Source organism: Pangasianodon hypophthalmus, chromosome 22, assembly GCF_027358585.1.
Source record: "Pangasianodon hypophthalmus isolate fPanHyp1 chromosome 22, fPanHyp1.pri, whole genome shotgun sequence".
Taxonomy (NCBI): domain Eukaryota; kingdom Metazoa; phylum Chordata; class Actinopteri; order Siluriformes; family Pangasiidae; genus Pangasianodon; species Pangasianodon hypophthalmus.
In genome coordinates, this window is record NC_069731.1 from 3,348,441 (window position 1) to 3,405,398 (window position 56,958).

The 56,958-nt window shown below is 39.4% G+C and overlaps 1 protein-coding gene across 2 annotated transcripts; it reads right to left on the bottom strand.

The window, feature by feature from the left end:
- Nucleotides 1–273: 273 nt before the first annotated feature.
- Nucleotides 274–56,338, bottom strand: ext1a (exostosin glycosyltransferase 1a). Of its 2 annotated transcripts, none has more exons than XM_026924253.3 (11): nucleotides 54,553–56,338; nucleotides 14,829–14,922; nucleotides 11,833–11,940; nucleotides 9,223–9,342; nucleotides 7,029–7,161; nucleotides 5,531–5,649; nucleotides 4,613–4,708; nucleotides 4,120–4,209; nucleotides 3,829–3,989; nucleotides 3,222–3,393; nucleotides 274–2,099 (listed from the first exon to the last, which is right to left on the bottom strand). In XM_026924253.3, exons 1-11 carry the CDS (start codon nucleotides 55,479–55,481, stop codon nucleotides 1,914–1,916), a joined length of 2,208 nt encoding a protein of 735 aa, XP_026780054.3. In that variant the 5' UTR covers nucleotides 55,482–56,338; the 3' UTR covers nucleotides 274–1,913. The 2 variants fall into 2 exon arrangements, with proteins under 2 accessions (XP_026780054.3, XP_026780053.3); XM_026924252.3 differs by having other exon boundaries at nucleotides 274–2,102; nucleotides 54,553–56,337.
- Between the last annotated feature and the right edge of the window lie 620 nt (nucleotides 56,339–56,958).

The following is a 56,958-nucleotide window of genomic DNA, read 5'->3' on the forward strand; positions in this document are numbered from 1 at the left end:
AAAGCGACAATTTTGTGGAGAACCCGCAGCAGGACGCTTAATTACTTTCATACATTTAAAAGCTCTTTCAGTCGTACTCTGTGCTTTGAACAATGCTAAGACTGGATTATCGTTTTTGCACAGAGATTTGTGATTAATTTCCTTTGACTACAATGACAGAAACAGATATTTCTGGCAGTTACCTATTTCTGGCAAATCCTGTACGGAAAAAGGAATGGCACTGTATTGACTTGGGAAGAACAACCAGTGTTGGTAATGACATATTTATTTAAAAAAAAAAAAAAAAAAAAAAAAATCTGCAAAACATGCCTCAGTTGGACTCGATTCCTGGTATGGATATAAAACCGTCCGGATGATCTGTCTGAAAAAATGCAGTGGAGAATGAGAAGTGATATGAAAGTTCAAGACTGATTTTCGTTATAATACTTTAGGGTACAATCATACAATCTTCACTGGAGGAATCGGTTTCTATACTGATTTTTCAGTGCTTCAGTGGAAGCGATTACGGAGACGATTTGGTATTACATACATATAGATATTACCTCTTCATTAACATTCACTTAGCTCAGACCATCTGGATCAAATGTGAAATAATGAGGCAAAGATAAATAACTTTACACACAGCTTTCTTGGATTTCTCACTCCCAATAAAACAATTAAAGGCCCTACCACAGATATAAGTTTCCTCTTTCTATTAGACTTCCTAAACTTGCCTTGAAAAATAAATGAACAAAAGAAAATCCCTTACCGTTAACATCTAATACCACAGTACACTTTGGACTGCGTCATATTTCTTCATGTTAAATTTTTCAAGATGTGCAAATTAATATTCTGATATGTGAAAAGAAATAGATCAATGGCAAGCATTGGCATTATTAAGCCTCTCCAAATAATAATAAAAAAAAACCAGATTATTAATCTTAAATATGAAATGAATGTCATAGTGTTTTAGTTCCAAAGGCTGTAAATCCAATCACACAGGCTCAGAAATTAGCGTGCAACATGTTTAGCTTCAAGAGCCTTGTTTAAGCTCAAAATTTAAAGAGCCGAGGTCATGATCTCTTACAACTAGAGAGAAAAGCTTATGATAACAGAAGATGTGAGAGTGAAAAACAAAACAAAACAAAAAAAAAAAAAAAACAGCAAAAAAAGAGAACTTTGGGCAGATACACAAGCAGCATGACCGAGGCGCTCTTTTTTTTTTTTTTTTTGCATTCAGTCGGGTCCTATTTGGACTCCCAAGCGCACCCCGAAAGGTCAGGCACTGTGACATTGTCGCATTTTTCAGTCCCTTGGCAGGACGAGCGATCCCACCAATTCCAAGGAACCGACCAGGACTGAAGGCTGATGAAACAAACATGCAGGTAAGAGCTTTAGAGTGCGTCCCATCACGCATTTTGATGAGACGGACAGAATTCTGGTGCAAAAGCCTTCGGGGTCCTGTTAACCATTTTCTGTTCAAGTCCAGGACTGTGCGTGGTTAAGTGTGTGTGTGTGTATGAGTGTGTCTCCCTGTCACATCCAAGGTCGCCATGGTCACGGTTAACCTTGGCAAAGCATTACAACATCAACATGGGGGGTGGAAGTCTGACACACTGATATGACCGTGTGTGTGTGTGTATGTGTGTGCGTTTGTGTGTGTGTTGTGCCAAGCTAGTCCAACTGCCAAAAAAATAACCCCTGCTGTAGTGTAAAACAAATGATGTGTATCAGACAAGCACAATGATATGTTGTACATTTTTTGACAGCAGGACTTCATTATGCACAACCCCTCCTCCTCCTCCACCATCCACCTCTTCCTGACCAGCTCGCTCCCTTGCTGAGGGTTCCACCTCCTCCCCCTTGTTCTCACCCTACATGGGGTGACACGAGGCTCCGCTGCTCCCTTTGGAAAGGGCTCTCGGGGATTTCGGTTAGAGTCTCTCGATGTCTCTGTATTTTTTGCGCAGTATGGACACCTGGTCCTTGAACAAAATGGGGTCCAGTCTCATCTGGGAGTGGACGAGGGGCATGCTGCCAAACCAGCTGGCAAATTTGTTCATGCAAGTCTGCCGCTGGGCGAAGTGGTCAGGGTCTGCCCAACGAGAGGCTCGCGACGTCTGCTGGGGGGAAAAAAAAAATAAAAGAAGAGTCACCTTGGTGAAAGTGCCACTTTTATAAAGCAAAACATGCATTTCCTACTCCATTTGGAGATCATGCTACATGTGTCTGGATTAATAGATGTAATAGTTCATGTATGAATAACAGATGAGTGGAAGTGGAGATGAGCTGTGGTCATTACTGAGGTCAGGTTTGGAAAGAGAACAAAAAAGTTTGACTTTGAAAGTGTTGAGTTCTCTGAATACAGAAGGGGGAAAATTTTCATTCACATGGGATTATTATTTAAAAAAAAAAAAAAATATATATATATATATATATATATATATATATATAGCAAGATATGGATGAATTTCTGTTAGCTTGTGGTAATGAAACTTGCATCGATGGACAATTTAGTCTATTCTTGACTGCAGAGTGTGAATCAACCTTTTAAACAAAGTAAGATCTAACACAACAATGGCAATTCACATGACATGGGACGCAAAAGACGAATCTGCTTCTGGTATTGGTTAATTTAGTTTCACACCAGGATGGATCATCTAGGTAAGGTTTCTATGGGTTCGCAAACTTTGGACTTCCAAAACAACTGGACAGGACCACAGCCTCGTCGATCAGTGAAAAATAATATGAGCGAACTATTAGGTAGCTGTCAACATAGACGTTTGCCTGGTTGTTTTCAGAAAGTCGCTTTGAGCAAAAAAAAACTAAATTAACTAGCTAACATTACCATTATGTTCCCTTTTAAATCATATAACATCAGAACTTCTGTAATCTGTAAACCTGTAAACTGTAATTGTAATAGCAAACCACTGCTTTATGTAAGTAAAGAAGAGCACACCTCATGTTGTGCTGTTACTGGAAAATAATCAATGACAAATGACATCAAGTTGAGCATTTTCCAATAACATCATCTTCTGAAGTGTTTTATTCCACAGCCATTTTTCAATTATTATAATTTTTGTGGATTAATGAATGAATGAAATTTAGTTCCTGTTATCATTTACGTTACAGCAGCTATAAACAGTCGTTTTCTCTTTTTTCTCTCTCAATTTGAATAAGACAAAAAATAATAAATAATAAATAAACTTGAAGTTACTGGTAATGGAGCTTAAATGTGGTACCTGTCCCATCATGGTCTCCTTGTACTGCTTCTTCTGCGTGACCTTGATGGGGGGCATCTTGGTGACAGCGGACACGAGAAAGTTCATGAGGATATCTTCACAGTTTGATAGCTGGTCAACCATGCTCTTCAAGCTGGCTGGCAGGTAATTTGTATACAAGTAATTATAATATCTAGATGGATAGGAAGGGAAAAAAAGACAGAAGAGTCATGTGAATCTTTTTTCATAAATATAAAGCTATGTACGTCAGAAGAAGGAAGTCTTTGTCACATATACAAGAAGAGTACAGTGAAATTTTTTTCTTCACATATCCTAGCTTGTTAGTGAGCTGTGGTCAGAGAGCAGGGTCAGCCATGATACAGCGTCCCTAGAGCAGGAACTTGCTCAAGGCCTACTGCAGTGGCAGTGCCAGGGCATCAACTCACGACCTTCTGATCAGTAGCCCAGAGGTTTTTGAACTATTGGACCACTACTACCCCCACACAGTACACTATTCTCAGAAGGCTCATGGTTATTTTATGGCTTGTACATTTTAATAACAAATGTCTTTTAAACAAAGGCAATGCTGAAATTATACTCTTTCCAATAATTTTCCTCAGTTTTGTACCTGTGGTAGAAAGCAGCTCCAGTCAGCACCATTGAATAGTCATTGGTCCACTTGGATGTATAGCCCCAGCGCTCCTTGTTGACGTCCCAGAAATGGCTCCTGGCTGGATATCCCACAATCCTCTCAGGGAAACTTTGCCAAACAGTGAAGGCAAAATCCACCTACGAGATAAAAAAATCTGAGCTCCGATCTGACCTCACCTTTCTTTGGTACTATTCATATCATGCTTGGAGAATCTGAGATAAAGCGTATCAGTGGTGTGATAAAGAGCTGTGATGTGGCGCCACCCACCTCAGTGGTGGAGAGCACGGTGTCCTCGTCCAGACTCAGCACGGCATCTGTTACGATGTTGCTGTAGGGCAGGAAACGGCTGCTCATCACCTGGAGACATCAGCAAATCACACAATCTCAAACAATGACTGTAAAGACTTTCCCAATACCTTCTCACGGTACGTGCCTACTTGAAAGTCTGCTGCCCCGCATCATGGTCATTACAGTGGAAAGTTCTGGTAAATCCATGTGGCGCATGACGGTTGTGGCAAAGTAGTATCTGCCACAGTGCATGCAGCCGATCTGATAAGGGTTAGTGTATGGCACACTGACTCTGAATGTGAAACAGGTGTGGTACAACTACCCGTATTACCTAGCAAACATTACTGTGCCTAGGTTAAATGAATGTTGAAAATCTAGCAATGTTAAGCAAAGGCAGGTGAAGAGGCGACACACAGCAATAATCTTAGGTGTCTCTGAAAATCTACATTGTACTGCAGGGTATTCCTCTTACCTTACTCTCCCCCTCAATCACAACGATGGGCTGAGAGGTCGCAGGCCAGCGGTGCTTTGCAGGAAGAGGCTTGTCACAGTTCCACAGGATGATAATCTAACAAATGGAAAAGTGGAGATGATATGAGGGCCCTAGTGTGGTGTATACGACTTTAAGGGATCTTAAACTGAAAGGCTACATTAGTGTGAAGTTAGGTGTTGTATCTCCTCCTGTATGCTTAAGTGAACTATCATAGGGTTTGATGATTCATTATCACCGAACCGTGATCACACTTTTGTTTACACTGCGAAGTGACTCGGACCAGAGCGAGACTATATGGCCAAAAGTATGTGGACACCTGACCATCACACCCATATGTGGTTCTTCCCCAAACTGATGCCACAGAGTTGGAAGCACGCAGTTGTCTAGAATGTCTTTGTACGCTGGAGCATTACAGTTTCCCTTCACTGGATCTAAGAGGCCCAAACTTGTTCCAGTATGACAATGCCCCTGTGCACAAAGCGAGCTCCATGAAGACATGGATTGTCAAGGTTGGAGTGGAAGAACCTCAGTGTCCTGCACAGAGCCCTGACCTCAACCCCACTGAACACCTTTGCGATGAACTGGAACACCGACTGCACCCCAGACTCTCCTCACCAACATCAGCGCCTGATCTCACTAATGCTCTTGTGGCTGAATGAGCAGATACCCAGAGCCATGCTCCAAAATCTAGTGGAAAGTCTTCCCAGAAGAGTGGAGGTTATTAAAACAGCAAAGGGGGAATAAATCTGGAATGGGATGTTCAAAAAGAACATGTGGGTATGATGATCATGTGTCCACAAACTTTTGGCCATAAAGTGTATATTTTATTGGAACGGTTTATTTTTTATTTCATCCGACATTTTTCTCCATTCTGTCATTTATTAAATCCCTCCATACCTGTGCACAGTACTGTGATTTAGCCACAGACGCTAGCAGCTTCAGGATGGGCTGCGACTGCGAGACCAGCGGTGTTACAGCGTGGATCACTGCTGTGAACCTCTGATGTGGTTTGATACCTGCAGACAAAGGCATGAATCCGATCAGCTCTCAAAACCTTCCAGAACAAGGAATTCGTTTTGATATCTTTGATATCTAGGTGCAACTTTTCTGGAATCCAATCACACCAGTTGTCCGTGACTCATGTTTAAAGTTCGATTCATCCGGTTGCAATTGTGAGAAAGGAGGAAATGGAAAATTCAAGACAGCTGATAAATCCCATGACTACAAAATTACAGGTCTTTCTTTTAAAACATGACGGTGCTGCCAGACTAACAACTATTTTATCTAAATATTGTGCAAGTTAATTAGACACCACACACACACACACACACACACACACACACACACACACACACACACACACACACACAGTAATACTGGTAAAGTAATTACATGGGGTTAGGACCAGGCAGCATCCTTTAAAAGAAACTCGTTATTTGTGGCAAAGTTTAATTGGTCCTTTGGGAGAAGTGAATAACTAATTTAGAAATCATTACTTGCAACACCAGCAATTAGCAACAAGCATGAAAAAACTAAAGAAAAATATGCTTGAACATTGTTAGCTAATGTCCTGCAGTCAGATTCAGAAATATTGGCACCCCTTAAGAGAATGGGCATAATGAAGTGCCACAATAATTATTTCTTTCCTATTCTAACAACTGGAAGAACTATTTCTCTTAAGATGTAATGCTTATAAGAATACATCTGTTAAAAAATAGAAACATGTTAATTAATTATTTTGTAATTTTTTCCCCATTCAAACTGGAAAAATACTTCTCTTTCCCCAAAACACATCATTCTTATATATAAGAACATTTTTGTTAAATAACCGACACAATATTTAAAAAAATATATTATTGACTTTAAAGTTTTTTGTGTCAAAATTGTTGACAATAATTTTTAATCATCACGTTGCCCAAAAACACATCAATCTTATAAGATTATACAAAAAATAATAGAAACACAATAATTAATTTCTTAAATTAATACAGACACAATTTTTAATTTTTGAAATTTCTGTGCCAAAATTATTGACAATATTTTTAAATGATTACTGACAATATTTTTTCCACTAACACACATCATTCTTATAAGAAAAAAAAATTTAGTAGAAATTTTTTTCCCCCTAGACAACATAACTGGCACCCTCAAAATAAGTATTAAAAAAAAATGTATTACTTGATCACCGATGGAGGATAAATAAAAGCTAGAAAGCACCATGAAGTGTGATTCATGCACAACAATAAATAGCCCACGCTAACGTTCCATTATTAGCAGCATTAGCACTTTTTCAAGGACCGCTCCTGTAAAGCAGCGTTCGGGGAGAAAAAAAAAAAAAAACACTCAGTATGTGTGTGTGTGTGTGTGTGTGTGTGTGTGTGTGTGGGCGACTCACCGAGTGGGGCGAAGTAGAAAGGGAAGTGTCCCAGGTAGGAGGAGTACTGCGGCAGGGTGAAGAGACCGCCAGGCAGGTTGTTCCACATCACGCTGCTGCGGCTCAGGTGTTGCAACACGCGGTCATGGATGATCTAAGATAGAGAGATAGCAATGAACAACGGTCAAGAACAAATCACTCACCACTGTTAACATTGCTGGAACAAAAGCTAATGGGAACTAATATTCACCATGTATGTATTGGGTATGTATTTAAGTGTAGGAGCTTCTGTATCACAGAAAAGCAGAAATGAGCGGGCAATGAATGATTGTCTACACCTGTGTATGGTTTACAGTAGCATACTTATGCGCTTCTTTTCTTTCTCAGCAGGTTTTTAGACATCAGCGAAAGACGGAGATGACTTTGAGCTGAGCTGGAGCTTGAACTTGAGCCGGACACTGCAGCTGATTATGTTTATTTTGGTCTTTATTAATTAATTATTTATTTTTTTGTATATGTGCACTTGAGTGCACTCTCTCCATCCTCTGCCTCCTAATCCAGTTACCACCGACAAGGGGTATCACAAAGAACAGCAATTTTTGATGATGATTCTTGAGAAAGAAAACAGAATATGGAATCATTTTTGTTTTAGAATTGAGATCATGATACGCACTCACAATTCTTGGAGCAATTTTACAAGGAACACTTTGTATATTTATTAAATTCTTACAATACTGTTGTATAGTTTCTCCATATTTGTGAATGGCTTGTCTCCATTTTGAATGACTGTTTTACAGCACATATGTACTGCAGACAAAATCCTGAGCAAAAATAACTTCTGTTTAATCTAAAACTTTAATCATATATGTAGGAGTGCAGTGTGTCCTTTTTAAATGAAAATGAAAGCAGCGATATTAACGGCTGATTAAATAATTAGTCATTGTTTCTGTTCTACTGCAGAGAATGACTCAAACAACTTGTGGGAGAAAACTGGTTTCGAGAAACTCGCTCTATGTGTAATGTATCACCGGTTTTAAGCAAGACGGAGCGTGCCACCATGACTCACTCACCCATTCATTTATTTCATACGTTTAGTCATCGTTCGTTCTGAGTGCCTGAAACTTCTTCACCTGTAATAAAATCACTGTACTATACTTCCTCTCGAGTATTAAAATAATATTATATCCGGTGTTCAATAAATAATTTAATTAACTGTTAATAATATTCACAATATACTATTTTTCTGCAAGGCAATGTAGTCTTTTAACAGTAAGCTTTGGTTGCTAAGCAACATAAAAGACAAAGATTAAGGTATTCCATAGACAGAGCAATGGCTCAAGTGTAATGTTTTTTAGTGGTTTAAAACATGGTGCATTAACACAGAATTGAATTATTGCGATGTGGTCAGAGGTGTGTGTATATTGAGGATTTTGCAACAGAGCTCAGCCAATCAGAGAATTGGAGAACCAAAACTATGTTTTAAAACCAACATTCTATGCACCTGGAATTGGCTTTTGAAAAGAAATGTATTTTTTAAACTGGAAATCTTTACATATAATTTGTGATCATATTTTGTACATAAAATAGTTGTAATACTTGTGAAACATTTCTGAAATTGGAAATAGAATGGTCAGGATCGCGGTTGAGCCAGAGGCTATCCCAGGAACACCTTTGGCGTGAGGCAGGAATACACCCTGGACACTGGATTGTCACACACACTTACTCACTTCACAGCTAGGGGCAATTTAGAGTAACCAATCCACCTCCTGACATGTTTTTGGGAGGGGAGAGGAAACCGGAGAACCTGAAGGAAACCGAGTAAATGTCTCGATCTGTTTGCACAGTGTGCACCTGTGTCTCCTCAGACTCCTGTTCCATTTCTCGGCTATAAATCCCTGCGCGACGGCCAGCCCTGGGTGTCTCTTACCCAGCAGGCCCCTGGACACTTCCTCCAGAGAAGTGCATGAAACCAGAGCTCCTTCAGGAATAGCTCAACTCAGTGATTAATCGAGCACACAACAGCGAGTACGCCACGTCTCAGGCTGAGTCGAGTGGGAAGAAGCAGAGGAGCCTATCGTCTGTTTGTTACAGACCTGTATGGAGCCATTACTACTCGAGGAACATTAAAATTTAATGAGGGCATGTCTTAACTGCAGTGAAGGATGTTCATCGATCATGAGGGCTAACTCTAGAGGGGAAGAGGGTGTTACTGTACCTCTAGTGTAGTGAGTACGATCTTCTCTACGGAGGAAAAGTACGCCTCCCAGAGAAACTGTGTCTGCTGCCGGAGGGAAAGGATCTTATCCTGGTGGATGGAGCGGATGGTGGAGGGAATCTGCAGCAAAAATAAGCATGACTGGTTTAAAAATAAAAAGATGCATACTGTATGGAGGAACAAGAACTTCTCATGGTTTATTATAAATAGACATTGTTTCCTCTAGGCTTGTTGAGTCGTAGGGTGAATTTTTTTTCCCATTCTGCTTCTCTATTTGGCAAATTACCATTTGTAGCTCTAATAGTAAGATCTATAGTCTATGTGATGTTTCACTACAATAAATGATTTGTTTTAAGAAATAAGACAATATTAAAAATGCATAAACCCTTTGAACTGTAAAGCATATTACTCAGGAGCTACTATAAATTATTTAGCATTAAGTGAGCTTGCTACATCGGGACCTGAAAAACGACTTCTGGGAAATTAATGGGTTAATATTTACAGAAGATACATAATTATCAAAATGGAGTCTCTTTGGGTCAAAAGGCACAAAAAATTATTACATAATCATAAATAATGTCAACTTGAACCTAAGTAGACCACTGAAAGTATGATACAGATTCATTTGAATCATCTACAGTTAACATTTTAAAGTTCGGGAACAAAAAACTACTGATTGTCGCAACAGAAAAGGAGATCACGAGTTCAAATCCGGATGACGCCACACTCTAATGGAGAAAAAAAAAGATTAATAAGAAATACAAATTCAAGGAAAGGAGAATAATGTGGTTGTTTGTGTGAATTAAGTTTTTTTTTTTTTTTTTTTTTTTTTTTTTTAAATACAAAACCATCCAAACCCTAAACTTCATACGTTTTTTTTAAAACAAATTTGCAAGTGTGAAACCATGTTTAAAACAACAACAACAACAAAAAAAAGAGTCTATAAGTTTTAGTAATTTACTTTTTCCCTTTTAAAAACTAGACTGCATTCAAGCATGGACATTTCTGTAAACCTTTGATGCACTGTTTTTAATTTGTAATTGAATTAGACCTTAACACAACATTTTCATGTAATAATCATTGTTTTAATTACCTATAACCCATTTTGATTGGTTGATGATTTTAAGTGTTTTAAGTGTAGAGAAATTTTGCATAAAGAAATCTGAATGTATTGAGAAATCTGTGCATGCCCACATTTTTCTGTTTTCTTAATGGAAGTCAGCGTGACAGCTAAAAGAAGTGTGCTCTCATTAAACAACTTGATATTTGTCTTTACTTTAGCTTTTTTTTTTTTTATGTTGACAGCGAAATAATTCGGTTATATAAGGCTGATGGATTCAGAATGGACTCACAGCTGACAGTTTTGAAGATGTGATCGCTGCTATAACACACCAGTCACCAGGCAATTACAGAAATGTATTCAGCTGTAATGGCACTGGGACAGCGAGTGCAGTCAGAGGCGTATTAAATGCGCAAACGTGCAACTCGGCTCAGACAGAACCTGTCACTCTTCTAACCCCGCTGTTTCCTTTGGCCCTAAGCTGCACACAGGAGACTCAGGTTTGGTTCCAGCATTTCAATTGCGCTGCGGCTTGTTCGGAAAATCCTCTCCAGGGCTTTTAGCTAGCAGTGGTATCAGTGGGTGAAAATATTCCATGGCATGACAATTAGACAGCAAAGCAAGTAAGGAAAGCAGAGAGAACTGTTTTAGGTAAGGAAAGAGGAAAGTAACAGGTTTAAATGAGCACTTATTTCAAAGCAATACACAAGCTTAAAATATGTATTGGATAAACTCAAGGATGCTGCGATACTCCAAAAACTGAATGGCTCTTTGTAATGGGGACGGATATACTGACCGGAAATAAATGTGCCTCAAAAATGAACATAAATAAGCCCCGACACAATGTCTAACACAGTGTCACGACAGAGTTCTTTCCCTTTTCCTCATAATAAAATCAGACTTTTTCCAAACTCACTGTTAAACCTTCTCGACCTCAAAATCTTTAAGTAAGGAATAAAGTACACCTCGCTGCAGAACAAAAAGTCCATGGGGTGGAGTCTTACCTGATCTAGCTCCTCCTACCTGGGCGGAGTCAAGCCAAAAGTCCAGGAGGTGGAGACAACTCGATGTGTTTCAGGCTGGGTAAGTGTGCTGTTCTGTGTTGTATAGCGTTGTGGGGGTTAAGGGAGGAGTTGGATCAGGTCCAGCTCCACCCCCTGGACTTTTGGTTCTGCAGCTAGGCCCATGTTGATTGTTATAGAAAAACAACAGAGGTACTGTGACCACCAATGGATTCATTTCCAATAACAACGTGTCCTAAACCACGTTTTATTCACCAATCTGTCAGCAAAATTTTTTTATTGATTAAAATATGACACATCATACTTTGTATCCGTTCATAGTCATGTTTGATGTTTTGGAACATCAGGAAACAAGGTAGCTTCTGTTAGGCGTTCTGAAGATGTCAGAAAACGTAAAGATACAACTTCACCGCTGACGGTTTCAAAGCGCTGACACTCCTTAATACTAAATACGTATCTCCTCACAGGAAACTTCACCGTATCAATCGTGTAAACACACTGTGGAAGTTGCTGGTGTGATGCACGTACCTGTAAAAGCAGCCTCTCATCGCCGATGACGGCAGCCGTGTTCCAGTCAATGACCTCGGAGAAAGGGAGCTCCCAGCCATTACTGAGCACGACAGGAACACAGGCGGCCTACACACACACACACACACACACACACACACACGTGTTGCAGTACATTACATCTATAATTGTTTGTATGATATACTCATCACACAAAATACAGTTACTACTCTAGGAAGGGAGCATTTCTGAATTTGTGCCATTGGGCAAGTTACTTTGGACAAAACAAAAGTGAGCATCGAGGATTGAAAGTTTGAAAAACACAGCTCGGTTTGAGATGATGGCAAAAAGCACTGTTCTGTCTCTCAACCGCTGTGTTTCAATCATAGCGGAGAGAAATGGAGCTGAGATAAAGATCAGTGGTGGCACAGAGGGGGGAGTGAGAAACAGTGAGACAGAGAGACAGGAAACCCAGCAGGACATCGGTGTGTTAAAGCTCTTGCCTCCGGCTATAGCGAGAATAACAGTGTGATCATCCAGCAGCTGACACCTTCTGTAAATGTGCTCGTACAGAGGTAGAGCGTAAAATAACAATACGGCACGTGGTGTTGTCCATGCAGCAGTGTCGCACAAGAAACACCGGGGTTTCATTTCGACAAAACGCTTCCTGATGGATCGCAACTGCGAGGTTAAAATGGCAGCCGAAGCAGATGCCGATGCTGACTCATGTCTACACGAGACTAAAGCTGATAACCAGTAATACACTTCAGGGTGTGTTGTTATGGGAAAATAATCACCTATTACTATTTCAATAACAGGGTGACGAAGAGAAGTTACAGGTTACCACCCCAAAGATGATAATTTTCCAATAACACCAAGTCCTAAAGTGTTTTATTCTTTTTATACCACAGCAATTTCCCAAAAATTAAGATTTTATTTATCAAAGAATGACACGTCACACATTTTTTATCTACTTATAGTTATATTTAAATGCTGTGGAACATCCACAAAACAAGTTAGGTCCGGTTATCAAATACGACATAGCAGTTATAAACAGTCATTCCCTCACCAGTCTCTCTTTTCTCTCCCTTTTGAAATTAAAAATCCGCTGCTCAGTAACACGACAGCTACATTTTTTTTGTCTTATTAACATAAAGAGAGAGGCTCGTGATGGAACGAATGTTTACAGCTTCTATAACATAAGTGATAACCGAAGCGAACTTGTTCACACGTTAAATGTAACAATAAATGAATAAACATTCACTTGATGTTCTTTAATTAATATGAAACAGCAAACTTCTGTAGTATAAGAGGAATAAAACTTCACGACACGCTGTTAATGAAAAATAATCAACTTCGTGGTGGTAACAGTGGCGTGAGCTGCATCGCACTACCCTGTTGTTGATTATTTTCCTTTAACAGCACACCTTGAAGTGTTTTATTTCTTACACAAATCTTCACTGTGTAGCTAAATGCTGTAATAACACAGAGGCGGCCATTTTGAACAACCTGAATGATGAGGCATCACTTCACGCTTTAGGCCCCGCCTCTCAAAGTTTGAAAATGAAATGTAGTACAAATTTGAAAGTGATGTAGATGATACACTAGTCTGCCTTAAAACTTTGTAAACAATTTTCACAAAATGATTTTTAAAAAATGAAATTATGTCGTTTCTCTATCTTTTCTGATGCAGAAAGCAGGCAGATGGGTGTGTGTTTGACATTTAGGGTGAAACAGACTTGCGTTACTTGGTAGCATTAGCCATTTGGTGTCTATTTGGGGAAAAAATGCACACTATGCCAGACTATTCCATTAACTGTGAAAGACATGCAGGACAAAACTGCTGCTCTGTCCATTAAAATGCGTTAACATGCTTCCACCGATCATTTAAAAAAAAAAAAAAAAAAAAAAACACAATATTGTGATGATATAAAAAGCTGTAATAAAAGGTTAGGAAATGATTACAATTTATCATTCCAATTACATCCTGAAATGACTATCTTCAGTTATTGCATCCTTTTCTTTCTTTCTTTTCTTTTTTTTTTTTAAACTGACTAGTTCCAGCTGTGTGTAATTGGAGTGTACTGTGGATTGGCAATAACAAAAATGGAGTCACGGCGTGTTGTACGAAGGTGTCATTTATGGCGTCCCGCAATGGCAGCAATAACTGCAAATGGGCCGCTCTGAAACGATCCCCTATATGCATGTACTAAACCGTCCTCGACGTGGAATAACAAGAGGCAATGTTTAACAAGGTTTGTGCTTTGGTTTTATGTGTGTGTGTGCACGTGTGTGTCCGTGTCCTGCCGCTAATCTGTTAAGCAGGATGCCAGTGTGTGATTGGCTGCTGCTCCCTCGCCCTAATCCCTTCAGCGTCATTAACCAGATCTGCTGAAATACACACTGTTACAGTCACAGTGCGCTAACACTGCTGCATTCGCTCACTTACACATGCAAAGCTTTCAAATAACGAAAAAAATGCACCAGTGCACATACTCTACGCATAACACATGGATGTGTGTGACTAGAAAATCAGATTAGCATGGAGGATGACTGTAACATCTTACACTCGCACTGTATCGCATCGTAATACACGCAAATGAGTCCCAGAAAATGATTTTGTATCCATACAAAAAAATATGTGATTTATTTCACACATTTGCTAATTTGTTTTTTAAAATCAGGAAGTCGAATAACAGTGAAGGAGGCGTGGCCTCTGTTCCTGTCAATCCCAGTGAAAGAGGTGTGGCCTCTAAGCCTATCAGATTCAGGCCTGGCCTTTCTGCGTCTGAAAACATCACCAAATAAATTCAGTGAAATGAAATAACATCAAAAAATACAAAACATTACAAATTACAATAAAAAATGTTTAAAAAATAAAAATAAACCTGGACGAAATGACTGTCCTCTGCTGAGACAGTGGGTGATCTTGGAAGTTTTGTAAATGACGTATTCCATATAACGCATTTTTCCCTATAAAACAATCATGAACTGAGCTGAGACAAAACGAACTTCACCTGTAAAGCCTCGAGGAAGCGGAAGGAGCCCAGACGGCGTCCTCTAGGCACCAGACAAAACGTGGAGTTGTGCAACATTTCTTTGTAGTCATACCTAGAAAGAAAAAAGAAGACGTGTTTATTGATTCTCCGGAAACTCTTATCCAAAAGAACTACAATAGAGGCAGAATACAAGCCAAGCTGTTAAACAACCAGCACGGAGAAACAAGTGCTCCGAGTTTCCACCATTCAATTCAAAAACAAGTGCAGACCGGTAACGATTACCATCAGCGTGCATTAAAAAGCCAGCAACTATCTCTAGATGGTGAGATTCTCACTAAGCAACTCATTTTTCTTTTTCATTCATAGAGGTGCTACAGAAATACAGTGAAAGCTTCAATTATAAGTCATTCATGGTGGGTTTTATACTCGGATATTTCTTTTAGCATCCATGTAGTAAGCTTTAGCATGCAGTTACGGAAGGAAGAAAACATCTGGTGGCATGCTGTTATAGGAAAATAATCAACGACGGGCGGGGAGGGTGGGGTGATGCAGCGGAGTCACTGTTACAACCCTGAAGTTAATTTCTTAGAACAGAAATTACAGAAATTGTCGTACTTTTATCCATTTTCACGAACATGATTATTTTTCAATCGCACAAGCACTGTTATTCTTTTTGAGGGCTTGAACACGAGTATCTGTTGACTGCACAATCACGATTATTAGTCAAGGATCTGAACAGAATTATTAGTTGAAAGCATAAACACAATTATCTTTCCAAGGGCTTAAACATAAGAAACTGTGGAGGGTGTCAACACAATTATTTGTTTGTTGAGAACACAAACTATATATATATATATATATATATATATATATATATATATATATATATATATATATATATATATATATTTTTTTTTGAGGGATTAAACACGACGGTGCGAACATGTTTATTAGTCGAGAAAGTGAACACGATTATTTGTAGAAAGCATAAACACGATCATTTTCCTGAGGGCCACACACACGATTAATTTGTTGAGGGTGTAAACACGATTATTTCTTCGAGAGCTTAAACACGAGTATCTGTTGAGGGAGCGAACATGATTAATACACAGTCACAGACACAAACACCGTTATTTGTCGAGGACGCAAAAAACATTATATATACATTATATATTATTATGACAATGGGAGTAAACAGGATTATTTGTCAAGGGTGCACACACCATCATCAAACATAAAATCACCGCTGTTCAAGTGTTCATATTTCTTCAAGTACATGCTTATTTACTTGCTTATAATTAGCTTGTCATACTTTTTAGTTTTAATTATGATAGTTTTATGCTTTTTATCCCAAGTATTTAGAACTGGTGCTAGCTACTGAATTTATGATTTGTCCACGTCCGGAATACAGAATAATCTATATCTATATCCTACACTCTTATTAAAAACTATGGCAATCCTATAACAATACGGTGCACTGAACTATCCTTTACACTCTCAGACACACATTTACTGCCCCGTCGCCCTCATTGACTCTAACAGTCAGGAGTTGGCTTCGCTCACTGATCTAAACTGATAACAGGGGAACAGCAGAACAACTGTGTTTCCGCTGTCTTGCACTCAGAAATCCTTTCAGTCAGTTCCACTGGGTGCTGTGTGAACCCGGTGCTCCGACGCGAGGTCACGTGCGGCCACAGGCATTAGAGCGGATTTTATTAGGAGCTACTGTACGAAATAAAGTATGCATGTAAAACTAGGTGTAATAAACGAAAGCGCAGAGTGTTTGGAGTGTTTTAAAGTGCAGTAACACCTACACACGAACCGAGACGCTACACACAGACGTGACCTCGACAACCCTGGGCCGTTCATTTATTTCGAGGAGGAAAAAAAAAAAAAATTTTGAGCGGCTCTGTCAGCACTTGGCTTGAGAGGCTTTTTGGAATTCCTAATTGAACATTCCTTCACTGTTCCAATGCTGAGGCCTGTCTGTCTAGGTTCCTCCACCTCCTCCACCTCCTCCTCTCAGGCTTTTTCCTCATCTCCGTCTCACCATCTCTAATCAAGAAGAAATGAAGGGAAACATTCCTACCCCTGTCCTAAAGATGAGCTGATTTCAATATCATGAGAAATCACATTACAATAAATCTTCTATCGTGTGCTTTGGGTATCATACTTTTACGTTGAGCAGGTGAGAAGGTGTTAAATCCTTTTTTTTTTTTTTAAAAAAAAAAAACACTGTCATATGCAGCATTTCAGAAAATATCAAGTATCGCTATTGTATGTGTAATATTGCTATATGGCGTTGACGGAGGTATTAGCATGGAAGGTGAAGCTTTGGAAGCTGATCCGTTTGAGCAGAGTGTACAGATGAGGAAGTGAAAGAGCTGGACAGACTAAAAGACTGAAGTGCCATTGCATCACTCTCTTTAAGCAGAGATGAATCAAGGGCTAAATCCCACTGCAGGTAGTTGAAAGGCATTTTGGGTAATGTAGCAAAATGTCAATGGCAACATGTCAATGAATGAAAAAAAAAAGTCAACAAGTCATTCGTATGGGTCTGTTGTTCATATTCTCACTGGCTTTTTGGTGCTTCTTGTTTGTTCAAATTCAAACTAAGCAAAATCTTACAATCATTGGGATTTTTTTGGCCCCACTCGCCCACCCGTACGTGTTCCTCCTCATCAGTGAGGATCGGTGTTGAAGGAGCCGCAGGGTTTGCTGGCAGCGCTGCACACACACCGAGCTTTCTCACATGCAGCACTGAAAGCTGCCTTCATCAGACGCGCAGGTCAAGTTGCACCGAGTCTCTGAGAAAAGCTAATGCATCACAACTCGGCACCTCTGCAAGTCTGTGCACACACACACACACACACACACACACACACACAGCAGGTAATGGTGTGCAGCTGACACTTCCACTTCCACCTCATGTTACATCGTAGGCCGACTTGAAGAAATGCTGAAAACTACACAAAGAATGTTCTAGATCGTGGTACTTCCTGGTTTCGAGTACATATTACATCACTTTATGGCTGACAATACAGATTTTAAGGAGCCCAAATTCATGAACATGAACTCAAACTAATTTAAAGTTTGCTGTTTGGCAGTTCGTGAGAAGGTCTAGGAAGTCTTTCAAGATCTCACGGCTGGATCTGATTTCTAATCTAGACGTGATAAGATTATAAATCAATTCTTTTTTTTTTGTGTGCAGGTTTTTTTTAAAAATGATTTCTACAGTCTACATCATGAATTTTATAGTATAACTTTCTGCTCATACAATACAATATTAATCCTATATATATATATATATATATATATATATATATATATAAATCCTGAAATGTTGACAGCTTTTTTGGAAATACATTATTTTTTGTAGTGAATGAAAAGGATTAATATTGTATTGTATGAGCAGAAAGTTATACTATAAAATTCATGATGTAGACTGTAGAAATCATTTTTTAAAAAAACCTGCACACACAAAAAAAAAGAATTGATTTATAATCTTATCACGTCTAGATTAGAAATCAGATCCAGCCGTGAGATCTTGAAAGACTTCCTAGATCTTCTCACGAACTGCCAAACAGCAAACTTTAAATTAGTTTGAGTTCATGTTCATGAATTTGGGCTCCTTAAAATCTGTATTGTCAGCCATAAAGTGATGTAATATGTACTTACATAATTACATAGTTATATAATTATGCTATATATATATATATATATATATATATATATATATATATATATATATATATATAGCATAATTATATAACTATGTAATTATGTAAGTAATAAATAAGGATTATAAGTAAGTAATCATATATGTAAGTAAGTAATGTAAGTAAATTAAGTAAATAAATAAGTAACTAAGTATGTTTCAACATAACAGGCAAGTAAACAATTAAGTAATTTAATATGTAGGTCAGTAATTAAGTATGTAAGTAAATAGGTTAAGTAAATAAGTCATTAAAAACCTAAGTAACTTCATATGTAAGTAAGTAATTAAGTAAGTTTGTAAGTGAGTAAGTAGGTAAATGGATAAATAACTAAGTATGTACATAAGCAGGTAAATGAAGTAGCAGCTAAATATACATGTAAGTAATTAATTAAGGCAATTAATAAATAAATAACTAAGTAAGTATGTAAATAAGCAGGTAAACAAGTAAGTAGCTAAGTATATATGCAAGTAAGTTTGTTTTTACTATTTGAGCCCTTTCTCCCTTTCTAGCTTCCTGAACAGCTTTTAAATATTTTTCAAATACAGCTTTCCTTCATTCATCTCTTATTCATAATTTGGCTTATTTTTTATTATTACAGATATCCTACAGCCAATGATCATTTTTCTCCATCCATTACATGCGTAACGGAAAGTTTGGACACCCCGTTTAGACAAGCTGACACACCAGCATTTGTACCACAGCTGAAATCATTTACAGTCGTATCCCATAATCCCTCTTTCATGACTGGTGAGAGGAAAAACCTTTCTAAACTCTCATGTATCCGTTCTACTGAGCCTTTTCAATAACTCGAGTGAACTTTCTATACTATGGCTGTACAGAAAGAAAGCTTCGGTTTGATATCCACAAGGGATGTAGTCGTGGAAACGTTATTCAATTAAACTGAATGCTAATAGTTTATGAACAAGGACTTTATATGGAAAGTGCTACCTGAACACTTCTGCTAAACCCTACTTTGCGTTGATGTCGTATGAACTTATCCCTCTTGCGTATAATTAGAATGCACATGTTCGGCTGCTGTGTTTATACGTTGGCATTGTTGCCGTAGTAACCATCAGACTGGCATAAATCAGATTATAGGAGATGAAGGCTCACTTGGCAACAACCGCTTCTCACACACACACACACACACACACACACACACACACACACTATTTGCAATGACCATGTAATTAGAACAAGAAAAAAAGAAACCACACCAGCACTAAAGACAGACACACACTCGCTCTGTAGAACCACCCACCGCCATGTCAACAAATATAAACCTGACAAAACACACACCAGAAGGATGACATTTCAATTATCATGCCACAGCCACTGCGACACATTCATACACTAATTACATGGTGTATAACTGCAGGTCAATGGCAGATTTAAAGCCCACATGACACGAGGGCTGTGTGGGAGAAATCGCCAGGATGATTGATTTCCGACACACAATAACAACGATTCCATGAGCTGTGTGTGACATTCGAACCATTTCCAACAATCCCACTGACGTGCGTACAGATCTATAGATTTGAAATGGTGGGACAAACAGAATATTCAATGTGTTCGAACGCTAGAATGGGTTAGAAAGGGATACTCTGGTGAAAAATGACATTTCCACTTTGAGCAAATGGAACCCATCAGCCACGACATGTTTGTCATGTGACATTCACTTCTTTATTTTTATTGGACATCTCTCTCATCTTTATCTTCTTGCTTCAAACAACCTCACTAAGTTAACAATGTTGTAGTATAGCCTTCTGAAGTAAGGATTAACACGCTTGAGATTGTGCTGTTTTAAGAAAATAATCAACAACAGGGTGGTGTGATGGAGCGAAGTTACTATTAGCACTGAAATTATACCACAACACTTTACCAATGCTTGCATTCTTTTTAATAACAAAAAAGTAACGTTATGTTTTATCCAATTCTGGCAACTTTCAACATTGTGAAACAAGTTTTTGTTTACGAAAAATTCAGCTTGTCACGTTACTGAGAAACTGTAAAAAGTGTAAACTCCTCTGGCCTGAAAACGTTTCTGTCCTGGAGAGTGTACTAACACTGGAGACTCCTTCCATAAACTAAGTATTTTCTTATAACGGGACATCTCGAAGTGTTTTCTTCCTCTTACACCACAGCACTTTGCTGACGATTACTTTCCTCTGTCCTGAAAACTTACAAAAAAACTGGAGACTCCTTCCATGAGTATTTTCTTAGAACAGCGCATCTCAAAATGACTACACTACACCACTTTGCTGACGATTACACTTTTTATTAATTAAAGAATGTCATTTTATACTTTTTATCCATTTACAGGTACACTTAATGTTATCACTTACACAACAGAAGTTAGAAACAGTATAACAGTCATTCCCTCATCGCACACTCTTTTTTTTCTGTCTCAAAGTTAGTAATAAAAAGAAATTACAAAAAAGAAACAGCTTGCCAGTAGCATACTACTGAGAAGAGGAGAGGGGAAAACCTGCATAGTGTAAACTCCTGTTGTGAAGACTTTCCCAAGGTGGAAAACTTACAAAGTGCTGACACTGGAGACATAAATGTTAAATAAATGTGTTCTTACAGAAAACTTTTACACGTTTTCCTTTGTTAAATAACACCATTTTTGTTTAAATTATGTGGCACATGTATCATACAAGTCTCTGTGTATGAGTTGTTACTACAGAAGTGATAACATATTAGAACAATTGAATTAGTATTGTATAAACTTGTGATTTGCTTTGCAGCTGCTCTGCTGTAAGAGTTGTCCTAATGTCCTAAACCACATCACTGAGTCTGTGGCATCACTGAAGAACTGGCAGAAATTTCCAGAAAGCTTTTGGGTGAGACAGGCTTACATTACGCATTAGCAACAGTTCTTCTGTAGCTTTATTGCGAAACTTGTGAAAGAAGCACATTTTAAACATCAAAACAATAAAGTCTTAATATATACATTTTTATTTATCGCTTTCAAGTTTCAGACATCTTCGTCTGTGTAATGTCTCACATTTTATTCGCTTAATGTATCATCAATTTTTAAATGGAAAACTTTACAGATTGCATGGCTGGAAATAAAATTAGGCTCGAATGAGGAAAAACAATCTGTTTTAAATTGCTCAGCTCCAATTTAAGGAACGAAAACTGCTCCCAAATCACTCAGTAACCACTTCTAAACCACTTCTGCGCTGGCATTAGGGAGACAGAGATGCTTTAAATTTGATCGCAGAAAGCTTTCTGCTTTCATTTCCATTTATTCTCCCGGCAGACGCTTTACGAGCGAGGCACGAGGCTGAGCACAGAGCAGAATACTGTAATGATGTCAGTCTCAGACCTGGCAGGCGCAGTGATGAGCTGATGAGTCGGAGGGAGGGGAAAAAAAAAAAAAAAAAAAAAAAAAGCTAAACTGATCAGAGTGACCGAGACTGAGAACAAGATGAGAAGCCTTTAAGCAGTTCTCTTCCTCTAGAAAACATTGATAGACACAAGCAGCTCATATAAATTAAAGACTCAGAGGAGAGAGAAAGAGAGAGAGAGAGAGAGACAGGGAGAGAAAGAGAGCGAGAGAGAGAAATAGAGACAGAATGAGAGACAGAGCAAGACAGAGAGACAGACACAGAAAGAGACAGAGACAGACACACAGACAGAAAGAAAGGAAGACAAAGACACACAAAGAGAGAACGAGAGGGACACAGAGCGAGACGCACAGACTGAGACAGGGAGAAATAAAAAAGTAAAAAAAAAAAAAAAGAGAGATAGAGACATGGAGAAAAAGAGACGGATATACTGAGTCAGAGAGAGAGAGAGAGAGAGAGAGAGACAGACAGAGAGAGAGACAGAGAGAGACAGACAGAGAGAGAGACAGAGAGAGACAGAGAGAGAGAGAGAGACAGAGAGACAGTCACAGATTGCCTCTCCATCTCTGTCTCTCTCTTTCTCCATCTCGCTCTCTCGCTCTCTCTCCCCCTTTCCATCTCTCTCCCTCTAAATATAAAGTATCTCAGCTGGAATCCACTTCACCCATATCCCATAATGCCTCTTTTCTGAACGAGAGAGAGAGAGCGAGAGGGGAAAAAAATCCTTTTCAAACCCTCACACGTCCATTACACTGAGCTTTTTCAATAAGCTGAGTGAACACAGGAGGTCAGAGGACTTTTCCCTACCCGAGTGTGTGACATTCATACATTACCATTACACAATACTAAGGCTGCGACTACTCACACTCCTGACTACAAACCCTGATGAACAAAACGCGCCTAAATGAATAAATCTACATTTAAATACAATGAATGTCAATTGAAACGAGCACAGAGATGGACGATACGACAAAAACATCACGATACGTGAAGACATTTCTACAATACACGATATGCATCATGATATGTATGGTTCACAAATAGCAGCTTTCAGTCAGAGCTTGTAAATATTAGAAAACAAAAACAATAAACATTATAAAAATATATCACAATACACTTTTCTGAGATATTGCAAGTATCATGAAATAATTTATCACAATGTCGATAAAAAATCCTCATATTGTCCAGCCCCACTAAAGAGATACAAAAATAAATAAATAAATAAATACTGCAGTAGCCCTGATGTGCCAGAAAAGGATATTATGACACAATTTAACGTGATATCGATATTATATCATAATATTACCCAGCCCAAGATATATGTTAGTGTGTTTAGAAGAAAAATGATTTAAGGGATGTTCAGATAGCACTATTGCATACTTGTTGAAAAACTACACAAACACCTAGAAACTAGGACGAGATAAATTATCTTCAAGATATCTCTCTCTCTCTCTCTCTCCCTCTCTCTCTCTCTCTCTCTCTCTCTCCCCAGCTCTCTCTCCTGCAGCGTAAAACCCCAACTGTGGGTCAAAACAGTTCAAGGGTGAACCAAGGTAATTAATTATCTACTGTGTTGGTCAGTAATTACTACACTCTGGTCCAAAATTCTGAGTCCTCCAAGTATTCTTCTGTAAAATTAGATTCCAAACAGCATTTATCATTCTTAATAAGACAATTCTGACATTAAACTCAAACTAATTACATTTTAGGAAATGAGAATATCACTAAATTTAAAATCTTACTTTCTTCAATTTTATTTTATAACTGTTAACACAGAAACATACACTAAGCAATTTAACAATCAGTCGTTATTTAGTCCATATATAGCACTTTATGATGTGAAACGTCTTCAAAACAAGCTGACTTATGTTATAGCGGCTATAAACAGTCGTTCCCTCACCAGCCTCTCTCTTTTTTTCTCTCTTTAAGTTGATAAGACAAAACAGCACAGCTTGTCATGTTACCAAGAAATTAGAAAGCATAGCCTCCTCTGTCCCGAAGACTTTCCTGTGGTGGAAAACCTACCTCTGACTGTTACGAAGCACCGACACTGGAGACTCCTTCCATAATTAACAAACAAACGTCACCTCACAGAAAGCTTTACAATATCAAAAATGATGCATCTTTCTTTGTTAAATAACACTTTTTAAAAAATCTATTTATGAGTAGACACAAAGCATCGGGAGTAAAGTAGTTATATTTTGTAGGTGGTGGGTGAAAACAGCTACATCAGCAGCCTATTGAACAGAAAGTCAAGACACATAATCTGCTTATCCCAGGCACTTGGGCTAGTAACTTCTCCACCCCTGAGCATGTATAATGGAGAAAATAGAAAATCTTGTGTCAGCTTATTGATAACTGATGAAAAAAAAAATGCTTTAGGTGGGTGACCAAGATTTTTTCTGCACCAATTCACTGGAAACTCCACGCTGAGAAACTGTGGGTGATGACAAAGCTCCAAAATAAAGAGTCTTCAAGGCCAAAAACCAGCACATGGGATCATTCAGCTTGGAAAGCCAAAGCTGAAGACTTTCACATGTAAATGTAAGCTGTTTGTTAACTGTTAAATATAAACGCAAAATCATTAAAAATGTTAATGCATAGGAGCCCACTGTATTTATTTTGCTTTGACAATGCACCTAGACACTAAATCTTGCTCTAAAATAACAACAGATTGTCACACTGTGGTGGCAAGAAGCAATTAAAAACTAATATACACATCAGATGAGTGTCTCGAAGAGGAAACCCTCTAATGCTAGACAGGATCTTGTACCAAGATAAACAGTAAAAATTCTCAGAACTGTCTTGAAACCATAAACCTTGAAGACCACAACCTGCACACCATGAGCTTCGCAAAATGCTGATGCTTACAGTTTAGCTGCTATTTAGAAACCACTTGTAACCAAAGCCTGATATCAGAAGCCACAAGTTGTTGTGATGAATCCAAAATGGAGCGCTTGCATCAAGCGGAGGGAAGCAAAAAAAAAAAATTTTCAAAAGACTAGCGAGTGTGGATGGCAACTTCATCCGAAAACTGGCACTGAATGCAAACTCAAGATGCACTCTACTGCACTCGACTTTTCATTACACCAGAAACGGTCGGTTTCCAGTTTGATGACAGCGTGTTGCTCGTGGATGTTTCTTCTAAGTATATCGCATGTTGGTCTTGTGGTTGTACAGCTGTTGAGGACTAGCACTTTCTAGCTGTGGTGTTTATTCATGGTTTCAACTATTCTACAACCACAGCACACTTGTTTCTGAGCCGGTGGTGGCCCTGATTAATCTGAGATCTCAGAGAAATAAAGCTAATTCACTTGTGCAGTCTAAGGTCGTTTTCAAACTTGCATTTCTTTTGCAAATGTGAAAGCTTTTTTCAAAGCCGGGAACAGTCAAGAGAATCCATCCTTGGTTTTCTTGAAAAATATGGTCTTGAAGCTCACTTGAAACCAACCGTGATGCGGTCCGCATCAGCTGTGGAAGCAATAGGCTCATGTGCTGTGTAACACGATTGGTTTAACTTTTTCAAGTTTGGTGATGGTGGTGAAAGACTTGTCGTGGTCACTGGAGGAGACAGCATGTCTTATCAGATTTCATGGGACTGAAGCACTGTACTTATCTTACTTTTGTTGCGCAAGTGTTTGCACTAAAAGCATAGCAAAAACTGCACGCTTCACGAGAGCCACCATGACTAAAACTCTTTGTGAAGGAAAACTCCACCTCGTTTGCAGGTATTTCTGCACTATGACATGCTGGGCATCCAAAAAAGCCCTGTGTGGATTCGATTATTCAGGCCAAGGGTGGAAACAAGTAGTAGGCTAGGTAGCTATGCATTAGCCAAACGCTAACACTGAAACCCTGGCAACCATCAATAACCAGTAACATATGCTCTGATATCAGCATTATATCGAGAAAAAAAAAACTGGAAACAGAGCATCCTTACTTCTATCACTCTGTGCTTTTTTAATAGCTCTACACTGGATTGTAGACAAACAGCTGCAAAAGAACAAATGTAAATCCAAGCCAAAGCTGCTGATGTATTCAAACAGGCCTCCATTTTCCCATTAGTTGCTTCGACTTCTTTAAAACAATACATGTGGTTTTGTCTGCCTCATAAACCCTCTTTGAAAAGCGATACACTGCAAGAGCACCATTTTGTCACTTTCATCCTCAGTTTACCCATAATGCAGAGTACATTTTGTTTTTCCTCAGCTGTTAAAAAAAAAACAGCTGTTTGAGACGTGGCAGTGAAGGGGTAATATGGAGAGAGCTGCAGGCTCTGAGATCTCTTAATTAAAAGCCATGGGAGTGAGCCAAGTGGAGGAGAGAGAGGGCTGAGAGGTCATGACCCCTGCAGAGGGTGATCCACAGCACACCCAGCAGGGGCATGCTGGGTCACTGGGACAGCCTGAGGAACTCACTGGCCATGCTGGGCCAGGAACAGAGGCCAGAAAATAAAAATGGCTCTGCTACAGAACACTGCAGTGTAGCAGTTTCAGTTTGGGATCTTCACACACACACAGACACACTTCTGAACAATTGTGTTACAGGCACAGGAACTAAAACAAGAAAACTGTGATAGTAAATCTACAATCTAAAAAAAAGGCAGAAATGTTGAACTGGAAGAATAGCTGAATATATAGATATAGAGTTGCTGGAAAAAGTAATCCACTCGTGTTCAGCACAAGTTGAAATTTTGTGAAAGTTTACTGTGCAGTCCACGCTAAGTGTAATTACAGTGTAATAATAGGTGTACAGAATCTTTTAGCTGAGGTAAATGTTGATATTCTTGATTATTTTGTCTGGGTTCCACTGTCTCTGTTCCCTTATAGTGCTCATTAAAAAAAAAAAAAAAAAAAAAAAGGTTTGATTAGCAATCAATGCTAAGTTTAATTACAGAGTATTTGTAGATACAAAGCCACTCTTATCAGTGATTTACCAGCCTTAATGATTGTGTGGTTAAAACTGCCTCTGTACCCTTACACTGCCCACATAATAAAATAAATAAATAAATAAAATACATGGATGTTTGGTTAGCCTTCAATGCTAATTGTAATTACAGTGTAATTGTAGCTACACAGCCACTTTCCTTAGTGATTGACCATCACATCTGAGGTAAATGTTGAGCTTCTTAACGATTGTGTGGTTCCCACTGTCTCCGTACCCTTACACTGCCCCCATTAAAAAAAAAATCTAAAAATACATGGATGTTTCGTTAGCCTTCAATGCTAACTGTAATTACAGCGTAACTGTAGTAACACAGACACTTTTCTTAGTGACTTACCATCACATCTGAGGTAAATGTTGAAAATTTTAATTATTGTGTCTGGTTTCCATGGTCTTTTTCTCTTCACATTACTCGCATTTAAGGAAAAAACATGCAAGTGCTTCATGTAGGTTTGGTTAGCATTCAATGCTAAGTATTATAATGCAATTGTCTTTTCTTAGTGATTTACCATCACCTCTGATGGAAATGCTGATATTCTTCATTGTTTTGTTCGATTTTCAATGTCTCTGTGCCTTTAATTTCCCATACTAAAGGAAAACACACACATACACGGGCCACAGGGAGGTTTGGTTAGCATTCATGGCTAAGCGTAATTGAAGTCTAACTGTAACTATGCACAGACTTTTCTTAGTCCTTTACCCTCACATCTGAGGTAAATTCCAGTCATTCTGCCTTTATATTGATTGTATTAAAGATTTAATGGTAGCATTCTAGCTAGCTAAATCGTCAGCCTCAGTGATTAGCTATTTTATCCTTTAAGATCATATTTCTCAGGTGTCTAGGTTTGTGTGGCACAACCAGGTAGAAGAGGACATCATTTTCAGTACTATAAAGAATTTTTCAAGTAATTTAACAACACTTTCCTCAGATGTGTTGACATTCTTGATGATTGATTGGTTAGCTTTTGATACTAAGCGTAATTTTCACTATATGGCATCTTTTCTTATTCATTTACCAAAACATCTAAGGAAAATGTTGATATTGTCAACAATTCACGTTTCCTTCGTCATTTGGCCCTTACATCATTCCCATTGGTTCATATTAATTAGCTATGTGCTAGCTAGCTAAATCATCAATCTCAATCATTATTTCCCAGTTTCCAAGCGACAGCTTTTCGCTTCAGTGTATTCCACATAATGGCAGTTCATCATCAGTAATCTCTTTTGCCTGTGACTTTTTCAGAAATCCACCTAAAATTTGTGAGCCAGATGGAAACATGTTTTGTCTGAGAGAGACTGCATGAGCTTCAGAGTGTCATGACCCACTGCGCTCCACACCATCTGGTTCCCTCATACATTTTTTCCCATCTCTGGAGAAGCACTAGGAAAAGAAAAAAAAAAAAACCATCACCGAGCTCAAGCAACATCACACTGTGTTATGCACACCACGTTAAAGGAAAACTCTACCCTGAAACATATGTTTATATTGAAATATTTCTGTGGTTTTAGCAATTCTGGTGCTAATTTGTTGGTTGATGCTGCATTTTTGTTATCGGCATGTTAAGTTAGCATTGTCTCCCTTTCTAATGTCACAGGGGAATATTATTATTGCTAGAACAGTTACAATGGTGTTTAATAGGAGAAAAAAAATCAATAGCTTCTTTTCTCCTTCACCAATTTCCAATGTTGTCTAAGTTTCAATATGCAACGCAGCTATACAAAGCAGTTTAGATACGGCTAAGACTCGTTTACGGCTTAGAGCTAGTTAGAGATCTATGAGATGATGAACCTAATGGCATAGGTGATGGTATTAGCATGATCTGTTTGAGCAGACTGTACAGATAAATGAAGCGGTAAAGGAGCTGGCAGATAAAGGAGCTGGCAGAGTGAAGGACTAAAGCGCCGCTGCATCGCTCTCAACACGTAGATATGAAGCAAGGACTAAATCTCACTGGCACCACTATTAGCAAGTAGTCGTATTGCACTGTGGGTAATGTGTGACAAACTGAACCAACTGAACATTCCAGTACACTTAGAGTTAAATTGTATTCTCAAAAACAATGAGATGGGGTGCGTTTATGCCACGGGCTGTTCTTTCAAGATGTACTGACGCTGAGCCTGTGTGTGTTTGCCGTGTGTGTGTGTGTGTGTGTGTGTGTGTAGGAGGATGGCAGTGTCTTTAATCCCTCACAGAGAGCTCCGCGTTGCTAAGAACACGAGATCAAGCTGAAGGAATGTCCGTCTCGAAAGAAAGCACTGAAAGTGTATGTTATCGGCGTGGCAGCCGACATACACACACGGCGCGGACAAACACACTAGATCATTCTCTCTTTCTCAGATAGTAATGACTTCTGCCTTCTATTATGCTCATATCCCATACACCCAATCAAGGGCCATATGGTTTATTGATTGTCTAATTCATTGCTTCTTCTGTAATTTGTCATTTCAGTGGTTAAATGATAAATACGCCGATAACATCCAACCACTGTTAGTATCTCTACACATCCTTGAAGCATTAATTAACCATTAACCACTAATTTCCATTAACTAAACAACTCCAAAGAAGCCATACTTATTGTGTTTTCACACATCTAGCAAGCACTTGGAGGGAAAAATAGACTGCATTTAAAATGTGACAGTCCACAGCTGGGTGATTTTTGGGGTTCTTATCAGATTCCTAGAGCTATTCATTTTGCAGTGAGCAACCAATTCCTCTTGGCTTAAGCAAAATCCCACACAGTGCACGCATACTCAAACAGTCCATCAGTACAATCCCTGCTGACCTTGCAGTGAGGTTGGATCTGCAAACCATCTGGAAAACTAAACAGAATCCTAGAATTGGTGTACAGTTGCATCCAGGCATTTGAGTCGACTACCAAGTGCACTACTCATATATCATGAGTTATATGCACCATTTTATTACCGCACCATTTTATTACCGCACCATTTGACTCAGTTGATACTGAGGATTCGAGAATATATCACTAAAAATGATGATAAATACTCATACCAAAGTTAAAGATTTTTCATGACATGTCTCTCAAATCGTTATAATAAATAAAGGTAACAAATGTCACCACGTTCAGACAAAATTCACTCGGGGGCGGAAATGTAGAAGAGCGGGTAGCCTTGCCAACTCAGATCTCCAGGATCCCCGGTTCATTCCTGAGCTTGAGTTACTGTCTGTGCGGCGTTTCGCATGTTCTCCCTGCGTCCGTGTGATTTTCTGTCTCGATCTCCCATTCCTCCCACCTCCCAAAAACTGGTAAAATGCCTGTGTGTGTATGTGTGTGTGAGAGAAAGTGGGATTAAGGAATAAAGGAATAAAAGGAATAAAATTAAAGGAATTAAGCAAATAAATTTGATAGTAGACTGCAGACTTATTTATTTATTTCTTTATTTATTTGTTGGAGATTATGCTTCGATAAACACCTAAACCACTGTGGGTCTGGTGGTGTATATTCCAGTCTTGTTTAACCATGGCAGGTCCAACCCTCTGGAAAGTTCTAGTCATCACACAGGAAAAATCTTCTCTCATGCAGAGATTCATTCCAGTTCATCCTCCTGTTCTCTATCCTAATTCCACTCGCAGCGAGAACACAAGCCTTTCCATTAAAGGAGAACCATAAAAAATAAACACTTCCTGTGGAATATTTGAAGAGCAGCTTGATGACGAATTGAGGATGGCAAAACATGGGAAAATGTGGCAATCTGGGAACTGGCAAATCAGCTATACGGGGTGGTGTGATCCAACTTTCAAGCTGTCAAGGCACTAGATTTTCAGTTTCACACTGACAATAGCATATGGAATATAGTGATCCCTATAGTACAGACAGAACTAGCAAATCTACCTTAAACCTGTAAAAACAGTAACTGTTACTGACAGCACAGTTTATATCTTGGACAATTTTTTAAATCAAAAATGGCAAGTAGGCTATAATTCTGGATATATAAATAAACAATTTGAAAGCACATTTGGGCTTAATTTCATTTGCTGCACTAACAAATTAAAATAAAAAAAATAAAAAGAAACTATCAAAGGGTTCCCGCAGAGCAGTGAGGTCCCGGGTTCCTGGAGCGCTGTTGGAGTTCAAAGGAGGATTCATAAAAGATTTAGACTCGCTTAGAGCGCAGGCTCTCGCTGCCTCGGCGTTCTCTCTGACCTCGGGTTAATTTATCTAATTGCTGCACAAAGGAGGCGCATCGGCCCCTTTTACAGCGACCCCCTTATCCACACAGATTCATTACCCGTTCCTTTCATTAGTCCCTTTCTCTGGCTGTTCCACTGAGTCTTTGAGTCTGACGTTGAAGACATCCTCTTGTACATTGATCAAAAGTGTGTAAAAGGACCGCTGGATACACCAAGTCGGATGGTTTAGAATAGGAGGCCAGTGTGAGTCAGAGGTGAAATGATTTTGGATTGGTGGGGGAAGGGGGGGGGGGGGGGGGGGGGGGTTACAGAAAATCGACTTAAGATGTTAAAAGAACAGAAAAACACAATTGGTCCAGTTAATGTGCATTTTCACTCATTTCATTTTGTGTAAGACGACGGTCACAAAATGGTTTATAGCACATTTATGCAAGCTTATAAACACCAACCTGGTGTAAATCTCCTTTAGTTCAATGGAGTCTATTCGGAATAAAATGAAAAACTAATCACGAGATCGGATAATCATAAAAAGGTCCATAAAAAGAAATGGCTACAAAAAACCTTAATCCAGAGTCACTCAGCTGTGCGAAATCTCCGTAACTCTAGCCCCACTTCCTGAAAGAGATACGTTATTCTGGACAGATAATTACATAGCAGGAATTCTTCTGTTCCTGAGCCAAGAAGGTCACAGCAAACGAGTGTCAGGCAGAGAGACGTGGGAGAGCTTGGAGAAAGGCAAATCACTAATGTTTAAAGGGCAGTGTTAACAGGTCACTGCTTATATAAAACGTTTTAATATATTTGATATGACATGCATTTATATGATAATGTACGTTGCACTGGAGGTTATAGTTACAAAATGGATTCCCTCAGTAAGTGACATTTTCAATCTGTATTTTGAATAAGATTTGCTACTAAGAAAGGAAGAACTGGAATTGACTAAACCTCTGACATGAACTTTAGCTGCAACAGTGGTTTGTTAACCACGAAAGTGGCTTCCTCTGGTTCCTGAGTAAGACTCGGGTGGAAATATTTAAGCACCAGACCCAAGTTTCTCCCCTAAGAATCACTAGTTTAGGATGAAAAACTGGTGAAAAGTTGTCATCATAAGGCTAAAGTTTATGTCCTGTTTACAGCACTCTCAATCTGCTACGACAGATGTTATTTTAGTCCCCAACTGCATCCTTCTAAATAATTCATTGCTGAGGAAGCACTGAGGGCAGGGCAACAAGGAAATAAGAGACAAGTCCGGACATGCAAACACTGATCAGTTTGCTTAGCCCTTTCTATACTGTGTGTTCAGAGAGTTGGCAGACCACCAAGAATATTCCCAAATCTTAAGGAATGCTGAGAAATCTGGAGGGGAAAGCACACCTGAACAATGAAATGGATTGGTACCTAAAACCTGGTGTGTTGGCCTAAAGTCTACTGTAAAACTCCAGAACTGAAACTCCCCACTATAAATAAACCTACAGGCAGGAATTATTTATTCTGACAAGATATATACACAGAAAATTTTACGTCAGTTGCCCAGGTCACCATGTCCAATCCACTTAAGTGTACCATGTTAAGAATTTAAGAATGAGTGACAGGACTTCGAGGAATGCACCGGGGTAGCCCATAATCTTCCGGGGGTCAGGATGAGGGCATCAAGAAGGAATGAGGAGTGATAGGAACAAAACCTCCTACTGAGCGAGATACGAGATAATCACCACACGACCTCGATAAATGGGTCTGGGCTGGAAACCGTTGAAAAGTCATTACAGACACTCAAGAGCAGGGGAAGCGATGTGACTGCAACTCAGAGCCTGAAACCAGAGTTCCAATAAAAAAGGATGATGGAATTAGGTTAGCATGGGGAAATAATGCCCCATTGAGATTTTTAATTGCTTTTGATTTCATTTGCACCCCTAATGTGGGGAGCGCTCGAGGGAGTCCATTTTCACTTCGGCTTGTGCGCCATCGTGCAGGCATAAAGCACCAGGGCCTCGTGGTCAAAATTAGCCAACAAATCACGTCCCGTAAGCCTGGTTAATGCTTTCCCAGGCCATCACTGCGGGCAGGTAATTAGTTTAACAGTGCGGAAGGATGAAAGAGTGGAGTTCCTGGCAAGCTTGTGGGTTATGGGATCGCAAGGGGAAGTCAAAAGTTTCACAGAGGTGGCAGGAGGAGTATGGCATTTTTATGAAGCTGTGCCAATGTTGAGGAAAAGGACGCCTGTGTTTTTCACTGGAACACCAGGTGCAGCAGGACCAACTGGTGATCTTCCAGCCTACAGACAAGAATTCTGAATCTAAGAGATAGCAAACAATCCATTCGACAGTCGTGCCAACATTGCTAGCAAAAAAAAAAAAAAAAAAAAAAATCCTAGCAGGTGAAGAGACAACAGAATTTTACCACAAAAATCCCTAGCGTATGTCGATGAATGAGACAGCAGAATTTTTTTTTTGGTTCAGGCAAGAAAAAGAAAGAAAACAGTAATGCAAAAGCCTGCTGTGAGGGAGTAGCTCCCCTTTTTTACCAACCAAAGGAACCACAGTCTTGCCTTGTTTTCTACTGGCTCACATGACCGTGACTTGCCAATTCAAATGTCACCTAGATAAAAGGTTACCTAGATAAAGTCGGCAAATCATGTCCAGCATCCTTTCTTCTTGAGTAAACTGGCTTTTAGGTGAATTCTGCTCGCATTTGTCTCTGACTGCTGTTTCAATTGAAAAAGCAGGAAGGTCTAGTTTTAAGGTGGCTCTCATATCGCTGTATGAAGGGGTCAAAAATTTTAAATGTTACAGCTAAACCATAGATGTTGACACCTCTGTGTTTTAGGATAGGGAATATTATGGCAAACTTCAAATATAAATGAAGTTAGCACCAGATTGTGAGCATCAAAAAGGAAAACCAGAATTGTATGTTTGGTTGAGTATTTGAGTTGAGAGTTTTCAAACCCGGGTGCAATCCCGGAAGAGGATTTCTGTGGTTAGACCTGGGAGTTAGACCTGGGAGTTACACCATATCCTGTATAAAGCAGCTGGGATTGGGTGTTAAATAATGTGATTGGCTGAACTTGTCATGTTATTTCACTCTTTCAAGAAATGGATGTTGCAGATGAAATGGAATGTCTTCTAGATGAATCTACTCCGAAACAGAACTATTTCTATATAGGCTATAAACAAGCCACTTGGAAAGACTGTTGTTCGGTGTCATGTAACAGGGACACTGAGTACGGACTTGAGTATTCAGAGCAAACACCCTGCAAATGTCCTGTCCTGATGCCATGACAAACCAGGTGGCCTGATTAATTATACCAAACAATGCCACAATAACATGAGATTTTACAAACGTAAAATAAGAACAGTTTAGCAATCTGACAGAAGGACTATTGTAATGAGAGAGAAACATTCTCTTTCTTCACAAAGTTATTGTTGGTATGGCAACTTGCAGAAAAAGTGACACAGGTGCCAGACAGCACCTTGATCTGGAATGGAGCAACCCAATATCCCGGCAGTTTCCAACAAGTGAACACGAGCCAAGGCAAGTCCTTTCAATAAAAGCACCCATTCCCCCCCCCCCAAAAAAAAAATCCATGTGGAAAGCCCAAGAGACATCTTAATTAAAAATACAGAGATGGTATTACATGAAGTGATGTGAACTAAGCAGTCACTTTTGATCAGCCTGTGGGAAAAAAAAACCCTCAAGATATCTGTGAAAAGAGATCTCACATGGCACAGAGAAACTTGTATGACACAATTCATCTCTGCTGATGGAGTGGAAGATTAACAAGAGAGCTAGAGCGGGAGACGGGAGGATCGGCATGTGAAAATGCAGTCGAGTGTCGATGTGTTAATTTATCAGGCCTTCATCTTGCCAACTGGTAGACTTGCTGATTGGGTTTAGCAAAAGTATGCAGCTATGACAGCACTTTTCCCATAATGTTTAGTGTCATGCTTGTATCTTAAAGACAAAGCAGTTTGAGTTTAGACCTGAAGTTGATATCGGATACTACGTCATAAAAATATGTATACAGTCACTATTAAAACAAATAATACTTAATCACAGGATCAGTGACACTCTGAAAATGTTTTTAAAAATGTGTACTACAGCACTGTTGAATTCTTGAATCTGATTGGTCAGAAGGTGTTGATTGGTTTTCTACAACACGTTATCATTTCTGCAACTCATCCACAACGACATAATCTAAAGTTAATAATCAACTGATTTTAAAAAATGTCTTGTTATTTAACAAATAAAATAATCATTTATCTGGTGAAGGAGATGTTTACTTAGCATTTTACGGAAGGAGTCTCCAGTGTCAGTGCTTTCTAACAGTCAGAGGTAAAACTAAGTTCTCCTCCACAGGAAAGACAGAGGAGTTTGAGTCTCTTGGTAACATAAGGTGCAATTATGGCTTTTTAACTTCACTAAGTTATTACATTCGCTTATTAACTTAGCTGCTATAATGTAATTTTAAATTGATAATAGCTTTACATGTTCTTCATTAATAAATGAAAATTTGCAATTATTCGCAAACTGCTGTGGTGTATAGCAAATCATGGATTATTTTCTTACAAAAGAACATTCCCATTTTAACGAATAGCTTGTAAAACAGCTGATCCATTCTCAAGCAAGTACATTAATAAAGTACACTTTGATATGTTATGAAACCAGCCCATGTATTTGAAAGGATTACCAAGAGAAGGTTTTTGGAAGGTTTAATTACAAGGAGGAAAAAAAAAAGCAGAGACCATGAATTTAAAGCAGTTTATTAAGAGGACTCTGAGATTTGCTTGAGGAACCCATTGAATCTTTTGTTGCAGGATAAAGTGGAGAGCTTAAACCCCAAATATCTGATATTCCAAACATGAAACAGCCTCAATCCCCGGTTTGATCCCAGTGTCAATAGTCATGGTACAAGCACTTACTTGCTAGTTCTGAAGATTACTCACATGAAATCAACACTGTCAAAACATATTGTCCATAAAGTGAAATTGCTCTATAACAAAAAAAAAAAAAAAAAAAAAAGAGAACCCTTCCATTAAATTATATTTTGGTTGGAAACTGTATTCCATCATCCAGCACTGCTGACCAGCATTACTCGGGATGATTAAATCAGCCACTAATCCCCCTATCCCTGGATCCGAGACGCCATGCTGACACGTATAACACACCAATATGTGGCAGGACTTTAAGCCTGCGGTCTCCGAGCTGCTTAAATCTCCCCTCCGTTACAGTATTTCCCCCAGAAAAGAAAGATGTGCTATTGTACAACGAGTGAGATTGCAAAAGCCCTGTCATGTCAGAGAAGCAAGTTATCACTGGCCTAGAAACAGTGGAGGGAAAAAAAATGTGCCAGCATGGTTGTGTGTACCCACAGGCCCAGTGTGTGAGAGGTTGAAATATCGGTTCTCGGCATTCTATGTCAAATACATCACCGTCTCAGCACTGCCAAGGTCCACAAATACATCATCCTGCCTAAGTAGTCGGAGAGCTGAGTAAACAAATGACAAACCTTCATTCTGCAATGGTGAGTTCCCTGGGGTGAGACGCTGGTTCAGTGCGAAAAGATATACAATAGGCTGCTTATGAGAAAACGTGTACTGTGAAATCAAGCTCCAAGAATGGTCCTCAAGAGGGTTCGGGAGTTACAGCATAATTTTTGGGACGAACATTTTAAGTGACGTTGCCCATCATGTGGTTTTTATTAATTATGAAAACTTTGTTGGACAAAAAGAGTAGTATTTGGCGAGTTCTTTCGTGAACGCTGAGCAAAACATCGTTAATTTAATAACATTAAGCAGAGCTGAAGGCAATTTAATTCCAGCTGCCATGCTAGTCGATACAATGCTCTGTCATTATACCTCAGTGCTGTTGAATTCTCAGCTCTGATTGGTCAGAGTAGTTTTGTATAATTATTCACAGACAAGTCTATATCTGTTACTTACTTGTATGCCTTAAATGAACTTCAAATATACCTTGACCATGTTTGGATCAATGTGTTGTGCTCCTGAACATGAACATCTAATTAGTATGTCTGTATGACAAATATTTGACCTTGCTGTGACCTTGACCCTATCTGGATCAGTTCCAAAATCTAATCAGTTCATCTGCTGGTTACAATGATAATTACATATACAGCCTACAAACATTCAAACACTTATTCGTAAAATATATAAGAGGAATGAAACAGTACGGGATGTATTGTTATTGGGAAATAATCAACTTCAGGATGATAAAAGTACCTGAAGTGTTCAAACTCCACTCAACAGCTTAGTGATCTCCTTGCTTTAATCTAGCCCAAGTCAGACAAACGTGAATTCATTTATTAGCTGAAGCTCAGTGTAGGCGTAAGTCGTTGTAATTAATCAGTAATCTCGCCTGACTAATTTGTCTATACTATAACTCTATCCGTGTTCACCTGTGGTACTAAAACTTCTGGTAAAAACCTCCTGCTCAATACTCACGCGCTCTAATCACAATTGACACTGTTTGCACAAGTTTTTCGTTTTTCCTGCTCTGCATGCGTGTGCACATCCGACATCATTTGTGAGGACACTTAGGGCAGTGAAATGTGACCATAAATAAAAATCTGAATTTCAGGAAACTGTCACTGTATGAAATATTCTAATGTGCTAAATAATTTAAAAGCTAAGCCAGAGCGTGCCTAGAACCGAGACGGCAGTGGCATGTGTGTGTGTGTGTGTGTGTGTGTGTGTATGTGTGTGTGTGTGTGTGTGTGTGTGAGAGAGACGGGTTTTTATTCTTGCAGCTCCCAGCATTCTGCTGTAGGTTTAGCTCACAAATAAACACTATGCAGATAGGAGAATAAAAGTACTATATAAATAATTGTATTCCTGGAAGGGATCGGAGTTTGAAAACATGAACAACAATGTGCTGCAATGTACATCAAGGTCTCATTCACCATGCTAATGCGAAATCTTTGTGATCACTTGTCAAGTGTAGGCAGTGTAATAAATGTGCTCACTATAGTAATGTTATTAAATGTGTACAGTCCATTATGATGGAGCTGCTAAGTGTAAGATGGTCGTAGCTGTATGACAGTGTCAGCCACTTAAGCGCCTTCATTTAGAGAGAAAGATAAAAACCTCCGTCAACCCATAACAGAGTGTTCCACTTAATAAGGAATTAAAACTTTATTTTAAATTGTTGCATTCCTGAAACCAACGTTGGGGAATTTGAGAAATGAAGACTACAGATTTTTGTGCTGTTGAAGTTTGTGCTGTTGTTTTTCCATCAACTAAACTCGTCTGGAAAACTAATAAATTACCATATTACTAAAATACAACTTGAACTATATACATAGTCCCCTCCAAAAGTATAGGAACACATCTATTTTTCAAGTGATCAGAAATATTGGAATATATGACTGACAGGTGTTTCTTGTTGCCCAGGTGTGTCCTGCTAGATTGTTTAAACAATTCATAGCTCTGAATGTGTACTCTTGGTTTGAGCCCTGGGTTTCACATGTGAAGACTGCATTTGCTGTTTAAAAAAGATAAACCAAAATGAAGACCAGAGAGCTGACTATGGGATAAAGCAAGCTTTTTTTGAAGCTGAGAAAAGAGGGAAAAATCAGTCAGAGCCATTGCACAAGCATTGGGCATAGCCAATACAAAAATTTGAAATGTCCTGAAAAAGAAAGAAACCACCAGTGTACTAATAACCCAAAAACAACCATCAGTGACATCATCAACAACCTCCACACACACACACAGGTATATATTATTATTATTATTATTATTATTATTATTATTGAGTCAGTATTTTATATTTCCAAACAAAAAAAAAAAAGTTACAGAAAAAATGCATGTCAGTAAAGAAAGAAACATATTACATAACAGACCACTTTTCAGAGAAAAAAAACATAATGAAGGCTGCTGGGTTTTGCCGCAAAAATAAATAAATAAATAAATAAATAAAAGAGAGTGTGACAAAGTCTCCAGAAGAACTGTGGCAGATTCTCCAAAAATGCTGAGTAAAACTTATCAGCTAACTTCCTTAAAAACTGTACAAATTGTACCTGAGACTACTAATTAAAAAAAGAAAAAACAATGGGATGTCACACCAAATATTAGTTTAGTTTATCACCATTTACTGCTCTTTATAAGTAGAAACTTTAAATTTTATTATTTATGAAGGCATATTTGATTCACAGCGTTTCCTTGCATGACTTCTGCACAGTACTGTAAACTTCCCCCCAAAAAAAAAAAAACTGACTAAATGGCTAAAATTTGTTTAAAATGAACACTGTTATATGGATGGTGTGACAATAAAAACTTTTGATTTCTAGGAATATTTCCTGCTCCAAACACAGAAATCAAATCACGAAATGCTAATATGAGTCTAATCCAAAAGCACCACATAAGATTTTACACAAAGACTAAAAGCTTTGCAGACCCAGTTGTCATCCAATCAGGTTTATCTGCTTAAGCCAGCTTTAATTGTGTGATTTTTCACACCGCTTTCGCTTTTAATGACAAAATTCGCACATCGTAAAAGAATTCTTTGGTAATGTGTGACATTTGTCTTTATTACCTCAAGCTCACTTAGTGTTTATGCGAGCCTGGTTTCAGCAGGAATCTGGATCATGCTGATCGATAACGTAAGCAGAATGTAGTAATCTTTTTAATTGCAGGTCTAATCTGTCTTTAGATTATCTCTGCTAAATAATCTGACATGATGAACACGTCTGTTAAAGAATTCAGCCAAGAGTTTATAAGGATCATCCCCAAAAGCACTTTTCCATTCAAAAGAATGAACTCTGGTGATATTCTTTGAGAGAAATGGTTTTGATCTAGGACACGTAAACTCATATCCATGGCTGAGATGCTGTAAGAAAACTGAGCATGTTGCTGGAATGCAGTCTGACTTCCCTTTTACCCAGCATCCCTTTTAACGCTGATCACTCGGATTCACTCGGGTACACAGTGAGTCTATCAGCGAAAGCTGAAAGCGCTGGTCAGTCCAACTTTCTTCTGCGTCCACTTTTCCTTCCCCCCCACACACACGATTACAGAAACCAGCTTAAAGGTTGAAGTCACAGACAAGCCCAAAGAAGTGGGGGGAAAAAAAAAAAAAAAAAAAAAAAAATCAAACCTAAGGTTGGCCAGATTTCTACAAGTTCCACACTCCTGTCCAGTTTTCAGTGAAAGGGCAGGTGAGGCTGGTGTTTTCTATAGAAAAGGAGAGCGGGGAGGAGGTGACCTTTCCATTAAATTTCCCAGCATTCTTCTGTCTTTGGCTGGAGGCGGACGTGCCCGGGCCTGGCCAGAATCCTCCGCCATCTCTCCATCAGAAGCGTGGGATCGCTGTGTAAACGACACCCTGGCAACAGCACTGATTTTTTTTGTGTGTACCCATGTGTGTGTGTGTGTGTGTGTGTCGTTCTTCTGTTACAATGCCTGAACAAATTAAACACATTCTGACAGAGAGCATGGTGATTTAAACAGCTCCACAAGGCTTACTCGAAGCAAAAGCACCATTGTAAAAGTAAAAACTGCAGGAAAATATTATAAAACTGGCAATAAAACCGTGCTCTGTGGCTCTCACAAAAAAAAAAACGTTTGGCTTGAAGTGTGTGAGGTGTGGCATGGTATGAAGATGTCCTTACATTCCATCAGATAACATTTAGTTTTCTCCTATGGTCTAATAAGTAAGGAATAAAACACTTCCTGTTATAGGGAAATAATCACCGACAGGGTGGGGTGATGAAACGGAGTTCATTCCTTTCTTATAACAGCACGTCCCCAAGTGTTTTATTCCTCTTACACAACAGCGATTATTCGACAATTGTATATTTATTACAGAATGACACATTATGTTTTATCCGTTTACAGTTACATTTATTGTTGTGGAATATCCATGACACACCTTACTTCCTGTTCTCACAGCTATAAAGAGTCGCTCCTTCACCAGCCTTTCACTTCTCTCTCGTCAAATTTAATAAAACAGTCTTCGGATAAGCTTAGCAGTGACTTTACAAAGCGCTGACACTGGAGACTCCTTCCAAAAGTGTCAAATGAACATCGTAAAGAAAATCCTCATCATATCAATGATTACACGTTTATCGCTGTTAGGTAACATCGCATAACCGTCTGTGATACAAGACCCTGTGAATGAGCGGTTACTATAGAAAATGAATCAACACCTTCTGACCAATCAGAATCGAGAATTCTATTTATCCCATTGTTTTATGTTATTCTTTTATTAGAAAATATTATGAGATAAGTATGGTTTCTTTCTGTGTACCCTAAAGCTGCAGAACCATGTTTTTCAAGCATTAAAAAAATCCTGCCATCAGGATTACTGACCAGTGTCCATTTTCTAGATGATATCCTGACGGATTCCTGGGTAAATAAAGATTACAGTTTAACAAATCCACCCTGGACAGTCCCCACATCCAAAAAAGAAAGAAGAAAAAACAAATGAAGGCTGTTATCAGCACCATGGAGCTACACTGATTTAGATATTTAGCACCATCCATAGCCTGCTCGAATCAATAAAACAGTAATATTTTGTTATAAAATCTTTAGAAACTGCGTACAAGCAAGAATAATCTAGTCATTACTTCAATGTTCCAAAAAACAGCATGATGCTGAGTTTCATGACAACAACAGAGGGAAAGTCCAGGCATCTAAAGTGTAGATGGAAAAGTTTTATTGGGAAACATCTGGAAAGCCTATCATTACACGTGTTGAGTAATGCTACCTTTCGCAACCACAAACCAAAGGCAAAGTCCAGTTAGTGCAATCTAAAATAAACACAAGCGAGACTGTAAACCGAGATCAAACCAGATGAAAAGGCTTCCGCTTTCCGTACTGGCATTTCCGTCCACATCCATCCCGGCTCGAACTATATTCGAATTTTTTTTTTTCTTCTGTCATTATAGTCATTACGTATGAACTAAAGTATTCAAATTCTTTAGATGATGCAATGTTCATGTTGATTCATAATCAAGATTAGGCTTGTGCGATATAACAATTTTAGGGATGTGGCTTTTAGAACTTAGCAGAATCTTACGCAAAAAGAAAACTTGTCATGCTCTAATCTAGCAGTTCTTTGGATTCAAATCCAATGAAAAGGTTTGACCACTCAAACCATCGGAATTACCTTAAAAAAAATAAATAAATTCCTCTCCATGACAGGGTGAGTCGCCCTACAGAAACAGTTTTATTTTTTGTGCGTCATTTTTTTATCTGTTCTGGATGATTAGCCTAAATCATTAACCGAAGGTTTTTATGGTTAATCAAAGGGGAAAAAAACATCGTACAAGACTAAACATCATTTATCTTCAATTTTTTTTTCTTTAATTAAAGTCTACATGGTGTTAACCAAAGAATCAACAAAGACAGGCTATAAAAAAATGTTACGCCTGCTACACCAAATTAACTCCCCCAGTCATCCTTTCAAACCCAAGTCCCTTCCCATGCAGCCAGCGAAGGGAGAAAAAGGCTGGGGATCAAATGGCAGCCATAAACCAAAAGCTTCTACCACGTTTCTAATTAGGAATCGCTGCCAAAGCACAGAGGAGAAAAATGTGTGCGGTCCGTGTGACACGGAGACGGGCTGACGTCATGCCGCCCTTCGGGGATTTATATTTTTGTATTTATAGAGCAGTTTTAAACCCTGCTGCCTGGCTTAGAGCCGCAGATGCACACGGAGATGGAGGACTGTGGGTGGATGAGAAAGCAGATGACGGGCATCAACTAGGCAGAAATGTACATAATATACACTCGAGTCTCAGGTTGGAGTGCAGAAAGCAAAGTTCTGGGTTTGAAAGCATCAGTAAAGGGATGGTATCAACCTTCACAGCTTCTGGTTGCAACAACGACCTCAATTTTAGCAGCGGTTTGGTCATATTTCATTCAAATTATCTTCCAATGGCATTTATCTAGTGCCCTAAAATGTAATAGCAGTAACTGTTAGTATGTCAAAAATGAATAATGTGGAAAGAGACAGAGTCACATGCTTTGTTCTCTCTACTTAAACATTCCTAATTACTTCTTTATTAGTGCACTGATTTTGCTACATAGAGAATTCAAAGACCGTCTTGATGCCTCTCAGTGCTGACATGACAGTAAAGGAACGCTTGAAATATTTTAAGACGTACACTTATTGATCCCCTGTAGAAGTTCCATAAATACTTATACATAAGAAGTAACATTAAACAAACATCATAAAAATGTAATTTTATAAAATTTTTAACAAAAGTCTACTAAATTACATCATATCTATTCATGACAGCATACACCCCATCAGTTCAGAACTGTACTGCCCCATACACCCTATCAGTTCAGAACTGTACTGCCCCATACACCCTAACAGTTCAGAACTGTACTGCCCCATTCACCCCATCAGTTCAGAACTGTACTGCCCCATTCACCCCATCAGTTCAGAACTGTACTGCCCCATTCACCCCATCAGTTCAGAACTGTACTGCCCCATTCACCCCATCAGTTCAGAACTGTACTGCCCCATTCACCCCATCAGCTAGTAACTGTACTGCCCCATACACTCATCAGCTCGTAACTGTACTGCCCCATACACCCCATCAGTTCAGAAATGTACTGCCCCATTCACCCCATCAGCTCGGAACTGTACTGCCCCATACACTCATCAGCTCGGAACTGTACTGCCCCATACACTCATCAGCTCGGAACTGTACTGCCCCATACACCCCATCAGCTCGTAACTGTACTGCCCCATACACCCCATCAGTTCGGAACTGTACTGCCCCATACACTCATCAGCTCGGAACTGTACTGCCCCATACACTCATCAGCTCGGAACTGTACTGCCCCATACACCCCATCAGCTCGTAACTGTACTGCCCCATACACTCATCAGCTCGTAACTGTACTGCCCCATACACCCCATCAGTTCGGAACTGTACTGCCCCATACACTCATCAGCTCGTAACTGTACTGCCCCATACACCCCATCAGTTCAGAACTGTACTGCCCCATACACTCATCAGCTCGTAACTGTACTGCCCCATACACCCCATCAGTTCGGAACTGTACTGCCCCATACACCCCATCAGTTCGGAACTGTACTGCCCCATACACCCCATCAGCTCATAACTGTACTGCCCCATACACCCCATCAGCTCGGAACTGTACTGCCCCATACACCCCATCAGTTCAGAACTGTACTGCCCCATACACCCCATCAGCTCGGAACTGTACTGCCCCATACACTCATCAGTTCAGAACTGTACTGCCCCATACACCCCATCAGTTCGGAACTGTACTGCCCCATACACCCCATCAGCTCGTAACTGTACTGCCCCATACACCCCATCAGTTCGGAACTGTACTGCCCCATACACCCCATCAGCTCGTAACTGTACTGCCCCATACACCCCATCAGCTCGGAACTGTACTGCCCCATACACCCCATCAGTTCAGAAATGTACTGCCCCATACACCCCATCAGCTCGGAACTGTACTGCCCCATACACCCCATCAGCTCGTAACTGTACTGCCCCATACACCCCATCAGCTCGTAACTGTACTGCCCCATACACTCATCAGCTCGGAACTCTACTGCCCCATACACCCCATCAGCTCGGAACTGTACTGCCCCATACACCCCATCAGTTCAGAACTGTACTGCCCCATACACCCCATCAGTTCAGAACTGTACTGCCCCATACACCCCATCAGCTCGTAATTGTACTGCCCCATACACCCCTTCAGCTCGGAACTGTACTGCCCCATACACCCCATCAGTTCGGAACTGTACTGCCCCATACACCCCATCAGTTCGGAACTGTACTGCCCCATACACCCCATCAGTTCGGAACTGTACTGCCCCATACACCCCATCAGCTTGGAACTGTACTACCCCACTCACAAAGAGCACTCCAAAAGTCCAGGTAAAACTGTATATTGTTATTGTGTACAGCCATAACTACAATGCAACTATTTCACACTGTAGTCAAATAACGGATGAAAATGAGTCCAGATCATTTTCGCCTCTGAAAACTTTAAGAGTGGACAAAAACGAAAAGTTAGTATTATGCCTCATTCATAAATCATGTTGATAACCATGTAATATCAGTAAGGTATAGAGCCATTAATTCAACAACCAAGCCTACTCTTTCATTAAAAGAAAAGAACTCTGGCCACTTACGAGTCTCCATAGAAAAGTTCAGAACAAACACAAACAAGCTATTTCATTACTCACCGACATCAAATTTAACCAAGGCTACTTCACTGCTGAGTCCATTCTCAAACTAGCCAGGCTTGACAATGTCAGAAAAGAAAAACAGACTCTGACTGTAGGAGCTTGACTTCTGATTACTTTTTTGTGCAGTGCAAGGACAAGGCCATTTGTCTCATACATCAGGAGTCAGTGGCTGTGTTTAAAGAACACAACCTAACAGCTATACATTATGATTTTCAACACAGAGTAATACAGCTGTCTTGTAGGCAGGTGAAGCCCGAGAAAGCAGTAATTTGTCTCTTAGGGGCCCTCTTATGACTGTTCCCATTGTCGCTTTAACTTCGGATGAGATAGCAGTAGCCAAAATGTGTGCGCTTCACTGCACAGCTCATACGTGATTGTGTTTAAAGAACTTATGTTGTATCTTATGTTGTAATGAAACCAAGGAAAATATGAGACTACTGGTTTCTAAGTGCCAAATTTGGTTAAATTGGGACCAAATGCAGGTAGGAGAGATGAGGTTTTACACGAACAACCAATGCTGGTCCGAGGAATTCCTCTGAACCAGTCGTTTGGATACCTGACACCTAGTTGGCATAGAATTGAGAAATGTCGCTCTATCACTTGCTGTTGTGAATGAAGGCTTATAGCTACGCTCTCAGAAAAAAGCTTCCACGTAACATCGTAAAGGGTTCTTCAGTTTGTCATCTGGGAACCCTTAAAACTTTGCCAAATGATCTGCTTTTATATGAATCCTATAGCTGAACACAGCTGAAGTGCTGAATCTGCTCCAACTTTCCCTCTGTGGATGCATGAAAAACTAAAACAGTGAAGACGCTAATGAAAGTACTTTTCCTCTTTTCAGTCAAGTTTTTAACTATAAATAGAAGCATGCTGGAGAAAAATGGCATGCAGGGATATATGCAAAACAGCCCATGGAAATGAATCGATGCAAATTGACAGGTTCACTGAGGCGTCATGTTGAATTCTTATTCGAGTCCACACTTGTTTCTCTTCCATCTTGAACACGACAGGGAAAAAAAAAAAAAAAAGCTTGGCTTGTGGAAAGATGACAGGGCTATGAGAAGGAAAGACATCCTCTTGGAAGGGCTTAAATTATAATGCATGAATGGTGAAGAAGAAGTACAACGACAAACTTTTAGAAATCCAGCAAACCACTTTTCCTGTTTGTGGCTGCACTATGAGGACCACAGAGCCTCCTGCCAGCTGTAGGCTCGGCTGTTTTAGCCGGTGTGTGATGGTGAGCTCAGCGTGTGTGCGGACTTGAAACGGGACAAGCAGTTGACCCTGCATTTTCCCACACTTCCAAACGGCTTTCCAAATCGGGAACGCAGACGAGAGGCTTGAAAACGCTCTCAGCTTTCCTTACTTCTGAGCTGCAACATCATCCGGACCCACAAGTGCGTGAATGCTTAAGCTCTCAAAGTGACAGCTGGAAAAGCTATATCTGTCTCTCTTATCATATAGAGAGTCCTGATGAGAAAATTGATATTGAATATGATATTGATATATGAGCATTACCTGAACAAACCACACGTTTCCGCTCTGCTTCTGTCGCTCGTGTTTTGCAAGCCTTATAAATCGTTACAGCGAGTGACCTTTAGCTCAGGTGATGAGACAGGGATTGGTGTGGATGATGCTGACATTCAGTGAAAATTATTTTCACGTTATAAACTAATATTTCTTTAAAATTTGAAAGAAATCTTTACATTTTCTCCCTTTTCACTTTTGGAGGTGCGTAGAGTTTAAAATGCTAGGACTTCTGATTGAGAAATGTACAAAAAATATAGAAAACATACTTCAGTTTAGCTGCTAGAACTATATAAAGCAGAAGATTTGCAAAGATTTCCAAATTTGACAATGTGACCACCACACATAAATGAAAGTAAATAAAACGATCAAATCCCCTAATTATTTTTCACAAAAATGTTTTGAGTTATTGAGGTTTGGTATAAACTCATTCAAATAAAATAAATAAACTGGTAGGCTGCAAGTTCCTCCAATGCAAACAAAAATTAATAATAATAACAATAATAATAATAATAATAATAATAATAATAATAATAATAATAATAATAAACACCCCCGCTTTGAGGACAGCAATTTTAACTCACATGCTAATGGGTAAGATTTGATACGTGTCTATCTGAATTTAAAAAAAAATGTTTATATTCTCCTCCCAATTAATGTTTGCAAATCATAATCAAGGTAAAATATTTACAACAACCGTTCATCACAGGCCTGTAATTTAAGCCACACTTTAGATGCATGAAAGGCGCCAAATCAAACTATTCCAAGCCCGAGACGTCTCATTTATTTAAGCTATTTTGCTTCAGACCGATGTGAGTCAGTTACTATTTCTGTCATTATTTCCTCCACTCCACTCCCTCATCAAGGGCCCTCCAGCAGCCGAAGCGCCTTGTGCTTCCTACCCATAATCACCCACTAAGGCAGGGGTGGAGAGAGCATTGATCTGTAAGCAGTCTGTTATCTTTTCGAGTATCACCGTCTCATTAAATCCTCCGTGATGTCTCGGCGTGTGATTACAGCGGCTGTCGGGGCGAAAGTGGCCAAATCTGCTATTAGACGAGTGAAACAGCTGCCTGCGAAATCACGTCTTACGTTACGACCCGAGACGGCTCCAGGCGGCCGTTAGCATAATTACACACTCAGGTAAACCAACACACACTGCTGAGCAAGAAAGAGAACGCTTCAGATTCATTCAGAAGATGATTTTACCCAAAACGGCTGCTTTTACATATTATTTTATTGTCTTGCATCACTTAGTCTGTTGGTTCATCTTTAATTTCAGCCCTCTAATGATTTTAGCAAGTTTACTTTCACATTTCTTTTTCCTCTGATTTCTCTCAGGGTTTTAAACTCAGAACCTTTGCTTCGCTCAGAGGATTGTGGGAAAATGCAGGAAGGCATCCAAATGTAACGCTCTACAATTCACTCATTTGGAAGCATTTTCCAAAAGTGATGCCTGCAGAATCAAAATTCAGAAAACGTTCCAAGTTCATTAGCAGCCATTGCCTAAAGGGAGCAGTTATACAAATGCGGCTGTGCTGCGTAGCGCTAATTATGCAGGTGCTAAACCTTTACCATAATTACCTTTCGCTTTAGGTCTAAGGATAAGCGTTTATCTTTCACAATACGTGACCATTATGACCACACACAACATGTACAGGTATTTGCTGAGAAAACGCTTGCTCCCATTCAGTGAATGTAATAATGCCACCCAATATTTCTGAGATTTTATGCTTCATCATCGACAAAAAAAAAAATAAAGTAAAACAATTCATACAACCAACCAACTGGCTATTAGCGTAACAATGGGGTTGGTGAGATATAGAAAACTTTCAAAAAACATATTCTCGCTGCAATACTGTTAACAGAAGTGACATGAATTTAGACTTGGTATTGGATGTTGTTCTTGTGTTTTGACTAGCATACAGTCAGCTCCACAATTATTGGCACCCTTGATATAAAAAAAAAAGATATGAAAAAATAACTTTATGCTTAACCTTTTAATTGTAGTAAATTAATTCAAAGGATATTTTTTTAAACAGAACCATATGTGTCAATTATTGGCACCGCTAGAAATCCTTAGGAAAACCATGTACCTGAAGCATCCCATTTATATTTTACATCTTTTAAATTTCATCTTTGGCCAAATTATCCAATTCTGTTTGTAATTTAAAAAATCTAAACAAAAAATGTACATAATAAATATATAAAATCAAATGAAAATATAATTTAAAAATCTATATAAAAATATATGTATTATTAAAGTACATAAAATATATAAGTTTTATTAATCCTACCCCTACATCCTACATCGTATCATAAATACTGGTTGTTCACTCAACTGTGTAACTCGTCCACCAATTTAGCAGCTAATTTAACGAGTCTTGTTAAAAGAGAAACTAATTGTAGCTCCCGAGTGGTGCAACCCTATTGTCTGGGATCGTGAGTTTAGATTATGACGATGCCACAGCCGTCCGTGGCCAGAAGACCGAGAGCTCTAGCACTTCTCTAGCACAGGTAAAGGCAACATACACTATGGTCACATGATCTACTAATGATTAAGACCTACAGCAGTTTGCATTAAAATGAGACGTACGTAGTATACATGGAACCTTTAGCATGACGACCATGTGTACATCGTGAAGACCATGCCAATAATATTAAACATTAAACAACTATTATCCCACCTGAATCATAGAAAAACTCAAGAACACTATCTATCTACGTGTCTTGTTAGAACAGATTTATAGCTGTTGCAAATTGCCTGATGTCTTCCTATTAAACATGATTTAGTTATAAATTCTGGGATCTGAGACACTGTTACAGACTCCATCAGAGTCATGAGCGTGTTTGAATTTTCCCAGCACCATCTCATTTCATGTTTCATAGTCACTTACTTAATTTTCCAAAATAGTCCTGCCTTTGGGGGATGCACTATGAGAAATGATGGAGAAGATCTGAGGCATCCATGAATAAGACATGAAATTTTCAAGTAAAGGAGGGGGGGGGAAACATGACTCAAATACAGCCATCAATTATTCACCAGAGTAGCCATCAGCATGAGGGTTCACATGAACGCTTGCGTACGACGTCTTCGCCGTGCGTCCGTGTAGGGGGCGGGGGGGATGGCCTATGGCTAGTAAGGAAATGAGAAGAGAATAAGCTGCCGCCTGCACTAAAAAAATGTGCCATGCATTTTTTATTGTCAAGGGGCAATTACGCAAAATCCTGTCATGGCAAAAATCATTCACTCGGTTCTTGAATGCTGACTGGATGCACTGTATTAATGTTTCAGAGCGTCAGCATGAGCCAGATTTGCCTCTGGTTGGTGCGTTCAGTTCAAAACCCAAGGTCAGGACGGTAACCTTTGTAAAAATCTCATTAGCAAGAAAACTGATTAGCAACAAGAATCATCTACAGTCCCTAGAAACAAAAACAGTTAAATCAGTTAAACAAAAACAGTTACATCTAGGACCCCTTATGCATTTGTCCCTTTGCGGGAACCATTAAAATTTTCTAACAGTGGGTTTGTGGAGAAATTTAAACCCTCAGGGGTCTTTTGGTTGTCCCTCAAGACCCAATGCCTCAGGGTGCAGATAAAGTAGAAACCTTTCATGAGGAATCTTTGTACAACCCTTACTTCTAAGATCCTATGCCCTTAAGGGTTCTTTGCTTGTCCCTCTGGAGGATAGGCTTATATGTAGAATCCCTACCAGATAGGGTTCCCAATAAAACATTTTTAAGAGTCTAGAAAACTAGGATTCATCAAAGAACTAGCATACATGATAGTCATTTCTTTCCAAATGTACTGCTAGAACATTTAACCACCAAGGAACCCTTGTCAAACCCTTGTTTCCAGGAGTGAATGCCTAGGCTTCAAAAATTTAAACCCTTAAAGGCTTTTTGGTTATCCCTCTAGATGACAAGATTCTACGTAGAACCTACAAAAGTGGGTTTCGGGGAATACTAGACCTCTACCCAGCCAAAGAACTCCTTTTGTTCTAACAGCGTAGGTGGTGTTTTTACCTGAACTGCAGCAATTTTCTAGAATCTCCTAACAAGACCTCTCGAGAGACATTCATTTTCAATTTATGCTAGAACCTTTTAACCATCTGAGGGACTCTTGCCAAAACACTGTTTCCAAAAGTTCATGCTTATTTTTAGAAGAAAAAAATTTAACCCTTTAGACTTCTTTGGTTGTCCCTCTGGAGGGCAAATTTCTATGAAGAATCATGAACATTCTTTAATTATCCAATGAAACCTTAAAAACCTAATTTATGTAGACTTCGTTAATTACTAGTCAGCACGCTAGCTAGCTACTAATTAGGCTAAATCAGCTTAAAGTGACAAATTAAATTAGTCTGAAATTAAATGTTTAGGATTTATTAATGTTACTTTTTAGAAAAAGAGACAAGAAATGCTTTTATTCAGGACACAACCTTATTTTCCCTCAAGATCTGAAACGTTAATGAGCCACATTAGAGTTCTTACCACACTGCCATGATTGAGATGCAATGAATTTCAGCGTGAAAGACGTTGAAACATCTCGGCAGACTAATGTGTTGCTGAATGACTAATTCAGACTAATTATAATACACACAGCATGTGTGCATGAAGCCACATGGCGGCAGGGGAGGGAAAAAATCATTTAAAAGCTTTCTCAGAAAAGCACAAGCACATGGAAGAGCTTAGTCACTGAAAGACTCGACGTGCTGTTGCGAACATTTCAAAAGTCACTCAGAGGTTAAAGTTAAAACCTGACACTAGGAGACGACCAAAACAAGAACATTTCACCAGCACCACAAAACTCCAAATTTTGTAAATCTAACCGGAATGCATTATACACACCTGTCCTTATCCACAATAATGAACAACTACAAGCCGGGAGATATGATATGCTAAATTATGTCAATACACTTTTCTGCAATATCATGGTTGCATGTTAAATGTTAGATCTTAAAATTTTGCACTATACTTAAAATTGGAAAAAGTTTAAAATATTTACAGATTTTTTTCTTTTTTTCTCCTTTCATTTTAACTTTTTGTAAATGAAAATGTTATTAATTAGAAAAAAAAATTAAAATACTAAAATGCATTTTTTGTAGACATTAAATACAGTATGGGAAATTGTTAGCAAACCTATATATTGTGATATACATATCAAAATGTCTTTCAGAATACAGTGAAAATTGTGATATATTTTTGTGGCCCATAAAAAAAAAACATGACTTTTTAAAATTGTGTTTAAAGTCAGCACTTTTATAAAAACAAACAAAAAAAATTAGAAAAATGTTGTCTTCTAGTTGTTCTAAGGGTGTGCAAACTTTTGCACTTGACTGTATTACAGTCCACTAAAATCAGACAGTTTTTGTTCAGCGGTTTTCACCCTGCTGCATAAATTAATAATACATTTCCATAAATGGAGACAGAAGATCGTGATGGAACAGCTGCGATGCGTCGCTGTAGCTGATGCTGTTACATTGTGGTCACTGCTGTGTGACATGTGAACATCTCGGCGTGTTACAGCGACAGCACGCCGGCAGGAGACTCGAGTCTGAGGTCACGCCGCCAGGGTGTGAGGTCGCGCCTGGGTCTCGCAGGAAGCAGAGGCTCACCAGTGACGGACTGTGGTAAACATCAACACAGACGGCAGGAAGGCCTGAGGTTTGACGACCCCTCCCCCTCTCCTCCCCCCACTGGCACCATGGGTATTGTCCCTGTTAATCCGTCAGAGTGCCCCCGGGGCGTGAGGGGGCATACTCACAGTGCTTTGTGGCTCCGAAAGAAAACAAGACAGCTGTTTTCTCACCAGTTTGAACTTAAAAACAGAGAAGTTTTTCCCCCCATGTCTCAGTGCCAAGTATAATTGAAAAACCTGAACTTGGAATTTTCCATTAAAAAGTCCAATTTTGTTAAATTGCACAATAATTTCAAAGTGTAAAGATCAAATCCAGTGTTACGGCTGTGACATTTGGTGGGACGTGTGTTCACACTTTGTAAACACAGTCAATGCCCAAAGTCTTGTTCTTATTTCAGTCAATAATTTCACCTGGATACTTATGAGCTGCTGCTGCAATCATAAAGACTGTCCTGTCCTGCGCTCATCCCCGGACTCTGTTGCTCTTTCCTCTTCTACACCTGTATACTGTAATGATATTCTCACTATAATCTCACTATTCAGTGTCACCCAGATGATCACGGGCTCCATTGTGAGTCTGGTTCTGATCAAGTTTCTTCTTCATGTCGTCTCAGGGAGTTTTTCCCTCACCACTGTCACCTCTGGCTTATTCCCTACGGATCTAAATCTACATCCGGATTTCTGTGAAGCGGCTTTGTGATAAAAGTGTTACACAAAAAAAAATTGAACTGAATACATAATGGGTCGCAGTCTGAATAATCTGATCATGTGACTGTTCATACCTCATATTAGAGATAAAAACCTAAGGATTATATACTGTGTACTATATATAACAAATATAAAGCAGTTCACCAAAGTTTTTTTTTTTCAGAGACTACACTGGGATTTTCAAAGTCTTGTGCAGAAAGTATTATAGAAAAAAAAATCAAGGAGATTTGCACTAGGTTTCACTTTGTATCTTTGATTTATGCAATACTGAGGAAACTCTAGCGTTACAGAGATGACACTTTGGTGCTGTAAATGTGAAGCGTTTGAGACAGAGCTTGACAGACCGTACAGGCTGAAATTACTGACACAAATTCAGAATAATTGTTTTATTTTACGCTAATTATTTCAAACAGCGTCTCAAGTACGTGTCACTGTGAGGAAAGTGGAGGAAATATTAACCTCAAGCAATGTTGTTTAGTAATTAGCAATAATCAGCAATATCGCCCTTGTGACCCTGATACCACAAAAGTAACTACGGCAGCGATACGTAAATAAACACACAAACAAACTACCGGTGTTTAAGTGTGTCAGTGCAAGACTGTGTTTTCTGTGGATGTGTTGATCAGTCTTGGTGTTGATGCTCCACCAAATATATTTAAAGGTGATCAGACGCATGTGCGATTCTTGGGTTTGGTTTAATATTGAGAAGTTTAGCAGTATATCACAATATGCAAGTTTTTGTCCATACCACATAAAAGTGAAAGCATGAAATTTGTCCTGATAGAGTTGTCAGTTATTTAAACCTAGACGTTTCTTGGGTTCAGTTCATTTCGAGTCATATCAGTCCACAACCTGGCTCTCAGGATTACTGAGGAGCGCTAGAACTCTGTTTCAGTCTTGTGATGATGCAGTCATATGAAGCCTGAATGGGAACTCTGGTTAAATTAGGAACGACACGAGTCTGAGTTTTTCATCTGAAAACATCTGCTGAGTAAAATTAACATGGGAGAGACTGCGGGCATTGTTTAGCTATGAAAAGGATGAACTTTTCACACAAATAAGCAACAGTCTGATCACCAGACCTGTTTTATCTGAAACTGGACTGACAAGCTGAGACAATCTGGAGGTTATGAGACAGCAGACTGTCCTCCCAAATTCTATAGGAAAAGCCATGTGACATTCTGAAAGAGCTGACATTTAAATTTGGGCTTAAATCAATGTTTCATAATGAAGATCAGGACCATGTGCTTTACCATGAATAGAGAGCAGAACAATTCAAGGTACTGTCTGACTGTGTTACCAGAGCCACTTTCAGATTTACTTTCAGTTGCTTCCTCGCTGCCTACAGATCAAAGCAGCTCATCAAAATTATCTCGATTTACCTCCTAAATGCTACCAGACATGAAAGCCGGCAGCTGATGCTATATTTTCTAAAATAAAGACTTGTGATAAATATAAAGACCACTGCTGTCACACCAAAGCAAAGTCCACTTACTTGTCATATTCGGCGTTGTCCCTGTCGCACCTTGCGTCCTTGTGCTTCTGCCAGTCTTTGCCGTGCTTGCAGGTGGTGAGCAGGACCACGTCCTCCGAATTGTGGACGTGGTACAGAGCGTTCCGCGTGTCCGAACCGATCCCGGTCAGATAGCGCTTCCCCTTAAATACCAGCAGGTACTTCCTAAACGGCGGGATGGTGTTGTATTTCAAGTACCCCCTCTCCCCTCCTGTCCTTGGGTGATCTTTAGAGAAAAGAGGAATGGAAACGTCGAAGTTGGGTCTGAAGTTCTCCGTGCTGATGCTGGCCTTGGCCAACATGGCCTGGCCGATGTCGAAACCCAAGTCCTCCGTGTAATTCGGCCACGTCCCAGAGTACAAATTGAAAATCAGGTGGTTCCTGCCGTCGTTCCATAGATTCAAGTTCTGGAGCTTCACTTTCAGATTGTGGACATACTGCGGGGACAACTGGTCCCGGTCCAGGGAGTCCAGGTTCAGGACAAACAAGCAAGCCTGCCCCGGGTCGGACGTGTAAAACCTAGAACCCTCGATCGAAGCCAAAATGTTCTGGTAGCTCTCTGAGATCTTCTCGCCCTTCTCCTGAGGGTAGACGTAAACTTTGAAGCCGTTCTTCCTGCACAAGGAGAAGTCAAAGCACGAGTCCATGCGGCACATCCGGCCCCTGTATATGCCGGAGATGGCATCTCTCTTGTCCCTCGGAGATGTCGGAACGCTGTCCTCGGTTTCCGCGTGATCCAACGTACGGAAAGGTTGGAGGTGCTCGACAAATCTGGGCCAGCGAGGTTCCGGGCCACGCCGGTTGCTGCCACCTGGGCTCCTTTCGGCGATCTGCACCCCACCGAGGTACAGCAGCAGTACGAGGCAGGTGCTGGCGGAGAACAAGATGAAATACCGCTTTTTGGCCTGCATGTGTCCTTCGGTCCGGGTCGAGATCTTTATCAATAGATCCAATGCGCCCTGAGGTTGTGCTCTCACCCGCTCCTACTGGGAAGCACGGCCATCTTCCACCAGCCTGCAAGGGTTCAACGCTTTTCTGATCCAGTTCCCAAAGCCAGAGCATGTGGGCGACTTTTACTTACCGTGCACTTACCTCCCCTCTTCAACGTGTAGCTTCACTTGCATGGACTTTAATCTGAATCACTGTCGGTATGCACGCTTATGAGGCACTGAACCATGCTTCTTTTAGAGGCTCTTACAGAATGAGCATTTCGAGATGATGAAGAACATCTTCTCATGAAAAAAACAGGAAAAAGTCCATGAAGAAGAACCGAACCAGAGCAGGAATCCTTTCCTTAGAAATGGGACACATTGCTCCAGCAGGTCCACAGAGCCATATTACTCAGTGTTATTTAAGCCTCATTATATTATTATTTTGAGAGACACCGACTCTAGAACCGGGACCACGTCCGGATCAAACCCGAACCGAATCCTGCATTTCTACACATTTCCTTTTTTTTTTTTTTTTTAAAGAGAAATCAGTCCAGCACTGAAGCGCGAGCGCTACACACTCGCTTTTATAACAGCCGACTTTTAAGTAACGTGAGATAAACTTACACACCGACAAGTTCTCGCGCTCTCACCGTCACCGGCTGCGGAAGTGTTCCGGTAAACAACGCAGACGCCGAAACGGGAAGAAAAGCGCCGCGAAGTGCTGCGCTGCTACAGAAGAAAAAAAAGAAATGTTGGAGCGCTTGAGTTGTTCGGATTGTTTCAATGTAGCTAGCATACCAATCCCCGCACGACGTCTGCTGACGTGACGTTCTTCCACTGCGTTCCGATTGGTCCGCGTCACTTCCGCAAGGGGCGGGGCTTCCTCAGCACCCATTCGACACCGGTATCGGTGTCTTTGAAAAAAATAAATTAATTAAATACTATTATTATAATACAAAATAAAAATATTTTAAAATAAATAATATTCAGTATAATTTTATTACAATATCAACGCACTATTTAGTACAGTAGTGCATTTTATTTTAGGAATAACTAGCACAAAAACAGACAGAGTCCCAAATCCCTCCTTTCTCCCCTTGATATGTGCACTACATAGGGTGTTTAATAATTGCTTCTACGCACTACATAGTGCACTACGTGTCCAATAAGGATGTAATTAGGATACAGCTCATGTTTTACTGATGTATGGCTCTGTACTTGGATTTGTGCTATTTTCACATGGCACACACAGCTCTTGGGAATGAGATCTTGTTAAATATTCTTTATTTTTTTGTTTTTTTTAATAATAAATAACACTTTGTAGTAATTCTAATACATATAGCAACGAAGTAAATGACTACATTTTTTAATCTGCTTTAGTGTAAATATTATAAATAATTTTGCTTGATCTAGCCCTTGTTATGTACGGTAAAGCAGATTACATGTTTATTTATTT

What these genes read in the sequence shown, in the direction of transcription:
- ext1a (XM_026924252.3), bottom strand. Translation starts at nt 55,481, where the DNA reads ATGCAGGCCAAAAAGCGGTATTTCATCTTGTTCTCCGCCAGCACCTGC. An exon ending in GACAACGCCGAATATGACAA is followed by an intron (nt 14,923 to 54,552) that starts GTAAGTGGACTT and finishes TTTTCTTTCTAG; the next exon opens with GTATGACTACAAAGAAATGT. An exon ending in AATCACAGTACTGTGCACAG is followed by an intron (nt 4,709 to 5,530) that starts GTATGGAGGGAT and finishes TCCATTTGTTAG; the next exon opens with ATTATCATCCTGTGGAACTG.